The sequence below is a fragment of the Scyliorhinus torazame genome, unplaced genomic scaffold (assembly GCF_047496885.1).
Source record: "Scyliorhinus torazame isolate Kashiwa2021f unplaced genomic scaffold, sScyTor2.1 scaffold_235, whole genome shotgun sequence".
Taxonomy (NCBI): domain Eukaryota; kingdom Metazoa; phylum Chordata; class Chondrichthyes; order Carcharhiniformes; family Scyliorhinidae; genus Scyliorhinus; species Scyliorhinus torazame.
In genome coordinates this window covers 160,610-232,698 of record NW_027307962.1, presented here as the reverse complement: position 1 = coordinate 232,698, position 72,089 = coordinate 160,610, and the positions used below count along the sequence as shown (strand labels likewise).

At 46.8% G+C, this 72,089-nt stretch overlaps 1 protein-coding gene across 1 annotated transcript; it reads left to right on the top strand.

Annotated features, from left to right (window-relative positions):
- Positions 1 to 46,313: 46,313 nt before the first annotated feature.
- LOC140405787 (neurogenic differentiation factor 1-like) lies at positions 46,314 to 50,497 on the top strand. Its single transcript, XM_072494218.1, has 2 exons — positions 46,314 to 46,466; positions 47,975 to 50,497. The coding sequence occupies exon 2, from the start codon at positions 47,985 to 47,987 to the stop codon at positions 49,062 to 49,064; it is 1,080 nt and encodes a 359-aa protein (XP_072350319.1). The 5' UTR covers positions 46,314 to 46,466; positions 47,975 to 47,984; the 3' UTR covers positions 49,065 to 50,497.
- The last annotated feature ends 21,592 nt before the right edge of the window (positions 50,498 to 72,089 follow it).

The window sequence follows — 72,089 nt, the reverse complement described above, 5'->3', positions numbered from 1 at the left end:
CGGCGCGTGGTCTGAAACCACGATCGCTGACTAACCCGAGTCGACCATTTCCGCCAATAACATCTTGCCCACCTCAAAAATCTCAATCCGAGAGTACAACCTATGCACATGGGAGAAGTACGAAAACTCCTTCGCTCTCGGCCTCCCAAACCTCCGTGTGTCCACCCCTCCCTTCAGCTCCTTCGCCACCACCGACACCTTTCCCGACCTCGGCCTCGACCGGTCCAAACCTGGATCAATGACTGTGTTAAAGTCTCACCCATAAATAACTGGTGCGAGTCCAGGTCTGGGAACTTCCCCAGCACCAACCTCATGAACTCCACATCGTCCCAATTTGGAGCATAAACGTTTACCAGGTTCATTGGCACCCCTCCAGCTTCTCACTCACCATCACAAACCTTCCTCCCGAATCTGCTACTATATTCCCCACCTCAAATGCCACCCGTTTAGTTACCAGCACCGCCACACTCTGCGTCTTCATGTCAAATCCCGAATGGAAGACTTGCCCTGCCCACCCTTTCCTTAGCCTTGTCTGATACCCGGTCTTCAAGTGTGTTTCTTGTAAAAAGGCCACGTCCGCCTTCAAGCTCCTCAGGTGCATGAAAGCACGCGACCGTTTAACTGGCCCATTCAACCCCCCAACCCCCTCACATTCCATGTGACCAGCCTGGTCGGAGGCCCCCCCCCCGTCGATCAACCATATCCCTTCTTGGGCCAGCCTCCAGCTCATGCCATGCGACCCTCCAGGCCCACCCTCGGATGTCCACCATCACCACTCCCTCCCATGCTACACCACAACAGCAGCCCCCCCTCCGCCCTTCCCCTGAGCAAAACAACAACCCTATCTACCTCTGCTGCACTAACCACCTGCCCCCCCACCCACTGCGCTCCCGTTAACGAGCCCACCCTACTAGCCTGGCAGCCCCGCCCAAGGCACCTGAGCCTCCTACGCTGATCCCCTTCTCCCCGCTCGCATACCTCACAAACAACAATGAAACAAGAAAAAAGGTGCACTCAGCCTCAACACAACAAAACATCTCAAAGGAGAAAAGTTCTCCAACAACCAACAAACGAGAAAAAAGATACAAGAAAAGATGGACAGAAAAGCACCCATCTCCTCACACCTCCTCGACAGTTCAATGTCCTCCTTCTCCTGCCAGCCCATTGTCTCTGAAAAACTCCATCGCCTCCTCTGGTGTTCCAAAATGATGTTCTCAGACATTAAAAGTCACCCAGAGGCGGGCCGGGTACAACATCCCAAACTTCACCCCCTTTTTAAAGAGGGCAGCCTTCACCCGATTAAACCCCATTCTCAAGCAGTGCACTCCTGACGTTGACTGTTGTATTATGTACCTACATGCCATTGTAATGAAAAGATGCTTGGCAGAACAGGGGTTAATGTATGGCTTGAGCATAGCACTAACAGTGTGATGTGTGGCGTCACATGGGTAATAGACTCTGAGAGAAAAATCTAGAAGCAGCCTGAATAGAGACAGCAGCACCACGCATGACAGTAACTGGGATCTGTAAATAGTTAAAGATTAACAATAAAAGGTACATGTTTGAACATTCAAGTCACAAGACCTCATCATTGAGACTCCACAACTGACCGTAATATAACATGGTTGGCAGCAACGGTCATTACGAAAATATATCATGTCAGTGGAGGCATCATGACACAACATAGTGATCAGCAAAGATGCCATTTTAAGCCGTGAACCGAGAACAGAATCCCTATTTATGAAAGATTAGAAGCGGCTGAAGCCATGGCAGAAAGACGTGGAGAAAGAAAAATTGAAGGACAGTTGAAGAAGCTGCGCTACAGACTTAGAAGTTGAGGAATTCACCAGAATGAATGGAAATCCATTGCATGAGTGACACAGAGTAAAAAAAGCTGGTTAGATAGATGACAAAGATAGGTGAGGAAAACTGCAAAGAAAGAAACAAGATCCCGAGTGATGTAATGTCAAAGAACCTGGTCAATTCACAAGGCAATGAGCAAATTACAAAAAATAAGCTGTTCTTACATTATAGAACTTTTCTTCACTTTTTCTTCCTAGGTGCACATCTTTCTTCTCTGGCTTCAGCTGCTTTTACTCTTTCATTCCCAGGGGCTCAGCAGGTTGCAGCAGTGGTGGTCATGCTGCACTTAAGTTAAAAAACAAAATTAATTAAATGAAAATCGGCTGGCAGAGAAAATAGAGAAACCTGCAGAGCACAGCAAAACAAAAAGAAAAAGACTTCTGCGTTTAAGAAAAAGGGAAACCTTTTCATTCATATTTCTGGCTTCTTGCACAGAGGAAAAAAGTGTTGCAGAATTAATAGCTCGCAGCTTTTTAAAAAAAAACGTGTGCCTACTGAAACTCCCAAAGTGGAGGCTGTTCAAAATAACAAGCGAGTCCAGAGAGGGCAACTCCCAATGAATTGCTGAGGGCAACAAGAGGCCCCAGAGAATGAGCAACTTCCAATAAAGCACAGAGGACAGCAAAAGACCCCCAGGAGAGGAGAGCAAGAGCTTTGAGCGAGGAAACTAAAAGAACCCAGAGAGAGAGAGGCAGAAGACCCCAGAATGAGGGAGACAATATTTAAGTAAACTACAACACAGTTGCTGACCATGTCAGTGCAATGAAATGCACGAGCTGAAGAACATAGGGCAGAAGAAAGAACTGGTTGAAAAGTAGCCAAAAGGCTTAAAAATAGAGTTTATAATTAGAAAATATTGACACAGTACTGAAACTGCAACAGGGAATAGCAGTGCAGAGTGAGCAGAGGGTTGTGGATGAAACAAAGCCATCTGAGGAAACTCACAAGAAATAAAGCATGGAAAAGGTCAATTACACTGTTCTCCGGGAAAATGTTTACATCAGAGTTGAGCTTGAAGATTTGAAATGCAAGATTCAAGCTGAGTATATACCTTTTTAAAGTGCATGATAAACCAAACTCTTCAATGAACCAAGCTGTTTGAGATCTGAACAAACACATTTCAGAGATGATCCAAAGGTACCGAGAGGAAATTCCATGGTTGATAAACCAAAGCAGGGGTTTGGAAAACTCAACCAGATACAGCCAGGCAGAACAACAGACAGAAAAGGCACGCATAGAATTTGGTGCCCTGAAAGAATCCTTGTAGAATCTGCATGTAGCCATGGAAAAACAGGAAGAGTTATAAATGGCATTGGATATTACTTCATTGGAATTATCAGTAGCAACAAAATGATGCACCGAAAACCAGAGTAAGTTGGCAAGAGGCGAACAAAAAAATGAACAGTTGATTGTACTTCAAGATCAAATGCAAAAGGAATACATAAGCATTTGGCAACATGAAGAAATTAAGATTGACTTAAACACAAAATGAAAGCACAGCAGAAGAAATTCAAGGCGACTTTACCGAATTATTGGAAATCCCAAGATAGGGCAGCATGGTGGCACAGTGTTTAGCACTGCTGCCTACGGCGCTGAGGACCTGAGTTCGATCCTGGCCCTGGGACACTGTCTGTGGAGTTTGCACATTCTCCCCGTGCCCACGAGGGTTTGACCCCCACAATCCAAAGATGTGCATGCTAGATGGATTGGCCACGCTAAATTGCCCCTTAATTGGAAAAAAATAATTGGGTACTCTAAATTTAAAAAAAAAGGAAATCCCAAGATGAAGCAAGTGGGTTTTACAAAGAAAAGGAAAATCTGTTGAAAAACTTAACACACTACAAGGATCCCTCAAGTCAGAGTTTGATCCAGTGGACAATTACAAAGAGAAGTAAAATAAATTTAACTTCACTCGAAACAGACTGAAGAACAAATTGGCAGAGATGACTCAGTAATGTTTTGTACTCCAGAAGGAATCTGAAAGCTACAAGAAATAGACTGAAGAGCTGAAGGAGCAGCTGACTGGCAAAGACGAGGCATTGCAAGGAAAAGCTGCAGAACTTCCCAAACTGTGAGCAGAAAATGAAACCATGAGTCGCATAATTATAGAACTGAAACAAATTTAAACTTTGCCAGAGCTCGACATGGCCAAGTGAAACCAAAGTGAAGGACAAAGTTCTGCTGTCGACAAAGAACAGACAGAAATAAGATCAGGAAATGTAAATCTGACACTAAGGTGCAAGGAACTAGAAGAAGAAAATCTGAGCTGAATGTAAAGATTGATAAGCTTGCAAATTGGCTTGGTTGAGCTTGTGAAACAAGTGGAGAAGAAGATTCAATTTTTGAAACGTCTACATCCAGCAAGAAGATTGCAGATACCACATTTTGAGAGGGCCACAAAGAATCCTGCACTAGTTTGCAGAATTAAACAGACTTGTTGGTTTCTGGCAAATGCTGACCCCCCCAGAATGTTGATGGTGGGGATTTGGTCAAAGTAATGCCATTGAATGTCGAGGGGAGGGTGTGAGACTCTCTCTTATTAAAGATTTTTATTGCTTAGCAATTGTGTGGCACAAATGTTACTTGCTACTGATCAGCCCAAGCCTGAATGTCGTCCGGGTCTCATTGCATGTGGGCATGGATTGCTTCATATTTAAGGAAGTACAAATAGAACTAATTTTTAAAAATAAATTTAGAGTATCCAATTAATTTTTTTCCAGTTAAGGGACAATTTTAGCGTGGCCAATCCACCCAGCCTGCCCATCTTTGGGTTGTGAGGATGAGACCCACACAGACATGGGGAGAATGTGCAAACTCCACACGGACAGTGACCCGGGGCCAGGATCGAACCTGGGTCCCATACGCTGTGAGAAAGTAGTGTTAACCACTGCACCACCGTACTGCCCTGAACTATTTTTTGGCACTCGTTTTATTTCTCTTTTTCTTTTCTATTCTTTCTTTAAGTTCTGATTTCCTTTTCTTATTATTTTTCTGTTTATTTTTTCTTCTGGTATCCGCCCTTCTGTATGAAAACTAGCAAACTTTTTCTTGTTAAAAATGAGCTTGTAATCCAGTTACAATTTATTTGACAGTGGTTGCAATTAACACTGTGATGTTCCTCTTCCCGCCAGATAAACTTATATAGCTACAGATGATACTTTACCTGATCTCATTCCGGGATATTTTCCTTACTAGTGACACTGGGGACTTTCACCAAATGGGCTATCAGGAAAGCTCACGGGCGACTTCCGGTTGCGGCGATGACCAGCTGAGTCGCACGTTTCGGCACCTCCCGTTTTAACGGACTTTTGGGCTCTTATCAGGAGCCCCAATGGAAATTTTTCACGGCCAAACTCAGTGTGAGGCGATAAAGGAAGGAGTCCCCCCGGGTGTGGATGGAAAGAAGCGATAGTAGTGGCCAGATTGCGGAGGATCCTCTGGAGCAGCGGCAGAGAAGAGAAGGGAGTAGCAAGATGGCGGCTGAGGGAGCCCAGATGGTATGGGGCCCGGAACAGCAGGAGTTCCTCCGGCGATGTGTGGAGGAGCTCAAGAAGGAGGTGCTGGCGCCGATGTTGCTGGCGATTGAGGGATTGAAAGAGACGCAAAAGACCCAGGAGATGGAGCTCCGTGGAGTGAACGCAAAGGCAGCCGAGAATGAAGATGAGATACAGGGCTTGGTGGTGAAGACAGAGATGCACGAGGCACTACATTAGAGGTGCATAGAACGGCTGGAAGCTCTGGAAAATAGCTCGAGGAGGAAGAATTTAAGGATTTTGGGTCTTCCCGAAGGGTCAGAGGGAGCGGATGTTGGGGCGTATGTGAGTACGATGCTCCATACTTTAATGGGAGCTGAGGCCCCGACGGACCCCCTGGAATTGGAGGGAGCATACCGGGTCCTCGTGAGAAGACCGAAGGCAGGGGAAATACCGCGAGCAATAGTGGTGAGGTTCCACCGCTACAAAGACAGAGAGATGGTCCTGAGATGGGCTAAGAAGACACGGAGTAGCAGGTGGGAGAACGCGGTGATCCGTGTGTATCAAGATTGGAGTGCGGAGGTGGTGAGAAGGAGGGCGAGTTTCAATCGGGCCAAGGCGGTGCTCCACAGGAAAAAAGTGACATTTGGAATGTTGCAGCCGGCAAGACTGTGGGTTACACACCAGGACAAACACCACTACTTCGAGACGGCGGAGGAGGCGTGGGCATTTATTCAAGAAGAGAAGTTGGACTAGATTTGAGGAATGGATATTTGGAAAGAAGTAGCGAGGTGGTGGCAAGGAATTGTAAAGGGGGGAGAGGGGGAGGGCTTATCTGTAAAAATGTTGGACGGGAGAATTTTTTCTCCCCCATCCCCAGAGGGGGGGGGGGGACATGAAGAAATGTGGGCGCCAGTGGGGAAGGGGACAGGGAAGGGGAGAGGGAACTGCGCCATTAGGGGCGGGGCCGAGAGGGAAGCTTTTCTCCCGCGCTACGGAAATTGTGGCGGGAAAAGTGGGCGCAGGAAGGAAGAGGGCCCCACACGCAGGGAGGCCAAGGGTAAACGGGGGAAGCCGAGGTCAGCCAGAGTTTGCTGACTCCCGGAAGCAATATGGGGGGAGCAATCAAGCTAGACGGGAATCTAGCGGGGGGGGGGGGGGGGGGGGGGGGGCGGGGGGGGGATTAACTGGGTTGCTGCTGCTGAGGGTAAGGGGGAGCTGATATGGGATGAGATGGTCGGGACGGGAGGGCGCCGTCTAGGGGACAAACGGGTGCGTGGGACCCGGGTGAGGAGCTGGTTTAAAAAAGGGGATGGCTAGTCGACGATGGGGGGGATGGAACGTGAGAGGGTTGAACGGGCCGATTAAGAGGGCAAGGGTACTTGCGCACCTAAAGAGGCTGAAGGCAGATGTGGTTATGCTTCAAGAGACGCACCTGAAAGTGGCGGATCAGGTCAGATTAAGGAAAGGATGGGTGGGACAGGTTTTCCACTCAGGATTAGATGCGAAAAATAGAAGGGTGGCAATACTGGTGGGGAAACGGGTACTGTTTGAGGCTAAGACCATAGTGGCGGACAGTGGGGGCAGGTACGTGATGGTGAGTGGCAGATTGCAAGGTGAGGCGGTGGTGCTGGTGAACATATATGCCCCGAACTGGGATGACGCGGATTTTATGAAGCGTCTGTTGGGGCGCATCCCGGACCTAGAGATGGGAAATTTGGTATTGGGGGGGACTTCAACACGGTGCTGGACCCAGGGCTGGACCGGTCCAGATCTAGGACCGGGAGTAGGCCGGCAGCGGCCAAGGTGCTTAAGGGGTTTATGGTGCAGATGGGAGGAGTAGATCCCTGGAGATTTGCTAGACCGAGGAGTAAGGAGTTTTCCTTCTTCTCCCACGTCCATAAAGTGTACTCCCGGATAGACTTTTTTGTACTGGGAAGGGCGCTGATCCCGAAAGTGACAGGAACAGAATATTCGGCTATAGCCGTTTCAGATCACGCCCCACACAGGGTGGATCTGGATCTAGGAGAGGAGACGGAGTTTGACCTGCTGACCACGGGTAAGGCGGAGACGCAGTGGAGGAAGGCACAGGGAATACAATACGAGTATGGGGAAAAGGCGAGCCGACTGCTGGCCCAACAACTTAGGAAGAGGGGGGCGGCGAGAGAGATCGGAGGAATTAGGGACGGGGAGGGAAGGATGGAACAGAGGGCGGAGAGGGTGAACGGGGTGTTTAAGTCATTCTATGAGAGGCTGTATAAGTCCCAACCCCCGGAGGGGAAAGAGGGAATGATGCACTTCTTGGACCAGTTGGAGTTCCCGAGGGTTGAGGAGCAGGAGGTGACAGGTCTGGGAGTGCAGATTGAGGTGGAGGAGGTGGTAAAAGGAATCGGGAACATGCAGGCAGGAAAGGCCCCGGGATCAGATTGGTTCCCGGTGGAATTTTACAGGAAATATGTGGACCTACTGGCCCCACTCCTGGCGAGAACCTTCAATGAGGCTAAGGAAAGGGGGACACTACCCCCGACGATGTCGGAGGCGACGATATCGTTGATCCTGAAACGAGACAAAGACCCGCTGCAGTGCGGGTCATACAGGACCATCTCCCTCCTAATGTAGACGCCAAGTTACTGGCCAAGGTGATGGTGACTAGGATAGAGGACTGTGTCCGAGGGGTGGTACATGACGACCAGACAGGGTTTGTGAAAGGGAGGCAATTGAATGCCAACATACGAAGGTTGCTGGGGGTAATGATGATGCCCCCACCGGAGGGGGAGGCAGAGATAGTGGTGGCGATGGATGCAGAGAAGGCATTCGATAGAGTGGAGTGGGACTACCTGTGGGAGGTACTGAAGAGATTTGGATTTGGAGAGGGGTTCATCAGATGGGTTCAGCTCCTGTACGGGGCCCCGCTGGCAAGCGTGGTTACAAACAGGCAACGATCCGATTATTTCCGATTACATAAGGGCACAAGACAGGGGTGTCCCTTGTCCCCGTTACTGTTTGCGTTGGCAATCGAGCCATTGGCCATAGCGCTGAGGGGCTCTAGGAAGTGGAGAGGGGTGCTTAGAGGAGGAGAGGAACATCGGGTGTCATTATATGCAGATGATCTGCTGCTATATGTGGCGGACCCAGTGGAGAGGATGCCTGAGATAATGCAGACACTCAGGGAGTTTGGAGAGTTCTCGGGATACAAATTGAACATGGGAAAGAGTGAACTATTTGTGATGCACCCCGGGGAACAGGGCAGGGGAATAGACGATCTGCCGCTGAGGAGAGTAGCAAGGGACTTTCAATATCTAGGGATCCAGGTGGCTAGGAACTGGGGAACCTTGCATAAACTTAACTTGATACGACAGGTAGAGCAGATGGAGGAGGACTTTAAAAGATGGGACCTGGTGCCCCTGTCATTGGCGGGTAGGGTACAGGTGGTCAAAATGGTGGTCCTCCCGAGGTTTCTTTTCGTGTTTCAGTGCCTCCCCATACTGATTACAAAGGCCTTCTTCAAGAAAGTGGATAGGAGTATTATGAGCTTTGTGTGGGCAGGAAAGACCCCAAGGGTAAAGAGGGGGTTCCTGCAGCGTAGGAGGGACAGAGGGGGATTGGCACTGCCGAGCCTGAGTGATCACTATTGGGCCGCCAACGTGTCTATGATATGTAAGTGGATGAGGGAAGAAGAAGGAGCGGCGTGGAAAAGGCTGGAGATGGCGTCCTGTAGGGGAACAAGTTTAAAAGCACTGGCGACGGCGCCGTTACCGTTTTCCCCGAAAAAATACACCACAAACCCAGTGGTGGTGGCGACTTTGAAGATTTGGGGGCAGTGGAGACGACATAGGGGGGTGACGGGTGCCTCGGTGTGGTCCCCGATAAGGAACAACCACAGGTTCGTCCCGGGAAGGATAGATGAGGGATTCAAATCTTGGCAACGAGCAGGAATTGTGAAATTGAAGGACTTGTTCTTGGACAGGACGTTCGCGAGTCTGGGAGCACTGGTAGAAAAATACGAGTTGCCACCTGGGAATGCCTTTCGATAAATGCAAGTGAGGGCATTTGCAAGGCAACAGGTGAGGGAATTTCCGCAGCTCCCGGCGCAGGGGATCCAGGACAGAGTGATCTCAGGGGCATGGGTCGGTGATGGTAAAGTGTCCGATATATACAGGGAAATGAGAGACGAGGGGGAGACGATAGTAGACGAGCTAAAGGGTAAATGTGAGGAGGAGCTGGGGGAAGAGATTGAGGAGGAGCTGTGGGCAGATACCCTAAGTAGGGTAAATTCCTCGTCCTCGTGTGCCAGGCTCAGCCTGATCCAATTCAAGGTTCTACACAGGGCGCATATGACGGGAGCAAGGCTGAGTAGATTTTTTGGAGTGGAGGATAGGTGCGGGAGGTGCGTGGGAAGCCCGGCGAACCACACCCGCATGTTTTGGTCATGTCTGGTATTGCATGGGTTCTGGGTGGGTGCGGCAAGAGTGATCTCATAGGTGGTGGGGGTCCGGGTCGAACCAAGCTGGGGGTTGGCTATATTTGGGGTTGCAGAAGAGCCGGGAGTGCAGGAGGCGAGAGAGGCCGATGTTTTGGCCTTTGCGTCCCTAGTAGCCCGGCGAAGGATTCTACTAATGTGGAAAGAAGCTAAACCCCCGGGCGTGGAGGCCTGGATAAACGACATGGCAGGGTTTATAAAATTGAAGCGAATAAAGTACGCACTAAGAGGTTCGGCTCAGGGGTTCACCAGGCGGTGGCAACCGTTCCTTGACTATCTCGCAGAGCGATAAGGGAAAACAGGAAAGACAGTAGCAGCAACCCGGGGGGGGGGGGGGGGGGATACATGTGTGTCCTTGGTTTTTTTTTTGTTCTTTTCCATGCTAGTTGTTTATAATTATATTTATTTTTTCAATGTTACTATTTCTTTCTCTGTACTTGTTGTTAGTTAATATATTGTTTAAATAACGGTCAATGTACATTTTGTTACAAAGTTGTAAAAATAGAAAATTCTTTTAGATCGAAAAACTTTAATAAAATATATTTTTTTTAAAAAAGGAAAGCTCATGGGCGGGATTCTCCACTCCCGCGCCGGTTGGGAGAATCGCCTGGGTCGCCGAATTTTCCCGCGACGCTGGTCCAACGCCCTCCCGTGATTCTCCCAAGTGCCGAGAACGGCCCCGCCGAGTTCCCCGCGGCGCAGGCCGGAGAATCGCCCGAGACACCCAAAATGGTGATTCTCCGGCACCACTGCTATTCTCAGGCCCGGATGGGCCGAGCGGCCAGGCCAAAACGGCGGGTTCCCCACGGCGCCGTCCACACCTGGTTGCTGCCGGCGGGAACAGCGCGGGAATGCTGGGGGGGCGGCCTGCGGGGGGGGGGGGGGGCGGAGGGGGCATCCCGCACCGGGGGGAGCCTCTAATGGAGTCTGGCCCGCGATCGGTGCCCACCGATCGTCTGGCCGTCCTCTCTGAAGGAGGACCTCCTTTCTTCCGCAGCCCCGCAAGATCCATCTGACATCTTCTTGCGGGGCGGACTCGGAGAGGACGACAACCACGCATGCGCGGGTTGGCGCCGGCCAACCCGCGCATGCGCGGGTGACGCCAGTTATGCGGCGCCGCCTTTGCGTGGCGACGAGGCCTGGCGCATGTAATGATGCGGCCCCGCTCCTAGCCCATTATCGGGCCCTGAATCGGTCGGGATAGGGGCCGTTCACGACGGCGTTCACGACGGCGTGGGCACTTCGGTGCGGGAGTGGAGAATCCCGCCCCACATTTCTCTTTTACTTTATACTTCACTATGGGAAGGAAATGCCCTAAATGAACTGAAAGATCATCCTTGGTTGTGTCAACAAAGTAAACAGTCTGAATGGCCATCACCTTTCCTTTCGCCCTCCCCACAGTTTAAAAGTGGGACTGCCTGTTCTCTGCATTTTATTCTTATTGTACTCATTGTATACCATTTTATATCAAATAGCTTAACCTTTTCAAATAACAGCAAATCAGTCTACCAGCAAATTTACACTCTGGTTGTTACTGTGTCAACATTTTTAATACAATATGCTGTTATGATTTCATAGTGAGGGGAAGGACATTGGAAATCAGCACTAAACATTTCTACCAAATCATCTCAAAGATTAAGGGCTAAATTCTCCGATGCTACAGATATGTCCACAGGATCCGTCTGGTCTAACGAACAGAAAGTTGGCGCTGCCCCCTCATCATTCCTCCACCCGGTGGGGGACTAGTAGCCACGAAGCGTAAAGCCCCCAGATTTACCTGCGGATACGGCCGGAGAATGGCCGGGTCTGTGGCCGCGCATGCGCACGACGGAGGCCTGCGGCGGCTGCGCTGTACAGCATGGTGCCGGTTGGGCGCAGACCCGGCCTGTCAAGAACTACCCCCTGTAACCAGCCTCGTCACCCCCGGACCATCCCCCCACCAGTCCCCCAGCCCCCGCCGAAGCCCCTCCCTGGCAGCCGAACGGCTCTGTCCCGACTGTGGCGGCACTGGACTCAGTCCGCAGCCGCCACGCGAGGTCCCCGAACGTTGTGAGCACACGCGAGTGACGCCATCGGGGACTCAGCACATCGGGGGCGGAATATCGGGGGAGGGTCTCACGTAACGTCCTGAGGCCGTTCATAAGGCATGCGGCGTACTCAAGGAGTTTTTGAGAGGGCGGAGCAATGCGAAACGGCGCCTGATTCCGGCGTAAACAAAGATTCGCCGGCTGATCGCCGAATGCAATTTTGGCACCGGCGATCAGAGAATCCAGCCCTAAAGCTTTTAAAGTCTTGGAACCTGATTACAACCAGACTGTGAGAGTTTGATAGATATAACAATCTACTGATCTTATTGGTTTTATCAGAGGACCCAATTAGTTTTGATGACTAGCGTGTGGCTCAGAATAATATCAGCAGCATGCGTTCAATTCTCATTCTGGCTGAGTACTTGTGGGACCTGTCTCTTTGCCTTCCCCATGCTTGATGTGGTGTGGTGCCCTCAAGCTATGGAACCAATTGTCTCTCTCTAGCAGAGTTAGAGGCCTACGGTCCTTTGTGGACTTTGGATAATTACATTTATACTAATTTGTTTTATACATATATTTATACACACTGTTGAATACCTTCCGGAAAAGAAATGTTGGGGGCGATTCTCCGCCGCGCGGACCAAGTGCCCGGGCACAACCTATTCTGGCCCCCACAGGGTGCTGGAGCGGATGACGCCACTCCAGCGTCCGGCGCTGCGCCAACCCGCGCATGCGCAGTTGGGGTTGGGGCAGCCCAATCCTACGCATGCGCGGGGGCCTTCTTACGCGCGCCGGCCCTTCACCAACATGGCGCCGGTGTTCTGGGAGGAGGTAGGCCCGGGGGGGGGAGAGGCGGCCTGCCGATCGGTGGGCCCCAATCGTGGGTCAGACCCCATCGGAGGCCTCCCCCGGTGAAGGAGACCCCCTCCCCACCCCCCCCCCCCCACACAGGCCGCCCCCCAGCATTCCCACAGAGTTCCCGCCGGCAGCGACCAGGGGTGGACGGCGTTGTGTCGTAGCAGCCGCTCGGCCCATCCAGGCCGGAGAATCGCCACTCGCCGTTTGCGGCGATTCTCTGGTCGGCCCGGCGCGAATTGCGTGGGGCTGGTTTCGGGGGGGGGGTGGGGGTGAATCGCGTGCGGGGGTCGGGGCGGCGTGGCGCGATTTGTGCGGCGCCCCGGCGATTCTCCCACCCGGCGTGGGGGGGGGAGAATTGCGCCCATTGAGTTTTAACTGGGGATGGCACAGTGGCACAGTGGTTAGCACTGCTGCCTCACAGCACCATGGCCTGGGTTCAATTCCAGCCTTGGGTGACTGTGTGGAGTTTGTATGTTTTACCTGTGTCTGCGTGGGTTAGTTGGGTTATGGAGTTATGCAGATGGGGAGGGGTCGTGGGCCTTGGTGTGCTGCTCTTTTGGAGGGCCGGTATGGACTCGATGGGCCAGGTGGCCTCCTTCTGCACGATAGAATTTCTATGATTCTATGATATGATAACTCAGGGTTTGGTTACAGTTTATTTCATATTCCACTGACCAATCGATACATTCAATTGGAGCTTCATTTTTTATTGTACACTGTAGACTTCTATACACATCTAAAAGACATTTTAAAAAGGGCCACACACCTTTAGCGACTGACCCAAGGTGAAATTTTAACTTGCGCAAAATTCATCCTCTGAGAGAGTTAAAATTGTGCCTCTAGTATAATAGAATGTCTCTTCCCATTGGGGAATGAATAAAACAAGGAAATCTACTTTGGAACAAAGAGAACAAAAACCTATCTGGCAACCAATTGTTGTGATGATGTCTGACTGGGGAACAATACTGTAAATGTATGTGTTTCTTCAAATGGCCTGTGGCATCTGGATTTTTAAAAAACATGTCTGAAAATTACTTTTAAGCATTTGCAGCAGCTGTAAAGGGAACAATTGTAATTTCCTTGGAAAATACAAAATAGTGGTCTAAGTGACCTGCCAACCCTTGACCTGGAACAAGTACCAACAGGAACGACATTAGGAAAGAAGCTGTGGGGTTGGCAAACACAAAGGAGAGCTACAGGCAGAGGAATTTGAGGACAAAGACAATCAGTGCGCAGTTGCAGTTACAAACAGGGAGCAGGCAAAGATAGAAACAATTTTTGTTTCCTGGTCCTGACCATGTCCATCAGGATGGAAGTCCAATCTCTCCAAATCTTTACCCCCCCCCCCCCCCCCCCCCCCCAACCAGGACAGCTTGAGGGCTCTCTACTTCTTCCTTGAATGGGGGCCGAAACAATCCCCGTCCTCCACCACTGTCCTACATGTTCTCTTATTGAACAATTGCTTCCTTAACTTGTCTAACCTCCTCCAAATAAAATACATTTTTATGGGTAACCACATGGATCCTAGTTATGCCTGACTGTTTGTGACATATGCGGAACATTTCTTGTTCCTGCACTACTCAGGCGCCTTCCCCAACTCTTTGTCTGATACATCAACAAGTGTATTGGTGCCACACACTGATCTCACCCGGAACTGGAAAAGTTAATCAATTTTTCTTTAATTTCCGCCCTTCTCTCACATTCACACGATTCATTTCAAATACTTCCTTCCCTTCCTTGACTACTCTTTTATATCTGTCTGCTACTATTCATGAGAAGCCTATCATGTCCCACAGCTACCTCAACTACACTTTGTTACCCTGCCTCCTGTAAAGACGCAATTCCATTCTCCCAGTTTCTCTATCTCTGTCTCATCTCTTCTGATAATGCCATCTTCTACATAAATTCTTCTGACATGTCTTTCTTTTATCTCAATCAAGGTTGACACGGCCCGGAACCATGTCTGACAGGTTTCTCATACTACTATTCTCACCCTTTTCCCTCCCTCCCAGAACTGCGATAGGGCTCCCCTTGTCCTCACTTTTCACCACACTACATCCAACATCTTCCTCTCCACATCTCTGTCAGCATTCTGAAAGGGCCAGTCCGTCTAAGATACCCTTGTCCTCTTTTTACGATCCCAGTTGATGTTATAACTGGACAGGAAGATTACAGAATAGAACTCTGGTTCAAAGACTGTAACTTTTATTCTTTTCGATAGAACATGGAGGAACAGAATCACGTGACAGCGAATTAGTTTTAACAGCGAGAAAAAGTATTTTTTAACCATGAAAAGTTGGATTATGGTTCAATATTCCTCCTTTAGTTTAACGAATACACAACTTTACGATTAACATGGATTATAAAGTACATCTTAAGCTACAATGGTCTTATTAACACAAGTCCCTTATGCACACAGATTGGCTGTGGTCAAATACACACATTCCACAAATAACCCGTGTTAGTGTCTGTGGTTTTCTCCTCAGAATCCCCCAGATGATTATCAGATAAGAGTTTCCAAACTCCTCACCCAAAAATAGGCTTTAAAATCTTCTCTCATAATAATAATGCTTTTCTTTTGCGGTTTGCATTTCAATCCAATCCGGATTTTCAAAATGACACTTTTAAACAAAGCATCCCTCTACTTTTAATCGTGCATCCAGTCCAGGATTTTACACCAACCCCTTTTAGGGTTTCTTTGGTTTGACAGCTGTACAAGCTGTTCACAATTGCTTTAACTCTCAATTCCCAGACTGTACTAAAATGACATCAAATGGATTTGGATTTTGTTTATTGTCACGTGTACCGAGGTACAGTGAAAAGTATTTTTCTGCGAGCAGCTTAACAGATCATTAAGTATATGAAAAGAAAAGGAAATAAAAGAAAAGACATAATAGGGCAACACAAGGTACATAATGTAACTACTTAAACACCAGCATCGGGTGAAGCATACAGGGGTATAGTGTTAATCAGGTCAGTCCATAAGAGGGTCATTTAGGAGTCTGGTAACAGCGGGGAAGACGTTGTTTTTGAGTCTGTTCGTGCGTGTTCTCAGACTTTTCTATCTCCTGCCCGCTGGAAGAAGTTGGAAGAGGGCGTAATCTGGGTGGGAGGGATCTTTTATTATGCTGCCCGCTTTCCCCAGGCAGCGGGAGGTGTAGATGGAGTCAATGGGCAGCACGGTAGCACAGTGGTTAGCATGGTTGCTTCACAGCACCAGGGTCCCAGGTTCGATTCCCGGCTTGGGTCACTGTCAGTGCAGAGTCTGCACTTTCTCCCCGTGTCTGCGTGGGTTTCCTTTGGGTACTCCAGTTTCCTCCCACAGTCCAAAGATGTGCGGGTTAGGTTGATTGGCCATGCTAAATTGCCCTTAGTGTCCAAAAAAGGTGAGGTGGAGTTACTGGGTTACGGGGATAGGGTGGAGGTGTGGGGCTTAAGTGGGGTGCTCTTTCCAAGGGCCGGTGCAGACTCGATGGGCTGAATGGCCTCCTTCTGCACTGTAAATTCTGTGTTCTATGTTCAATGGATGCAGCCAGATAGGATGCTTTCTATGGTGCATTTATAAAAGTTGGTAAGGGTTAATGTGGACATGCCGAATTTCCTCAGTTTCCTGAGGAAGTATAGGCGCTGTTGTGCTTTCTTGGTGGTAGGGTCGACGTGGGTGGACCAGGACAGATTTTTGGAGGTATGTACCTCTAGGAATTTGAAACTGCTAACCATCTCCACCTCGGCCCCGTTGATGCTGACAGGGGTGTGTACAGTACTTTGCTTCCTGAAGTCAATGACCAGCTCTTTAGTTTTGCTGGCATTGAGGGATAGATTGTTGTCGCTGCACCACTCCACGAGGTTCTCTATCTCCCTCCTGTATTCTGACTCGTCGTTATTCGAGATCCGGCCCACTATGGTCGTATCGTCAGCAAACATGTAGATGGAGTTGGAACCAAATTTTGCCATGCAGTCGTGTGTGTACAGGGAGTATAGTAGGGGGCTAAGTACGCAGCCATGTGGGGCCCCGGTATTGAGGACTATTGTGGAGGAAGTGTTGTTGTTTATTCTTACTGATTGTGGTCTGTGGGTCAGAAAGTCGAGGATCCAGTTGCAGAGTGAGGAGCCAGGTCCTAGGTTTTGGAGCTTTGATATGAACTTGGCTGCGATTATGTTGTTGAAGGCAGAGCTGTAGTAATTAACAGGAGTCTGATGTAGGAGTCCTTGTTGTCGAGATGCTCTAGGGATGAGTGTAGAGCCAGGGAGATGGCGTCTGCTGTGGACCGGTTGCGGCGGTGTGCGAATTACAGTGGACAAAGGCGTTCTGGGAGTATGGAGGTGATGCGCTTCATGACCAACCGTGCAAAGCACTTCATTACGACTGAAGTCAGGGCCACCGGACGGTAGTCATTGAGGCACGTTGCCTGATGATTTATCAACCTCTGAAGTCTGCTGTCCACGTTAAATCTAGTCACTGAACTTGTCTATTTACCTCAGATCATTTTGTTTACTCTTCCTTGAATTCTTCTGAACAATACCTTGGTCTCTTTTCTCTTAACTTCAGATGTGCTAAGCCTTCTTTCTGTCTCAATTCCCTGGTTATCTGAATTGTATCCTGTTCCTTAGGAAGCTTGCACAATTGCAACTCCCTTGCCCTGTCCAACTTCTCCTGGCAAGGTTGAGGGCTGTTCACTCCCCAGTGTCCTGTCTCCAACTGCTCTGGCTTCCAGTTAAAACTATGAACAAAGGAAAGCCCTTCCCTCTGGAAAATGGTCTCCTGTTGCTAAGCAATGACTTACTTCTATTTACTCTAACCCTCTCTAAGCACAATAGAAACACAGTTGAAACTGAACCAACCCCCAGCATGAATCTAACTACAGGTTTTACCGTTCCAGGCACAGAAACATTAAATCAAACCCACTGAAAACTATACCTTATTTCTAACGTTTAGCAATACAATATAAATCCATTAAAACTACCTTTATTTTCCTAACACACGCTCCTATCACCTCCAACATCTCCTTCCCTTTCTATGGCATCTTCCCACACAATTGCAGAAAGTGTAACATCTACACTTTTAATTTCTCTCTCCTCACCATCCAAGTCCCCAAACACACCTTCCAGCTGCAACTGTGATTTACTTGTAATTCTGTCCATTTAGTATACTGTATTCGCTATTCACAACCCTCCACATTGAGGAGACCAAATCCAGACTGGGTGAACGCGTTGCAGAACACCTCCGCTTAGTTCTCAAGAATGGCCGTGACCATTCAATTGCTTGCCATTTTAATCCACCACCTTGCTTTCAGGCTCATATTTATAGAACATAGAACATAGAACAATACAGCGCAGTACAGGCCCTTCGGCCCACGATGTTGCACCGAAACAAAAGCCATCTAACCTACACTATGCCATTATCATCCATATGTTTATCTAATAAACTTTTAAATGCCCTCAATGTTGGCGAGTTCACTACTGTAGCAGGTAGGGCATTCCACGGCCTCACTACTCTTTGCGTAAAGAACCTACCTCTGACCTCTGTCCTATATCTATTACCCCTCAGTTTAAAGTTATGTCCCCTCGTGCCAGCCATATCCATCCGCGGGAGAAGGCTCTCACTGTCCACCCTATCCAACCCCCTGATCATTTTGTATGCCTCTATTAAGTCTCCTCTTAACCTTCTTCTCTCCAACGAAAACAACCTCAAGTCCATCAGCCTTTCCTCATAAGATTTTCCCTCCATACCAGGCAACATCCTGGTAAATCTCCTCTGCACCCGCTCCAAAGCCTCCACGTCCTTCCTATAATGCGGTGACCAGAACTGTACGCAATACTCCAAATGCGGCCGTACCAGAGTTCTGTACAGCTGCAACATGACCTCCCATATTTCTTTCCTCTGACTGCTGCAGTGAAAGTCAACACAGGCTTGAGAAACAGGGGTTATCTTCTGATAAGGCACTTTGCAGCCTACTGGGCTCAGCATTGAGTTCAACAGTTTCAGACCATGAACTCTGACCTCCATTTTGATTATTTATTTTGTCAATTGTCGGTCTATATCCTGTTTTCATGTTTTTGCTTTCAGACAGAACTGTTCATTATTCTGCCATTAACACTCACCCTGGCCCAATGCTTTGTTACTTTGTTATAACTGTGACCACTCACTTTGCTTTTTATTCCATATCATCTTTGTTATTTAATCTCTCCCTGTCTCTACCCTATACCAGGACTTCCCTTTTGTTCTTACCCCTTCCTCTTTCACCAGAATAAAACCTATCACATTTCTACCTCCCTTCAAGTCTGAAGGAGTTATATCTGTCTCAAAACTTTAACTCTGTTTCTCTCTCCATAGATCTGCAAATGCTGAATTCTTCCAGCTGTTTTATTTCAGAAATAGAAATACTGGGATGTGAAAAGAAGAAGAAACTCACTCACAAGAAGAGGTCAGTTTTTCTATTTGACAGAAAAGGAGACAGTAACTCTTGAGACAAAGGTGAGCTGCCTAAAAAGGTCTAAAATCTGGAACGTTGTGTGAATAGCTCAGAGGCACTAAAAAGTTGGGTGTTTTCCCAGAAGTGGCCAGATCTTGAACCAAGGTATTATTGGTTAGTTGGTTGAAAAGAAACTCTGATTAGCTGCATCATCAGGACTGTCAGAACCCAAGGGAGAGAAGGTTTGCATAAGTGTGCCTCGCTGATGATAATCATAGTTGTGAAACTTAAAGATGAAAGCTGTTGTTGGATGGGGCTCCTTACATACCCTACATGAATAAAGAACAGCATATTGTGGAACTGTGTAGATACATAGTGCCGCATTTGTGTGGGGAGTGATGCAAATGCTTGTGGTTGCATAAGGTGTATCTTTGTTATTTCTTAAAATATTTTATTCAAGGCATTTTCAAATGATCTGTGCTGGGGCCTCTGTTGTTTGTAGTGTACATAAACGATTTGAAGGAAAATATAACTGGTCTGATTAGTAAGTTTGCAGATGACACAAAGTTGGTGGAGTGGCAGATAGTGTTGAGGATTGTCAGAGGATACAGCAGGACATAGATAAATTGGAGACTTGGGCAGAGAAATGGCAAATGGAGTTTAATCCGGACAAATGTGAAGTAATACATTTTGGTAGATGAACATAGAGGGGAAATATACCGTAAATGCAAAACTCTTAGGAATATAGAAAGTCAGAGAGATCTGGGCGTGCTGGTCCACAGATCTTTGAAGGTGGCAACACAAGTGGACAAGATAGTCAAGAAAGCATACTGAATACTTGCCTTCATTGGACGGGGCATTGTGTATAAAAACTGGCAAGTCATGCCCAGTTGTATAGAACCTTGATAAGGCTGCACTTGGAATATTGCGCACAATTCTGGTCACCACACTACCAGAAGGATGTGGAGGCTTTGGAGAGGGTGCAGAGGAAGTTTACCAGGATGTTGCCTGGTCTGGAGGGTGTTAGCTATGCGGAGAGACTCGGACTGTTTTTCATTAGAACAACGGAGGCTGCGAGGTCTACAAGGTTATGAGGGGAATGGATAGAGTGGATGGGCAGGGTCTCTTTCCCAGGGTGGAGGGGTCAGTCACCAGGGGGCATAGGTTTAAGATCCATGGGGCAAAGTTTAGAGGAGATGTACGAGGCAGGTTTTTACACAGATGGTGGTGAGTGCCTGGAACGCGTTGCCAGCGGAGGATGTGGAAGCAAATACGTTAGCGGTGTTCAAAAGGCATCTTGACAAATACATGGATAGGATGGGTATAGAGGGATACGGCACAAGGAGGTGCTAGGGTTTTGGCATAGGGTGGTATCATGACCAGCACAGGCTTGGAGGGCCGAAGGGCCTGTTCCTGTGTTGTATTGTTCTTTGTTCTATAAACAAACAAAAGCAGAAGAAAAATCATGCAACATTATAAATAAGCAACACCCACTACCCCCACCCCGCTGCTCCCCACTACCATTCCCTTCTCCCATCCTGCCTTCCCCATTTTAATCCCCTTACCACCCCCCTTCCTGCCCCCTTGCTGACCCCTCAATCCTCCTTAAAGAAGTCAATAAACAACTTCTACCTATGAGCGAACCCATCAACTGACCCCCTCAAGATGAACTTGACCTTCTCCAGCCTCAGGAACTCTGCCAGGTCGCTCAGCCGCACCCCGGCTTTCGGTGCTTCTGAGTTCCTTCATTCAATCAAGGTCCATCTCCAGTCTATTAGGAAGGCAAACATCAAGACATTGATCTCTCTTGTCCCTTGGACTCCCAGGTCTTCCAACACCCCAAATATCGCTACCCCTGGTCTCGGGGCACCTTCACCCCCAGACGTCGGACATTACATCCGCAAACCCCTGCTAGAACGTCTTCAGCTTCGGACATGCCCAAAACATGTGGACATGATTCGCGGGCCCCCTGCGCGTTGCCCATACCTATCCTCTACCACTGCCTCCCATTCACAAACCTTGTTTCATCCTCACCTATCACCCATGGGACGCAGTCCTTGATGCACGAAGCCAACACTTTTGCCAGCAACTTGGCATCTACATTCAATAATGATATCAGATGGTACAATCCACACTGCTCCTTGTCCTTTTTCAGTATCAGAGAGATGGAAGCCTGCGACAATGTAGGGCGATTTCTTTGTTACAGTAACTATTTAAAGTGAAATGTAGCTTTTTATTTTAAGTATCATTTGCCTGTTAATTAATGTCTCATTTGCGCTGCTTTGGATTCTCGTTAAAGCAAAAGCTGCTAAAAGTGGAACCTTGTTGGTAATTTCTTCGTTTGGGTTTCATTCAGTAAATTTGGTTATTTTGGTTTATGATTGCCCCTTGGGCATTGTAACATTATGGATGAGTCAGAATTTCTTGCAGTTCAACACCGGCAAGAATGAAACCATCCTGGTAGATTCGTCCCAGAAGCTCCATGCTCTAATTCCTGGTACTTTCGAGCTTCCGAATGTCAGGCCAAGTGCAACTAAATACTGCACAACCTCAGTATTGTCCTAACATAACATCAGTATATGATGGTGCAGAGACACACACTGACTGACACACTGCAAGACCAATCAACACACACAACACAGCAGCCAATCACCAGTTAGGGCACGGTCACTATAAAGACAGAGGGCACTAGTTTTCCCGCTCATTCGGGATGCAGCCTCTGAGACAGACAAAGCCAGCAGTCAGTAGCACAAACGTCCACCATGTGCTAGCAGTATAGGCTGGTCAGGTTAGGCATAGGTCTTCAGTCAATCTAACATAGTGTCGACCCACAGTGCAAGTATGTTTAACAGCTCTTAGTTAAATAAAATAGAGTTGTATTATTACAAGTGTTGGTAGCCTGTCTATGCTACTGCTAAGGTAAACGCAGTCTCCACAGATCCAGAGTACCCAACAAATCATGGTACCAGTTTGTGACGTTAGAGTTTAATAGACCTCCTTCAAGTGATCTGCCTTTGACCAGCAATCAGCCAACCGGTGGTATGGACAGCGTCCGCCCTCCCCCGCCACTCTGCATCACCGGCAACCTTGGTACGAACTGGAAAATCTTTAAACAATGATTCCAGCTATACCTCGAAGCTACAGACCTGGAAGCTGCTTCAGATGCCAGGAAGATTGCTCTCTCCCTTTCCACGGCCGGGGACCACGCCATCCATATCTTCAACTCTATCACTTTCGCTGAAGGTGAAGACAAGCCCAAGTTCAAGACAGTCCTGCTCAAATTCGACAGTCACTGTGACATCGAGGTAAATTAAAGTTTTGAGCGCTATGTCTTTCAACAGCGTCTGCAGGGTAAGGATGAACCTTTTCAATCTTTCCTCACCCACCTTCACATCCTCGCGCAGTCCTGCAATTACGGCTCCACCTCCGACTCGATGATCCGTGACCAGATCCTTTTCGGTGTGCAATCGGACCCCCTACGTCAGCAGCTCCTCAAAGTTAAACAGCTCACCCTTGTGATAGCCATCGAGACCTGCGTTCTGCATGAACATGCCACTAACCGATACTCGCACTTTCAAGCGGCTGAAACGGCGCGGCAAGGCCCCCAAGAGGCAGAGCGGGTGCAAGCGATTAAACAACTCCAGGGCCTAAGCCTGGATGAGGGCGGCCATTTTGCGCGCTTTTCGCGGGCTCCCACGCATGCGCGCACTGACCGAGGGGACGGCGAGGCCGAAGACCGCACTGTGCAGGCGCGCACTACGTACGACCGCACCGCGCATGCGCGGTGGCGTACCAAACGTTCTGATGTCACGACATGCGGCAACTGTGGCTCCGCCCACTTAAAGCGGCAATGTCCTGCAAAATCCCGATGTCTCCAATGTGGCAAGCTTGGCCACTATGCAGCCCTATGCGGGTCTGCTCAACATACTACCTCTCGTCGCTCCAACCAGCCACGCAGGGATGTCCAAACCATCCAGCCACCAGTCACCGATTCCGACTCTGACTTGATTCCGGACTTTGACACCGAGGACCCTAAAGCACCATTTCGGGTGGGCATCATCACCAAACACAAGATGCTCCAGAAGACAAAAGCCAAGTCTCTCCCAATATTCAGCATTGATCCGGACGACGAGTGGTGTGCCACCCTCACGGTCAACCGATCCCACATCCGATCCCGCCTGGACACTGGCGCTTCAGCCAACCTCATCTGACCTCGAAAGCCTCCATGTCAAGCCTACCATCCTGCCAGCTTCTGGACTATAATGGTCATGCCATTGCTGCCAGTGGCTCTTGCCAGCTTGAAGTGTCGCACCGGTCATTAGAGGCTAACCTGCCATTCGAAATAGTGGGATCCACTAAAGCCTCCCTGCTAGGTGCTCAGGCGTGTAAACTTCTGAACCTCCTCCAAAGGGTTCACCCCTGTCACCCGCTGACGCTTCCGCATCTCAGGACGCTGACTTTCGGACACAGCTGAATGCCATCATCACCCGATACCATGTGTATTCAAGGGCATGGGCACACTCCCATACACTTACAAAATTGTGTTAAAATCAAATGTCACGCCTGTGGTGCACGCACCTCGCAGGGTACCAGCGCCCCTCAAGGACCGCCTCAAGCAGCAGCTGCAGGACCTCCAGGACCAGGGTGTAATTTCAAAAGTTACAGAACCGACTGACTGGGTCAGCTCTATGGTGTGCGTGAAAAAATCATCTGGCGAATTACGCATATGTATTGATCCCAAAGACCTCAACCGCAATATTATGAGAGAACACTATCCCATTCCAAAGCGCGAAGAACTCACCTGCGAGATGACTCACGCCAAATTTTTCACCAAGCTAGACGCATCCGAGGGGTTCTGGCAGATCCAACTCGATGCATCCAGTCGGAAGCTTTGCACCTTTAACACCCCATTTGGCCTGTATTGCTACAACCGGATGCCATATGGCATCATCTCTGCATCGGAAGTGTTCCACAGAATAATGGCGCAGGTGATGGAAGGTATCGAAGGGGTTCGCGTATATGTGGACGACATCATCGTCTGGTCTACCACCCCGCAGGAGCACATTGATCGCCTCCAACGCATCTTCCGACGAATCCATGAGCATGGCCTCCGCCTCAACAGGGCCAAATGCTCCTTTGGTCAAACAGAAATTAAATTCCTCGGAGACCACATTTCACAGTTTGGCATGCAGCCGGATGCTGACAAGGTATCTGCCATTAAGGCCATGAAGACACCGCAGGAGAAGAAGGCGGTCCTCCGCTTCCTTGGCATGGTCAATTTCCTGGGGAAATTCATCCCTAACCTCGCCTCCCACACCATGGCTCTCAGGAACCTGGTTAAGAAGACGACCGAGTTCCAATGGCTCCCCGCCCACGAACAAGAATGGCGGGAGCTCAGGTGTTGGCATTTTTTGATCCGGCCAAAGAAACAAAGATCTCCACAGATGCCAGTCAGGCCGGCATTGGAGCAGGGCTCCTTCAACATGACGACGCCTCCTCATGGGCTCCTGTCGCATACGTGTCACGTGCAATGATGCCCACCGAACAGCGCTATACGCAAATTGAAAAAGAAACGCAGTCTCCACAGATCCAGAGTACCCAACACATCAAGTGTCTTCTTTGTTTCAGGGCTATCCTTCAATACATGAGTGCAATCTATGATGCCATGCATTATGGGAAAGCCAAGCACACACCGAAATCTCAGTGTTCAGAACATCACCTCACTAGCTGTCTTGAAAAGTAATACAAGTACCAGCTTGCGTTAACATTGCACCTTTAACTTGATTGAAGTTCTGTATGCTGCAGCAAGCTAATGTGGCAATTGCCTTACACATCACCAAAGCAAAGAGATTCATTGCAATTGTCACTATGATTGCTACAAAGAGTGCACAGTGTGAGCAAAAATGTTCACGATCTTATTGGAGCAAGTTGCAAATCTTCGAGTATAATTCCATGGTGAACCATAACCAATTACTCCACTGTACAGTTAATAAATGTAGTCAACAGAGTAATCGAAGCCTCATTTGCCTATGCTGCTTTCCCTCCACTATCTAAAATAGTGTCTTTCTGATCTTTCCCTTTTCCCTCCAAATAATAATTTGATTTGGTGGAATTTCTGATGGAATATCTTATTGAAGGGAAAGTTCCCTCCAGGCACAACACAGGTAAAGCTCCATAATGTAAACAGTACACTACCTCCAAACAGCATTCACATTACAACCAATGTTATAGCAAAAGCTGATGTCATATGCTCCTCCTAAGTGGAAACCTCGGAAAAATTAAAAAGACACCTTCTTGTTCGCAAAGCCCACTTAAAAAGGACATGAGTTGCTTCACCAGCAGAAATTGAGAAATACTGGTCACAAAGGGGCTTGATGTCACTTGACACCATTTTGATATTTCAATGGGATTAGCTTGAGAACACCTCATTGAGGCATAAGGGAGCAAATCCCACAGGGCAAGCATTGCAAGAAAACGTTTAGGATTTTAGAATGCTTGAGCAAACAGCTGGCACTCACAATGGACTGAGTAGGTTCAGTCTGTGGGGTATGGTTGTAAATCAGGACAGATTATAGTCAGGATAGAGATCCTGTGTTACTAGTCTCTATCCTTTTTTTTCAAAAGTAGACTCAAAAATAGGTCATCTTTTTTGGTATTCAGGTGAGGAGCATAAACTCAATCCTGTTTAACGCCTTTACAGCTAGTGAACAACAATTAATCTGCATCTTTACTGATTGCATTGAGGTGGCAAAAGTCTAAACATAATAACTGAACTTCCTAGAAACTGTGTCCAAGATGATTGTTCAGGAAGTCTCCCAAGTTTAGCATTCAGGTTATTACCAGCTAATGAAAAATGTATACAGGTACACCAGGGTGGACTGATAGCTACAATCCAATTATCATATCATTGTGGCAGATCCTTTTAAACTCACAACAGAAACATTTTAAGGCATTTAAGTGGTAGTATCTCCCTGCTATCTATCGCAGACACGGGCTAGGGATATCCTTCAGGTAATGGGGTGAAATTCTCCGGAAACGGCGCAATGTCCGCCGACTGGCGCACAAAACGGCGCAAGTCAGACGGGCATCGCGCCGCCCCAAAGGTGCGGAATGCTTTATAAAGCATTAGTTAGGCCCCATTTAGAATACTGTGAGCAATTTTGGGCCCCACACCTCAGGAAGGACATACTGGCACTGGAGCGGGTCCAGCGGAGATTCACACGGATGATCCCAGGAATGGTAGGCCTAACATACGATGAACGTCTGAGGATCCTGGGATTATATTCATTGGAGTTTAGGAGGTTGAGGGGAGATCTAATAGAAACTTACAAGATAATGAATGGCTTAGATAGGGTGGATGTAGGGAAGTTGTTTCCATTAGCAGGGGAGACTAGGACCCGGGGGCACAGCCTTAGAATAAAAGGGAGTCACTTTAGAACAGAGATGAGGAGAAATTTCTTCAGCCAGAGAGTGGTGGGTCTGTGGAATTCATTGCCACAGAGGGTGGTGGAGGCCGGGACGTTGAGTGTCTTTAAGACAGAAATGATAAATTCTTGATTTCTCGAGGAATTAAGGGCTATGGAGAGAGAGCGGGTAAATGGAGTTGAAATCAGCCATGATTGAATGGCGGAGTGGACTCGATGGCCCGAATGGCCTTACTTCCGCTCCTTTGCCTTATGGTCTTATGGTCTAAATGCAACCAAAGTATTGTTAGGAAGGGAACTCTTGTATTCACACATGAAGAATGTATCCACATGGGTGGGGGTTGAGCCGGGGGGTGGGGGGGGTGGGTGGAAGGGAAGATTTTGTGAGGGCCACGAATAATCCAGCACGTGTTTATAGAGTCAAACAGTAAGTTACTTTATTTACAATAATATATACACAGCAGCAGTAGTTCACCACTGCTTCCTTCTCTAGCCAGTACCACACTGGCCAGCTCTATTTATACAGCTGAATTACTAGTGATTGACCCGCCTCCTCATTGGGGGAGCTCATACTCCCAAGAATCTTAGCCTTTTGGCTAAGATGAGCGTGAGGTCAGGTGTAATGCCTGGATTTGGTATGTTTCTCTTGTGGGACCATGAATTGGATTCAATTTGAATTGGTTTTTGGAGCAGGCAAGGAGCTGGATTAGGGGGTTACCTCTGTCCACACTGAGCTCTGGCTTTGTAACTCTGATAAAGTAATAAATAAATCATGGGATAAACAATTGTCCCCAGCCAATAGGATTCAGGCAGGTTATAACAGGAGTTAAGGGGTCTGTTACCCATGAGGTTATGACCCAAATTTTGTAGTCAGTGGTGAAGCTAAAGCACTCAGCGTTAACATCAAAGAAAGCTGCCCCAAAGATTTAGTAATCTCTATGGGGTGTCCTGACATTAATTTGAATGTGTCACGAAGTCAAGGGGATCTCCAGGTGTCCAGCAGCAGTGCTGCCATCAAGCAAGGTGAGTAGCAAATCAGATTGAAGAATTCACACAGACAGCAGAACAGGAGGTAAAATGTGCTGATTATGCTTCAATTTTACCAATTTTACAAAGGGCGAAATAAAGTTTGAAACATGCACATTAGAAGCTGAAATATCATATACAAACTTTAAAAAATAATTTTGTTATTATTAAACTATGGATTTTTTATTATAATGTTTCATTACAAAATTGGTGAAAATAGTTTTTCGGAGCAAAGAGTTTGTTCAGCATCAGTTTTGTTTAATAGCTTACTAAATCCCCAGTTTCACCTTTTTTACAAGCATAACTTTTTCAGAGTTTTCTTTACAGAAATATTACCGTGTAACCAGGGAGGTTCTCGTAATTTAGTGATTTTAAAAGTTTGCCATATGCAGGGACATCAATTTTGCAGAAACAGCAACTTCTGGATTTCTGTGTTTGCCTGTGCATGTGCAAAAGTCAAACGTTGCTGTCAGTTTCATAGGGTAATAATGTTGATAACGCTGACAGCTTCCCCATCATTACAACCATAACACTTGGACCATCGCTTGGTACAGTACCGCAAATCCGACTGTCCAAAAACCTGACATTTTCTCTCAGTCCACAGAACACGGTATAAAATTAATAATTAATAAACTCTTTGAAATACAATTAGGTGGTTATATGGGTTCTTACATTCATCACGTCCTTAAAATCATTGTAACTACTGACCAGTATTTTTGGCACCCTCACTCTGAAGCCTGGATATTAAATATAGGGATACGACAAACTTGTCCCCAGGGAATATCTTGTGGGTTAATAATAATAGTAATAATAATCTCTATTAGTGTCACAAGTAGGCATGCATTAACAATCCAATGAAGTAGGGGCAGCACGGTGGCACATCCTGCTGCCTCACGGCGCCGAGGTCCCAGGTTCGATCCCGGCTCTGGGTCACTGTCCGTGTGGAGTTTGCACATTCTCCCCGTGTTTGGGTGGGTTTCACCCCCACAACCCTAAGATGTGCTGGCTAGGTAGATTGGCCACGCTAAATTGCCTCTTAATTGGAAAAATGAATTGGGTACTCGAAATTTATGTTAAAAAAAACAATCCAATTAAGTTACTGTGAAAATCCCCTTGGCGCCTGTTCGGGTACACAGAGGGACAATTCAGAATGTCCAAATGACCTAACAGCACGTCTTTTGGGACTTGTCGGTGGAAACTGGAGCACCTGAAGGAAACCCACGCAGACACGGGGAGAATGTGCAGACTCTGCACAGACAGTGACCCAAGCCGGGAATCGAACCAGGGTCCCGGCACTGTGGAGTGCTAACCACTGTGCTACTGTTATGCCCTGTACAGGAGGGATTGCCGATCCCAGAAACAAGATGGAACAGCTTCAGGTCAGTCCTGCTCTCTCTCATCTGATTTGATGGGCAATCCACAATCTAGGGAAATCCAAAATCTGGCATGGTCTTAGGCCCGAGGCTTTTAGACTTTGGACCTGCTTTGCAAATAAGAAAGCTGTACTGGAAGTATTAGTGAGGAATAAAATTGATTGTTTAGTTTAAGTTCAGCAGAGAACCATTAGTACAACAAATATCAAATAATCTCCAAACATTACAAATTATTATTGTCAACAGTTAAACATATTATATAACATCATTAACCCAGCAAAACTATTGTGTCAAACTAATTGTGAAACCTTGTACATGATGAACCCAACCTCTAACTGTGCAATCTTCTGGGAATGGTAAAACACCAGACAAACATTCAATGGTCAATTCAGGAAAAAAATGGAGAAATTTCTGTCCAATATCATGATCCCGAAGCAGTTCATAACTTTTCCTGATCAGAAATAACCAATAACTTGCCCTATATATTTACAAATATCATCTTCTTGTGGAGTTCTCTTTTAATGGACTATTGCAACTTCCTGTCCTTGTTTTCAAAATCCATTCTATGGATTTATAATACTCTGTGAGAAGAATTACCTCCTGGTATCTAAGCTCCTACCTTATTGGTTACATATGCATTGAACTTAGGCCTGTGGTGAATTAATAAATTGTTATGTATTATATTTTATATTTCTGGCAGTAATATTATTTTTCAAAACCCTGGTTTAAAATATTTACAAGCAGTGTGACTACTAAAACTGTAATTAAGGAATTGTAAAAGGTGAGGTAATCATTATTTTAACCATTTACTTGTTTACAGAGAGATTAAATGAAATGAAATGAAAATCGCTTATTGGCACAAGTAGGCTTCAAATGAAGTTACTGTGAAAAGCCCGTAGTCACCACATTCTGGCACCTGTTCAGGGAGGCCGGTATGGGAATTGAACCGTGCTGCTGGCCTGCCTTGGTCTGCTTTAAAAGCTAGCTCTTTAGCTTTGTGCTAAACCAGCCCTAATGGAATATTGTTTTGCTTATTGGAGATTCCCTGGGGTGTAAATAAGTTATGAGGATGTGGCATTTAGTCCTAGCTGAACAGGTTATGGGACAACTTAGTGGGATACAGATTATGTAATTAATGGGAGGAGCCAGGTCCATCTGTAGAGTTGCAGTCTGCTAGAAGATTTTAAGTTAAACAGCAGTCTGCCTTCGGATTTGAGTCTGAAGACAAAAGGATTTTCAGGTTGGTTCTGAAAGGGTCGTTCTCCAAATGTCTGTATAGAGAAGCAAGTAACCCTGATTGTTGGCTTTATTTACAAGAGGCATCTGAACTGTATTGGGTTGCTTAATTGGAATATAGTGGTGGGTATACAGTAAGTTAATGTTTTTCCATTTATTTGAGAACTGCTTAACTGTTAATTGTAAAGTTATTTATTTGATATGAATGTGGTTAACTATGTGTTTAAATTAAAGTTTGTTTTAACATAAAAGATACATATTGATCAGTCATCACTCCTGGGGTGAAGTATCTTTTCCTCACAGTTTTGCAAATAGAAACAGTGTTTCGGGTTCTCGTCTGGTATCCTAAGAAATGTTGGGCTCTGGTCCAGTATCCTAACAGGCCCTACCACCCCTATCCCTTTTACATAGTCTATTCAATTAGGCTGCATGCAGTCCCTTCAACCTTTTAAAGAGTTAAATCTTATCCCTTCAATGCCTGCGTTTCTCTAAAGTGAACATCCCTAATTCTCAGAGCATTAAAAAAATTATTTCACAGGATGTGGGAGTTGCTGGCTAGGCCAGAATTTGCTGCCCATTCTTAGTTGTCCTTGAGAAAGTGGTGGTGAGCCACCTTCTTGAACACTGTGTTGTGGGTATCCTAAAGCCATGCTGGAAATCCCCTGTAACTGGCATCAACTTGATTTCACACTGGGTGCAGCACAATGCCAACCACTCAATAGCAACATATTTAAAGCAGACAAGATCCCGAAAGGGCTACAGATCACAAACCCACTCAAGTCGACCTACAACACAGACTTTGCTGAGAGACTCTGCCGTCGCACCTCTCTCACACTCCTCAACCACCTCGTCCGCCAGCTCTACAGCAGACGACGCAACTTGGAAACCAAGATAGAGGCCATATTCTGAACTTGCGCTCAGGATGCAGCAGACCAGCTGCGGAACACCGCCAAACAGATGAGACAATAATACTATGCCACCTATATGCATACCAAGAACAGAAAGCTTGAGAAACTTGGCATCACCACCGGCAGCAACCAAGCCACCCCCGGTGTCACAGTAGAAAATACAGGGAAATCTATTGTCAACTTGTCAGACTACACCCTTCAACCAGACAAAATTGAAGTCCTCAGCAGAGGGCTTAATTTCTGCACCACCACCAAAATGGACCCCATCAGTCTCGCGGCAGACACGGAGGAATTCATCAGGCGAATGAGGCTCCGGGATTTCTTCCACAGACCCCAAGAGGCCAACAGCGAACCCAAGCTGACTACCAATGAACCGGAACAGCAGACCGAGAAATCTGCGGTGCGGCAACCGAAGAGGAAAGAGTCGAATTGGACCCCTCCGGAAGGCCGCTGCCTTAGACTCGACATGTATGCTCAAGCCGTCAGGAGTCGCGTCAATGCCAGATTCATCAGTCGCATTCACAAGACAACCCCGAACGTCACCCAAGCACAACGCAATGCCATCCGCACTCTCAAGACCAACCACAGCATCGTCATCAAACCAGCAGACAAAGGGGGGGGGGCCACTGTCGTACTGAACAGAACGGACTACTGCAAAGAAGTATACCGACAACTGAACAACCAAGAACACTACAGACAGTTGCCCGCAGATCCGACCAAGGAACACATCCGCCAACTTAACAGACTGATCAAGACCTTGGATCCAGATCTTCAGAGCACCCTACGTGCTCTCATCCCACGTACTCCCCGCATTGGAGATCTCTACTGCCTCCCAAAAATACATAAGGCCAACACACCAGGCCGCCCTATCGTTTCAGGCAATGGGACCCTGTGTGAGAACCTCTCTGGCTACATCGAGGGCATCTTGAAACCCATCGTACAAGGTACACCAAGCTCCTGTCGCGACACGACGGACTTCCTACAGAAATTCAGCACCCATGGACCAGTTGAACCAGGAACATTCCTCGTCACAATGGACGTCTCGGCACTCTACACCAGCATCCCCCATGACGACGGCATTGCTGCAACAGCCTCCGTACTCAACACCGACAACTACCAATCTCCAGACGCAATTCTGCAACTCATCCGCTTCATTCTGGATCACAACGTCTTCACCTTCGACAACAAGTTCTTCATCCAGACGCACGGAACAGCCATGGGGACCAAATTCGCACCCCAATACGCCAACATCTTCATGCACAAGTTTGAACAGGACCTACTCACCGCACAGGACCTTCAACCGATGTTATACACCAGATACATCGATGACATTTTTTTCCTTTGGACCCACGGCGAAGAATCACTGAAACGACTACACGATGACATTAATAAGTTCCATCCAACCATCAGACTCACCATGGACTACTCTCTAAAATCAGTTGCATTCTTGGACACACTCGTCTCCATCAAGGACGGTCATCTCAGCACTTCGCTTTACCGCAAACACACGGATAACCTCATGATGCTCCACTTCTCCAGCTTCCACCCTAAACACATTAAAGAAGCCATCCCCTATGGACAAGCGCTCCGTATACACAGGATCTGCTCAGACGAGGAGGAGCGTAACAGACATCTACAGACGTTGAAAGATGCCCTCGTACGAACGGGATATGGCACTCGACTCATCGATCGACAGTTCCAACGCGCCACTGCGAAAAACCGGGCCGACCTCCTCAGAAGTCAAACATGGGACACAACCGACAGAATACCCTTCGTCGTCCAGTACTTCCCCGGAGCGGAGAAACTACGTCATCTTCTTCACAGCCTTCAACACGTCATTGATGACGATGAACATCTTGCCAAGGTCATCCCCACACCCCCACTACTTGCCTTCAAACAACCGCGCAACCTTAAACGAACCATTGTGTGCAGCAAACTACCCAGTCTTCAGAACAGTGACCACGACACCACACAACCCTGTCATGGCAATCTCTGCAAGACGTGCCAGATCATCGACATGGATACCACTATTACACGTGAGAACACCACCCACCAGGTACGCGGTACATACTCGTGCGACTCGGCCAACGTTGTCTACCTAATACGCTGCAGGAAAGGATGTCCCGAAGCGTGGTACATTGGCGAGACCATGCAGACACTGCGACAACGAATGAACGGACATCGCGCAACAATCACCAGGCAGGAATGTTCCCTTCCAGTCGGGGAACACTTCAGCAGTCAAGGGCATTCAGCCTCTGATCTCCGGGTAAGCGTCTCCAAGGCGGCCTTCAGGACCCGCGACAACGCAGAATCGCCGAGCAGAAACTTATAGCCAAGTTCCGCACACATGAGTGCGGCCTCAACCGGGACCTGGGATTCATGTCGCATTATATTCATCCCCCACCATCTGGCCTGCGAAATACTACCAACTGTCCTGGCTTGAGACAATTCACACCTCTTTAACCTGGGGTTACCCCATCTCTGGATCTGTAAAGATTTAATCACCTGCTAATGCTCGCATTCCTAGCATTGTTTAGCATTTTTGAATTTGTCTATATATGTGTTTCTGGAACAGACCTCTTCATTCACCTGAGGAAGGAGCAGCGCTCCGAAAGCTAGTGACATCGAAACAAACCTGTTGGACTTTAACCTGGTGTTGTAAGACTTCGTACTGTGCTCACCCCAGTCCAACGCCGGCATCTCCACATCATAACATATTTAAACACCCCAGTTATTGGAGAAGATCTCTGAAAGAATTTATAAATTGAGTATTGGAAGGTTGTGAAAAAGCAGGTGCTTCCATCATTGCTTCCATTGCTTGAAAGATTAGTCATCCAGAGAGATATTCAAACACAGGGTATATTTACCTAGAACCTTAGAATGAACTATAGTGTAAATAAAGGAGTTTATGAAGAAACCAACTGGTGTTTGACCTAAGCCCCAACACAGAACAGGCCACATGTCATCCAAAGAGAGGTCCAAATAGTATTCAATGTGGAAACAATATCCACAAACCAACTCCAAGTCAAGCAACATCTTGATTTTAAAGTTCTCACCCTTGTATTTAAATCCCTCCATGATCTCATCCCTCCCTATCTGTATCTTCTCTGGAGCCCTCTGAGATATATGTGCTCCTCTAATTCTGGCCTCTTGTGCATCCCCAATTTGATTTCTCCACCATTGGTGGTGATGCCTTCAGTCATCTAACTCTAAAGCTCTGGAATTCCCTGTCTGCACCTCTCTGGCTCCATACCTCACGTCCTTCCTTTCAGACACTCCTTAAAACCTACCACTTTGACCAAGCTTTTGGTGATCTGACCTAAAACCTCCTTATGTGGCTCAGTATCATCTTTTGTCTTATAATATTCTCCTAAAGTGCCTTGGGATATCTCATTGCGTTACATATGATGCAATAAATGTATGTTGTTAATGGGTGGGATTTTCTGGACGTTCACACTGGCGGGATCTTACGGTCCCGCCGACAACACACCCCTGCTGCGGGTTTCACGGTGGCGAGGTGTGCATTTAATGGGAAACCCCGTTGACAACGATGGGACCAAACATTCCCGCCACTGGCCACTAGCCAGCCACACTCCGCTGCTGCAGAGCACCCTGCGGAGGGGGAGGAAAATCTCGCCTGATGTTATGACAATCCTGTAAACTTGCATTTTTACAATTTTGCTAGCTTTTCCTTGTTAATACGATACAAGCCTTTTTCTGCTCTTCATAAGTGATGATGCAGTATTTGTTCTCAAAATATATTTAATAAATTGTTTGATTTGTATAAAAGGTTTGACTTTTGCAAAATATGGTTGCCTTTGCACTAACACATTGACATTTGCCACACAGTAATTTGCTATGTAAACCACACTGAGACATTATGTCCACATGATCGTGTGTCATATTGTTTGTTGCTATCTTCACCAATACCAACGTAGATCGAGTAGTTCATCACTGTTTTATGAAATAGTAACTTTGAATCATTTCCATGAACATCTAATCGGATGTCATACCAGTGGGGTTATTGAGTTCAGGTGCTGTATATCAGAATATAGAGTTGTCACATCTGGCTAGTATGTTTATACATTCACTTTTGCTAAGTCACTTGAAATGCTCAGTAGCTGAATAATAATATCTGTACTTTGTTATTTATACACTTTCAATTACAGCAAATATAAGATGAGAAAGATTATCCTACAAAAAGAGTAATTAAGAATATTGTAAAAGCAGGTTTGTTTCTAAATCGTTCCTTTTGTCTTATTCTGAATCGTCAGAGTTACATTCACTTAGAATCATGTTTACCTTGATTCAATCAGTGTTTGTGTGAAGTGAATAATTTGTTGGAGATAAGGGGCGAGATTCTCCGACCCCCCCCGCCGGGTCGGAGAATCGCCGGGGGCTGGCGTGAATCCCGCCCCCGCCGGTTGCCGAATTCTCCGGCACTGGAGATTCGGCGGGGGCGGGAATCGCGTCACGCCGGTTGCCGGGGCCCCCACCCCCGCGATTCCCGGCCCGAATGGGCCGAAGTCCCGCTGCTAAAATGGCTGTCCCGCCGGCGTAGATTAAACCACCTACCTTACCGGCGGGACAAGGCGGCGTGGGCGGGCTCCAGGGTCCTGGGGGGGGGGCGCGGGGCGATCTGGCCCCGGGGGGTGCCCCCACGGTGGCCTGGCCCGCGATCGGGGCCCACCGATCCACGGGCGGGCCTGTGCCGTGGCGGCACTCTTTCCATTCCGCCTCCGCCACGGTCTCCACCATGGAGGAGGCGGAAGAGACTCCCTCCACTGCGCATGCGTGGGAATGCCGTCAGCGGCCGCTAACGCTCCCGCGCATGCGCCGCCCGGAGATGTCATTTCCGCGCCAGTTGGTGGGGCACCAAAGGCCTTTCTTGCCAGCTGGCGGGGCGGAAAGTCGTCTGGCGCAGGCCTAGCCCCTTAAGGTCGGGGCTAGGCCCCCCAAGGTGCGGAATTCCGCACCTTTGGGGCGGCGCAATGCCCGACTGATTTGCGCCATTTTGGGCGCCAGTCGGCGGACATCGCGCCGATACCGGAGAATTTCGCCCCAGGAATCTGCTACTAGAATAATACATATTTTAACATTATTATTCATTATACGACGTGTAGTAAGTTCTAACTAGATAGAATACCGAACAACATTTTTAAAAAGGACCTGGAGAAACTAATACCTCTTAGTCACCCCATATCTTCAAACATTAACCAATATTTAATTTTCTTTCAATAGTCCTGTTTCCATGAGCAGTCCATTTTCACACTATCATTACAAACTCTATGGAGTTGAGAGTACCTGGCACACAATTGGTTTAGCTATTCATCTTCACATGTTGCTGGACCAGGTTAAACAGTAGCTAGCCTCTTTCTCCTTTCCCCAAACCACCCACTACTCCAGGATAATCCTGGAGAGTATAGGTAAAGATCATTCATTTTTTTCAATATAAACAAACTCCATAAATCTCTTTCCAATGTCTCCCCTACCTTCACATTGGACACCAGTACGCGGAGTGCAAGAAGTTTATGGATTTTTTTGACATTGAGGTTAAGGGTCTACATTTAGTGATTGCTGCTACTTTCCCCTTTTCAGTTTCCCACTAAATCGACCTTAATTGTCTCTGTCCATGGAAGCTTTGAACCAACACTTTTCTCTATTGTCTCTCCTATCTCCTCTCACACTCTCTGAACTCAGCCAGTTTTTGAGACCCACTTGTTGTTTGGGCTATTGACTACCCAACTTCCACTATTAGATCCCTCTCCCTTTCAGAATCACCAATAAATATCACCCTCCCTTCTCAAAATACCCACCCTCAACCCTAATTCCTTGAAAAGCATATCTCCCACTGGCTCTTCCTCTTCAAAGTTCTTCAACATATGCCTGTTTCCCAAGTTGGTGCCATTATTTCCTGTAACTCAATCTCTACAATTAGGTTTTCATCATACCATGGCACTGAAATTGCCCTAATTGAAATCACAACCTCGGTATCTGTGAGCATGCTGCATCTGCCCCCTTGCCTTCCTCATTCTCCCAGCCTTTGACATGGTGAACCAGACCATCTCCCTTCAATATGTTTTTTCTATTGTTCAGCTTAGTAGGATTGCTTTCACTTGCTTCCATTCTTACCTATTCAACTGATATCAGGTCAACTCTGAGAGTCATTTCTCTTACGCCTGCCTAGAGTCCCCCAAGGATCTAACTTTGGCGCCCTCCTCTGCCTCATCTGCATGCTGTCCCTTTGCGAATTAGAAAGTGTCACTGTCTGTGCGGAGTCTGCACATTCTCCCCGTGTCTGCGTGGGTTTCCTCCGGGTGCTCCGGTTTCCTCACACAGTCCAAAGATGTGCAGGTTAGGTGGATTGGCCATGCTAAATTGCCTTCAGGTTATGTGGGGTTAGTGGGCTACAGGGATGGGGTGGAGGTATGGGTTTAAGTAGGGTGCTCTTTCTAAGAGCCAGTGCAGACTCAATGGGCTGAATGGTCTCCTTCTGCACTGTAAATTCTATGATTCTATGAAAGGCTAATAACATGTTGGCCTTTATTGCAAGGGGGATTGGAATACAAGAATAAAGACATATTGCTACAGTTGTATAAGATTTTGGTGAGTGCACATTGGAAACTGTGTGCAGTTTTGGTCTCCAAATTTAAGAAAGGTTTTACTTGCACTGGAGACGGTACGGTGAAGATTCACTAAATTGATCCCTGGGGTAACAGGGTTGTCCTATGATTAGAGGCTGAGTAAAGTGAGCTCCCATTCTCTGGAGTTTAGAAGAATCAGAGGTGATCTATTGAAACCTACAAAATCCTAAAGGGGCTTGATAGGGTAGACTCGGAGAGATAGTTTCCATTGGTCAGGGAATCTAAAACACAAGGGCACAGCCTCAGGATAAGGGGTCAATCATTCCGACTGAGCTGAGGAGAAATGACTTCACTTAAAGGGGGTTGTGAATCTTTGAAATTCTCTACTGCTGAGGGTTGTGAATATTCCATCACTTAATACATTTAAGGCCAGGATAGACATATTGATGGTTTCACAGGGAATTAAATGATATGGGAAGTGGGAAGGAAAATGGAGTTGAAGGCCAAGATTGGTCATGATGGTATTGACTAACGGGGCAGGCTCGGTGGGCCATGTGGTTTACTCCTGCTGCTATATATTTGTATGTTCTTATTATGACATCATCCACAAATATTGTGCATGTTATGCTTAGGACACTTACTCTACCTCCCTACTGCTTCTCGCTACTGTCTTTGTGTTATCAGACTGTTGTTCAGCATCCAGCATTGCATGAGTATAATACTTCCAGCTAAACATTGAAAAGACTAAAGCCATCAAGATCATTCAATCCTCAAACTTTATAGCCTTGGCACTGATTCCACCTATCCATTATTTAAGCAGGTTATTCACACACTCAATATTCTACCCAACCCCAAGATGAGCAGCCATCTCCTTCACCTTTGAAGGCTCTCAACAGCCCTTTGCAGTGAATTGTACAAGACCACATTTGGTGTGTGTGGCTGAGCTGGTGATAGGCACAGCATCTGCACAAGAGTCCGCTGCTAAAGTTAGCTTTCTGCCTCCTGTCAGATGACCTTGAATTTGGAGAAGGGAGCAGATAATGGGAGAAGAAGCTGGTTTGAGGAGGAGGAGGAATTGGCGATCAAAAAAGGAAGAGGAGGAATGGTGAATAAAGGAAAGCAGGATGGGGGAGAGAGAATCAGAGAAAGCAGGTTGGGGATGGGAAGGAAGGATTTAATAAAATTCAAAACTATTTGATTGGGCGAAGTTGCCTCTTCTAAAATTCATCTATCCATCTCCTACAACATTGTAAAATTCTAGCTGTTTGTGTAATATGGTAGCTCCAAAGGAATTGCAAGAATATAAGATACAAGTCAATTGATGCTGAGAATAACCAAACTACAGACCTTTCACTTTAATACTCTGTAACAATAGAAAATTACAACGTTGAACAGATCACTTCTGCCTATAGAATGTGTGTCCATCAATGTCAGTGCCTGGAGTCCTAGCACTCAGATACGATACAGAAGGCACAATGTAAAGATTCCAATCATCTATTGAAGTATATATTGTACAAAGATTTGGCATCTCCGCAGCGTCGGTCTTTTTGTGCTTTGAAGAATATCAGTCAGTTTCACTGTCTAATTTACAGTTGCTTTAAGCTTCATCCCCGAGTTCATAACATCCAAACAACACAGCACACATGCACAGGAAACAAATACAGGACTAAATAGATGCACATTGATCCATGTCCTAATCCTATCACAGGGCTAAACTTGGCATCCAGGATTTTGTCCGTTAGCCGCTGCTACTGCAGCTGCTACTAATGATTATACATGTTATGATCTGTTATTTTGCGTTTTGTTGTCTCATCTTTGAAAGCATTTTGTGGAATTATTTTAGCATGATTCCACAACAGGTGGTTTGATCAATTCTATCAGATAAAATTATGATTTTGCAACCGGCGTTTACAAATTATTGTCTGTCCTAGCAAGGCTGTGACTGAAAATACTTCTTCGTAGTTTCTTGCATCCCTCATATGATGGTGCATTTGCAGTATTTGTGGTAAAGGGGATGACTGGCAAATCTCCATCTATCTAAATATTTTGTCAATATATGGGTTCACGTGGGTCGTATGCCAGCATAAGAACGCACTGATAAGACAGGTAGTTTTAAAATGCACTCCCACGGATGTGTTTTTGTTTTGCTCAGCTTATGGGTGCGGGGGGGGGGGGGGGGTGGGGGGGAGAGTGGCAGATCACAAACGGTTGGTTTTAGGGATGAGCTTTTTACAATGGTCGCCTCCAAGGCGCCGGACCTGGGTTTCGGTTGACCTGTGCCACTTCGTGCTGTTTACCACTGAGTGGCGCTGGGCTCAATCGGTGATTTGCTGCACCGGATTGAAAAGGCCGCTAGGTGTCGCGCGCGATGCAGTCGCGACAGTATCACCCATCCCCACGGCCATTGACTCCTGCTGTGTTACATTTATGCTTTTGCATTCATAGTTCTTCCGACGGATGGTAGCGGATCACTGCATTCGGAAAATATGGCACGTTTTAGAATCCTATTTACCGTAACGAATTTGATATGCTCCAGACCAATCAAAGCCCAATAATTGAAATTACGAAAGTAAAGGGGACATTGTGCGTGCGGTGTCGATGCAGAATGCCATATGCTCTTTCAAACCATTTCCGTCGTATTGTCTGTACCTGCTCAGTCGAAAAACAGTGCACCAGTTACTTAGCTCAACCTGTGTCTCAAGGAAAGTGTAATGCCACTCTAATGTTGGGTTAATCTACTGGCGAGGCGGCTGTTCTATTTTTGTGCTTATTACGGTGTCAGATTATAGTTTGTCTCCAAAACAGCTTTCAGTGACTAATCACTTCACGGAAAAAAAACGTTAAGAAGATAGTACTGAGTCCCTGTAGTTTAATATTAGACGTATTGCTGGAGTTTGACAACTCTGACAATGAGTGTATGTTGACCTTCTGAGACTGCGTTTACACTGCAGCAGCTATAGTACCTGAGGGGGATGCCGAACTTCGGGCCCTTGAAATCTATTTACCTCGCTCCTTACCTGACTGAAACATTAACTGCCCCGCTTAGAAAAGAACTTTAAACATTTTTTAAAACAAGTGAGATGGGGGGGGGGGGGGGGGGGGATTTCAGTTCCAATCTCATTGAGGAATATGTGTTTACAGAGGAGAGAAACCCTGTTCTGAATGAGTTTAAATTATGATGTAGCGATGCCGGCGTTGGACTGGGGTGAGCACAGTAAGAAGTCTTATAACACCAGGTTAAAGTCCAACAGGTTTGTTTCGATGTCACTAGCTTTGCTCCTTCCTCAGGTGAATGAAGAGGTATGTTCCAGAAACATACATATAGCCAGATTCAAAGATGCCAGACAATGCTTGGAATACGAGCATTAGCAGGTGATTAAATCTTTACAGATCCAGAGATGGGGTAACCCCAGGTTAAAGAGGTGTGAATTGTCTCAAGCCAGGGCAGTTGGTAGGATTTCGCAGGCCAGATGATGGGGGATGAATGTAATGCGACATGAATCCCAGGTCCCGGTTGAGGCCGCATTCATGTGTGCAGAACTTGGCTATAAGCTTCTGCTCAGCGATTCTGCGTTGTCGCGCGTCCTGAAGGCCACCTTGGAGAACGCTTACCTGGAGATCAGAGGCTGAATGCCCTTGACTGCTGAAGTGTTCCCCGACTGGAAGGGAACATTCCTGCCTGGTGATTGTCGCGCGATGTCCGTTCATTCGTTGTCGCAGCGTCTGCATCGTCTCGCCAATGTACCACGCTTCGGGACATCCTTTCCTGCAGAGTATGAGGTAGACAACGTTGGCCGAGTCGCACGAGTATGTACCGCGTACCTGGTGGGTGGTGTTCTCACGTGTAATGGTGGTATCCATGTCGATGATCTGGCACGTCTTGCAGAGATTGCCATGGCAGGGTTGTGTGGTGTCGTGGTCACTGTTCTGAAGGCAGGGTAGTTTTCTGTAAACAATGGTTTGTTTGAGGTTGCGCGGTTGTTTGAAGGCAAGTAGTGGGGGTGTGGGGATGACCTTGGCAAGATGTTCATCTTCATCGATGACGTGTTGAAGGCTGTGAAGAAGATGTCGTAGTTCTGCACACATGGGTGCGGCCTCAACCGGGACCTGGGATTCATGTCGCATTATATTCATCCCCCACCATCTGGCCTGCGAAATCCTACCAACTGCCCTGGCTTGACACAATTCACACCTCTTTAACCTGGGGTTACCCCATCTCTGGATCTGTAAAGATTTAATGTTTCTGGAACATACCTCTTCATCCACCCGAGGAAGGACTTTAACCTGGCGTTTAAATTAAGTTGACATGGGCCAAAGTGGGATCACTTGGTACACCAGGTTTCACTGCATGCCCTGTTAAACCTAAGCTTTGGGAAACAATTGGCTTCAGGGGATCCCTGGTCACGTTATAATGTCACCTCGCCTTAAATTAAATGCTGGGAGCACAGGAATTCCCTTTCTTGCCACTACAAAACATTTCAGTTTCCAATATTATGGGAAGCGTGCTGCTAAAGTTCAAGCCAGGAGATAAGCAATGTGAAGTCTCGAGTCTGACTGGAACTTGAACTGCGTTCACTCAGGAATCTGCCGTGTTAAATGCGCCCTTAAGATGAAATGTATTGGGAGATTCATGTTACGTTTTCCTTCAGGCCATATTGTAGTTTCATGAAGAAAAGGTGTTAAAGACGAAAATGTTGACCCACAATCACGATGAGTCCGTGCATTTTGGACAACGAGCATTTTTTTTAGTACCATTTGCGCTGTATTCATTTAAAGAAGGCTTTAAGGCACCAGAGCGATGAAGTTACATTATGAAACATTTGGGAAAAAATCTATCATTGTTTTATGATTTATGGATGTCCCTTCCCCCGGCGGGCATTTGGGGCTTGTGAGTTGGCCAGGGTTTCACGCTTATGGTTTCTTTAAGATTTGTAATATTCTGAAATTGTTGCTAAACTGCAGCTGCAAAACCCTCTTACAGTAATCGCATTGAGCACGGGAGAATAACGAGATGTTGATTTAAGTGCGTCAGTCCATGTAGATCTGACTTAAATTACTTGTAGCTTTATTTTTGCTGGCTCTTGTCATTCTGGGCTCCAGGGAATTGGTTCATTTTTCACTGAAGTCGCAGTCAGAAATTTGGATCTTTTCTGTCCTGCAAAGGCGGAAAGTGGCACAGTGACAGGTGTCTGCACCAAGTGTCTACGCCTGCAGTGAGAAAGAAGCCCCCTTCACCTGGGCTTTCACACAAACCTCAATGCCGCTCAGTGTCGCCTCAGTTGGGTTTCCACTGAATGATGTGCCAAAAAATCTCATGTCTGTTTCTCTATTCCAGCATGATTTATTGCACAAAAATATCAAAGAAGTAATCACCAGAGTAATTAATTAATACAAATCTGCATTTTGCATAAGCAATTAGTAGAGTAGGGTGCAATAAATGGCTTAGTCTTACTCGTTCCATGCAAATGCCCATCCAACCGTAAAGATCGGTTGAACGCGATCACTAAAATTGTTTTATTTTTGATGTTTCAATTCGATAAAATACTGAAATATATAAACATTTAAGGCACAATAGCACCTTATTTAAGTAATAAAAAGCGAATAACGAGCACTTTTGAAATGCATACACTGTATCTCTCTCTATATTCTGACGATTGCTGAGCCAAATCACTGCTAAATCCCCCTGCTCTGCACTCTAAAGACTAATCCTAAATGTCGGGGCACCAGATGTGTCATCGTGTACTTTTTAAAGTAACCATTTTGTTATTGCATCTCTGTCTCTGACAGTTGATTGCACCTCCAGCTGAAAGTAAATTGCGGCAGCACAAAACAGGTTCACATTAAATGACGACCGGGTGGTAACACTGCTGCCAGGTGACGGGCTTAAATATCGCAAACTTCTAAAGTTACAGGGGATGTGTCACGTGCTCATCGCCTCCTGTCTCTTGGACATCAGGAGCTGTTTATGGTGCTGTAGTTCGAACCCATCTGTGTCTGTGTCTATTCTGTGTTGCTGTGTGGCTGCGTGTTTTGTCCCTCTGCGTTCATGTCTGATTGTCGCTGGGTTTATGTGCTTCTGTGCACCCGTGTTTAAGTGTTTGCCTGTGTGGGTGATTGCATTTGTGTGTATGTATGTATTTGTACCTACGTGTTTGCGCCTGTGCATGTGCTTATGTGTCTGTGTACCTGTGTATGTGTGTATCCGTACCATGTGTGTATGTGTACCTGTGCGTCTTATGTGTATGTGCCTCGATGTATATTTATGTGTGTGTGTGTACCTGTGCATCTTATATATGTATGTCGATGTATATTGCGTGTGTTTCTGTGTGCGTCTTATGTGTGCCTGTGTGTATGTCGATGTAGGTTCGTATGTGTACCTATGCCTATTTAGTTACGTGTGTACATATTTGTGTGTGCGTGTGCAGTTCAGCACTAGGCCATTGCAACAATAAATACTAAGAAATGTCATGATAGTAAGAAATATTTCCTAATTTCTGTTGTAGGTACGGGACATCCTTCCTGATGTCTGTATGCAATAGAATGGTTATGGTGCTTACGGTGCGTTTTATCCGGTGAAAACACTTCGCGGTTACCAGGTCAATGCAAAACCCAGCAACACAGAACTGCTGCTTTTCGTTTGGGACTTGGCTTTGCAGAGTGGAGATGGTAAAAACACTTCAAATATAAATAGTTAATTGGTAAACAAAACACCCGCGCCCACATTAGGTCAGGAACATGCAGCCTAACCCAAGCCTTAAAATGAGTTTTCTTCAGTCCGATTAAAAATCTGCACACTATTGATTCCGTTTACTTTAATGGCTGGTTGCTACTAATAATTTTAAAATTATAATATCTGCGTTGAGACTGCACGAACTACCCGAGGCTGCCCAGAAAATTTGGGATTAAATTACTGAAGAAAAAATAAAATGAAAACATAACATTTGATACGAACATCGAATTTGCTTACATTTCCAAACAAACGACATGACCCACGAAGAACGACAAACGCAGTAAAGTAATGGCTCAAATTGCTGAGATAATGCTCTTAATTGGGGCAAATTCTTCTCGTCGACGATAGCTTACAGCATCTTTTTTGATAAATTATATTTTTTCGTTCTCGCAGGTGCAATATGAATCAATTATCTTAATTAAGATAATGCCGCATGCCCAAGAGATTTCAATCGGATGGATTTTGCACCGTGGACAACGGAATTGATCTTTAATATTATTCCTGGCTGCTCCAAAACAGGCGATGGGGCAGAGCAACAGGAAAGTTAAAGTCAAATCTCTATTTCTTATTTTTACCGGCATGCAAGCAAACATTTATATTTATATGTAAACAAAAGCACGGCTCGGGGCAATGAGCTGCGTTTCACGTGTTTTAAAAAAAAAAATTACGAACAAGACTGTTCGCAGAACGTCCGGGATTGCAAATCGACGGGAGAGTGAGAGACAATAGCCAACATTCGCGCGAAATTCACTTCTGCACAAACGTTGAATTCAGAAAAAAAGGACTTAGAAAAAAACAATTGTCCGTGGATCATTTTCAATCTGGGCAAAAATAATCAGAGAAAATAAACGTAACCCCTCCCAAAACAAGTTTATAATTCTCAGCCTCCCAATTTTATCTGAAATTATTTATTTCCAATTAGGAGAGCGAACATCAGCAGCGAATCGCGTTCTGGTTTTTATTTGAATGCTGGTTTGCAGTTGGTACTTAGAATGATAATGAAAAGGAAAATCAATTGTATTTTTGTCCCTGTCGTCGCCCAGTGTGCCTTTTCACATCACCCCCCCCCCCCCCCCCCCCCGCACTTCTAACGGCCAGTTTGGCGACCTTTTGCATTATTATTTAAAAATCTCGACAGAAGTGAGCATATTTGGACGTTAGCTCTGTTTGCTCAGCCGTGAAAAAGGCTTTTGTTTGTGTGCGTGTGCGACTCGCGTGCCGGCAAAAAAATCTCCGCCTCAATTAGAGGGCGAAAGGCAGAAACTTTACCCTCCCCCCGCCCCCCACCACTCCATCCATCCTTCACCCAACCCAACTGGAGCAGTCCTCCTTGGAACTAAACTTTTGTCCATGTGTGTGTGTTGTTTCCATTAATGTCACATCTATATTTTCTTTATCGCAAACTGCGGGCCAACAGATTTGTGAGCCTCTGGGGTTAATATATGCAACGGGGACCGTTGACACCAGCTTCACCTTTTAATTCTGAACTATTTTGATGGCCAGCTGATTGATCTTTAAATGCGTCAGTCAAGCTGCTTATATTTTAAATGGAATTTGCATTCGACAACAGACAAAAAAGAGGAAAAATGGAGCAGGGGGGGAGGGTGTTTGCAGGCAGTGCTTGGTACGGTGTGAGTTTATTTCGGGGTGGGTAGAGAGGAAAGTTGGTTGGGAAAGTGTGGGGCTCGAGCTGTTCAGCCGCTTTGCTGCGGGTGAGCAGGTCCAGTCTCTGCTGGCGACAGATGGTCACAAAAGGCGCGGGGGGGGGGGGGGGAGCCGCACGCGCCGACGGAATACAAATAGTGGCCCACGTGACGCCACTCGTTTGCGTGACGTCTTGAGAACCATATGGCGCGAGGGCGGAGGCGGCGGCTCGGTCGCCGCGTTCGCAGTGCGCAGGCGCGCCGCCTCAGTGACGGCCAAGGGCTGGAGATCCATTCGGAGTGCACCCCCCTCCCCAATATAAAAGGCAACGGGGCTGCTGCCAGCGGGCAGTCCGTAAAGAACCTCGGAGTTGCAACTCTACCACAGCACAGGCTATGCGACTACTCTAGATTCGATATTTACAAAGGTATTATTTTTTAATTATAACATTCTTAACTTGTTCTTTGTTTTTTTAAAAGAAAACGATCATTCTGCTTTGAAGAACTTTTTCATTATAGCAAGAAAAGCTTATAACTTATTTCATTTTGTTTTCAATTAGCTTAATTTAGTTTGCAACATACCAATCGAATATACGCTTAACGAGTTCGCTTATCTGGGCTCGGGGAGGGAGGCTGAATTGGAATGCTGCAACAATTTGCGCAAAACATGCTGCTGTATAAATTATTAATTTGGGTGGAAGGTGAAGGGGAGTAGCGTGAAAGCTAGAAACATACGCTACCTGTTACAGTATTAGGAGACGGCAGCGCAGCCTAGTAACAGGCAATTCACATCGTTGCATGGTTAGGGCACAAATAGAAATGAAGAAGTCCATATTCATGTCCAATACCCCAGCTTTAGATAAGGACCTAGTTGGGCAGAAAAGCTGCTCCAGTGAAACCAGCGAACTGGGGATATTTATTAAAGACACAGTTTTGCACCTGATCCCTATGGATTAATGCGCTTGCGTGAATTTATGGTTACAAAGATTATTTTTGCATCGCAAATGATGTCTACAAACATTGCACGATCTCTGCCACTTTTTTTGTTTAGCAATCCTACACAATTTTATTTCGGGGTGATTGAAAACATTTGTTTTAAGTACCTGGGACCCTTCTAAGATTTGGGGAGAACAGTTGCGCTGATAGGCATGAACCGATTAAATCCGTCAGTCAAATTTATTGTGCATAATCTGCTTATGCTCGTCTACAAAGTCATCAATTTATGCAACAGTAGACAGGATTGCATTTATTTTTCACATCGCCGTGCGCAGAGCAAAGAACACGAATAGAGTGCATCCCGTCCCGAGTACTCTCATGTCTATGGTTATTTTCAATGGCCAAGAGTACATGTCTTTTAAACCCAGTTTTCTTCATTACAGAAACATTAAGGCTGATTAGTTCTCTAATGGATGACGTTCATTGTAGTAAAATGGGAAACAAAACGATAGACGCATGATTGTTCTTTCAATCCATTCCTGTTCATATAGATTGGTGCTTTTTAAAATTATTTTTTTCTTTTTTTGTGAGATTCTGCGGGACATGGCATTGATCAAGGAAAGAAGGACAGATGTTGGATCGACCCGGCAATGCCCTTTGCCATTCTGTTTGATTTATGAAGAGAATTTGAAGTTTCTGTTCTCAATAAAACCAAATCCAACACCCAGGGTTTTATAATATTTATTTTTGTTTCTCATTCATGCACATTTTATTAGTTGTGCCGCTGATCTTTCATGCCCATTTTACTTGTGGAACTACCATGCCCATGATAAGTGCATCGAAGGCTTATCTTTGACGGAAAAAACTTTATAATTTAGTTGAGTTTTCAGGAGGTAATTAATGCCAGCTGTACTGACGGCATCAGATCCGACCGCTTCGTGGTTTCAGATTTGAATTATGTTGAAGAATGTACTTTTTTGTGTGTGTTTTAACTTTCTAGGACTTCGGCGATGACAAAATCGTACACAGAAAACATGATGCCAGAAACACAGAGCAATCCCAGTTGGACGGATGAATGTCTCAGTTCCCAGGATGAGCACGAAGCTGACAAAAAGGACGATGAGAACGAAGCAATGAGTCTCTCATTCAAGGTAGATACAGAAGAACTTGATAAAATGGGAGAGGATGACGATGATGATGATGAAGAGGACGATGAGGATGAAGATGACGACGAGGAGGAGGATGAAGTGGACGAGAATGAAGATCAAACACCTAAGCGGCGGGGACCCAAGAAAAAGAAAATGACGAAAGCTAGAGTGGAGAGGTTTAAAATGAGGAGAATGAAAGCTAACGCCAGAGAGAGGAACCGCATGCACGGGCTGAATGCTGCATTGGATAGTCTGCGGAAGGTGGTGCCCTGTTATTCCAAAACCCAGAAACTGTCCAAGATCGAGACTCTGAGACTAGCTAAGAACTACATCTGGGCTTTATCGGAGATTCTGCGTTCTGGAAAGAGTCCAGATCTCGTATCATTTGTGCAGACTCTCTGCAAAGGTTTATCCCAGCCCACCACTAATCTAGTGGCTGGCTGCCTTCAGTTAAACCCGCGAACTTTCCTTCCAGAGCAGAACCAGGACATGCCACATATGCAAACTGCCAGTGCTTCCTTCTCCGTTCACCCATACACGTACCAGTCCCCTGGTCTTCCCAGTCCGCCCTACGGTAATATGGACAGTTCCCACATTTTCCACATCAAGCCGCACAGTTATGCAGGGGCCCTGGAACCTTTTTTCGAAAGCACTCTCACTGAATGCACTAGCCCGTCCTTCGACGGGCCGTTAAGCCCACCTTTAAGCATCAATGGGAATTTCTCTTTCAAACAGGAGCCTTCTCAAGAGTTTGATAAGAATTACACGTTCACCATGCACTACCCTGCAGCCACGCTGGCCGGACCCCAAGGACACAACTCCATGTTTTCTTCCACTGCCCCTCGGTGTGAAATCCCCATAGACAACATGATGCCATACGACGCCCACTCGCATCATGAGCGAGTTATGAGTGCCCAGCTTAATGCCATCTTCCACGATTAAAATGGAAGGCAGCAACAATATATCGCAAACGAATCGAATTAAATGTACTTCTTGAATAGCTTGTTTACACACGGCAGCACACTGGTATCACTTGCTGCGGAGTGCAAATCTTTCACGCTTAAATTAGTACTTGTATTTATTATTGTTACTGCCTTTAAGAGAAATGGGAATGTAAATACTTCCTGATATCTTATTTACAATATTCTAATAGCGCTTCTCGTTGTGGGCTACACATGAAAGTCGATGTAGCGCCTATTCAGATAATGGTAATTACTGATCCACATGACAAAAATCACAAGCAATAATTAGGAATCTATGCAATTTTTAAACTAATAATAGGCCAATTAAAAAATATATTTTTCAACCAACATTTTACTACTGTTACCTTTCCCATGCTGAATTATTTTGTTGTGATTTTGTACAGAATTTTTAATGAATTTTTATAAGGTCGATTTCCTATTTTAACCATGCGGCTCCATCACCGTTTTTATATCAAGAGTAGGATTATCTATAATTTATTTAAAAAAAAGTAATTTAATTTTTAACCGGCAGAAAAGTGCTGAGAATAATATTCTGTTGCCTTAGGACTTCCTACCTATAAAATCACGCAAGGTTGCACAATCCTGACAAATTAGTTTCTCGCTTCAGTCTTTTCCTGGTATTAGAACCTTACTTAGAGACGAACAGGATGCAAATCGAAAACAACATTTAAAAAAAACTATCTTTCTTAGATCATATCAAAACGATATTATAGTTGCACAAATGTGTATATGATGTTATCAAATACCAATTTTCAGTTTCTTAAAACGGTTGCTTGACTATCACAAATCATTTGCACTGTATCCCTTTACTTTACTTTAAACTATTTCCATCAAACATCAGAACAGCGAAGTTAACTTGACTCTAAAACCAGCGTAAGAATTGTTTTTCTGTTTATTAACTAATTGACTTCACATAATACACGTAGATATACACACACGCGCACACATACACAGCGTCTTATCATATCTGAGAGTTAAAAGCTACAGCTATAATCAGGCTTATTAATGTTGGGCTATATATTAGTTAATTAGTGCAGTAGCTAAAAATCTCACATTTATTCCATAACTAGAACAATAGATATTGCATGTACAATGCAGTCCAGATGAAGTGCTGTTTAAAGTGTAATGCTGGTTCAAATGAAATAAATTGGTACTGTAATTTTGTTTGTAATCCTGTATTTTATGATGTAATGCCACAATGCATTGGGAATTGAGATCACATTCATGCAGTCTTTTATTGAAATAGTAACCTCATCATTGTCAAATGTTGCATTTTCATTAAATGTGATTTTTCTTAGTGTATGTAATTCCTATGGGATTATTGTTTTATTTTGATAGCTCATGAAAGGTGCAAAATTTATTATTTGTAGAATAAAAGCTGATTACAATGAACATTTACTTCCATGGTCTGATTTATTTTCACCCCGTAGACCAGCTCCTACAGTAACAGCCACATTTTTAACTTCAGGCTTTTAGGATGGAAAAGATTGCTCAAGAATATTCGATCATGCATATTATAATGCTTGCAGTATTCCAATTGGTATATTCATTGTTGCCTTGAGAAGTGTATCAATAGTTACAAGTTGTTCCTTTGAGAGAACTTTGTCTATCTATACTAACAAAAAGATAGGCTGGCTTGACACGTATGTCATGAGTTATTGAAAACATTCCCCCTTATCCATGATATTCTTTCCACTATCATTGCAGTTCATTTACTCAAGTTTTGAAACATAATTACAGGTGGTTTATGGGAAACAGAATTACAGATGGTTTATGCCAGTTACTGAAGAGGTCTTTCACAGAGAAATGTTGCACTAATGTAGTCACTTGTAACAATGTAATAATACAGTTTAAATTGGTTCACATTATTTTTCACTATTATCCATGCATATAATATGAATTTCTCAGAAAGTTCTCCAATTCTGACAACTACTTAGGCCAAAGCAATGACAAAAACATTCTTCGCAGCAGACCTTTCAAACTGCACAGAAAGTGCATAAGTTCCATGCTAAAAGGGCAATAAGTACAGTTTTGCAATTTTTGCTGCAAGAAGCTAAATTTTGAACTTTAGTCATTCAATTTCAAATATTGCAGAGAATCTGTGGAATTCCTGTTTAATATTTTTCTCTAAAGTAAACAGCTAGATTTTCTTCATTAAAAAAACTAATACCTGTATTTCTAAATTAGTATGTGATTTTGGATCATTCTCTCACATTATGTACAAACATAAAATACCAGACTATCCTTTTTGAAATAATAAGGTAAGTCAGTGTCTTGTGATTGCTTCCGTTTCAAGAACTAGATCAAAATATATGCGGATTTAGCTACTGAATATTTGCATTTATTTTTGGTTGGTGTACCAGACCTGAAGAAATACTTTACAATATTCTGTACAAAACGATTTTTAAAAATCTAGGTCAAAAGATATTAACAGCTTGCTTCTTGCTCTATAAATGTTTAGTTCACAATTTGTATGTATTTCCACAAGTAAGAACAAATGAAAGAATGGGAACTTCAACATTACTCATACCTGCAAGATGCTTGTTTTGCAAAACTTTAGAATGTCATAACCCGAGTGGGGAAACAATGGGTTAGTAAGATTTAAAGTGCCCCTCTGTAATTTTTACAAGTTAGAGACATTGAAATACGGATGGATGGATATAATTTTAAAACAAAGATAATTTTATGGGTGGCATTCAATCTTCATAGTATGTTTAAAAATAAAATAGGAAAATGAAAATTACTCAATAAATTTGAAAAGAAAAATCACATTACTATATCCAAGGTTGAATATGTAATGTATAACTTCTAGTAAATAATGAAGTTAATCAGACAAAATAATATTTAAGGTACTAAGTGACTGTTCAATGTTGATGTACCTGCTTTTGTTTTTTTCAGGAAGATTTTCTGTATCCTAATTTTACAATTTCCCTACATTGTTTAAGAACAATTGTTTATAAATTTCCATACAGATGCAACCTGTTTTTTCTGGAAGGCATAATCCAGTGAGGGACAACTCCCTTGTCCAGTCCAAAATGTTTCACCATTTGTCTTTGCCATATATGTTATGGCTCTGAATTAGGTGTCTAGAGAATATATACTTGGCAGCATTCTCACTTTCTTGCCCCTCAGCGGTCTTTCTGTTCTCATTATAAGCATCTGTGTCTATTACAGTATATTTAAAGATATGATCCTGGAACCACTGCAATATATTATTCTACAGAGTTCACCATTAAAAAGTGGGGTCATATTTTCTTTCAAATTTTTATTTAGTCCCAAATGCTTCTTGCGCAAGCTTCCCACACCTAATGGACACAACTGATGGACTGTTCAGGTAAACTGAGAAAGGAGCAGTCCACATATAGAGATAGATTAGAATTAACACTTTAGAGAGAGCTTCACTGTAAAACTTAAGTTTCTAGGAATAAAATCAGTTTCCCCATTTACAAACTGATGCAAGCACGATCACATCATAGACTAACAGTTCATTGCTAGCCGAGTACATGCACTGCAGCAACATAAATTCATTCAGCTGAAGTTGGACCTGTTCCATCACTATTCCCTTGAGTCTATTGGTAGACTCACAAATACCTAAGCAAAAGAGAACAAAGGCAGGAGTTATCCACTATTATTAGAATACTTTCTAAAGCAATCAAAGCTGAAGTGTGATGTTAAATAAGGAGTAAAACACGTTTTCGAAGTAGTCAGGGCAGGAACAATTCAAATCAATTTATTCAAAACATTATAAGTAAACATAGAAATGATAGAGATCAAAACAGAATTTAATATATTTGTTTCAGCGTTTTCACAAAGAGGAATACAATCCTCTAGCATAACATAAAAGGCTGATTTAAGAAATCCTGGCACATAAGTGGATAAATGACCCTTGGTTATGCCTAGATTTCAAAGCATAAGGATTCTTTCAGTTAGTTGAGGGGCAACTCACATGCCACCATCTTTTATTCAAATCCAGGCAGGCACAGATGTTGCTTCTGCAGGGGAGGTTTTAATTTATGAAAATGATATTGTTTATGCATGAATGCACTATGCATAACACAGTCCTTCCATCTGATCAGAGAAATACCACAGAACAAGTGCCAATGTCAGGAACATATTCTGCAGATTTATTCGCTTAAATGTTTAATGACTATTTGGAAAGCATCTTCAACCACAACCAACCTTTTCAAACAATTTGATTCTTTTGGCATTTGTGCTGCCATTGACTACACATATAAACTATGTTACACAACAGCAATAGGTAATCAAAATAAATTATCTGAAACACATTCTGAATACAGTACATTTCTTTGCTGAATAAAACCTACCTATTATTGATCAAAAGTAAAAATTGAAAAAGTTTATTAACGGTGGCACTATATTAAACACCAAAGAATTTTTAAAGATAGGTACATTTACAGGTAGCTGGTGGGTTCAGGATTCATGATAGGATCAACATGATCTTTGATAATTTTAACTTCTAGCACAACATAATGATTCTTATTTACTTAGACTAATGGAACATGTATCACTTACCAACAAAATTGTTTAATTTCAATACTACCTACCGAGCGCAAAGGAAGGTTGCAGTTGTTGAAAGCTAACCATCTCAGCCTTAGGACATCACTGCAAGAGCTCCTTAGGGTAGCGTCCTAGGCCCAACCATATTCAGCTGCTTCATCAATGACCTTCCCTCCAACATAAGGTCAGAAGTGGGCATGTTTACTGACAGTTGCACAGTGTTAAACATCATTCACAACTCATCAGTTACTGAAGCTGTCAGTGCCCATATAATATAATCTTTATTATATTATACAGCAAGATCGAGATAACATTCAGTAATAGTTGTTCCACAAAAGTGACAGGCTATGAAAATCTATAAGGGAGAATCTAATCATTTCTCTTTACCATCACTGAATCCCCCACTATCAACATCCTCTGGATTACTTCTGTCCAAAAATTTAACTGGACCATATCTCTACTGTGGCTACAAGAGCGGTCAGAGGCTGGGAATTTTGCAGTGAGCAGCTCATTTCCTCTCTTCCAGAAGTCTGTCCACCATCACCAAAGCACAAGTCAGAAGTATTATGGAATGCTCTCCATTTGCCTTGTTGAGCGCAGCTCCAACAGCTCGAAAAGCTCAACACTATCCAAGACGAAGCAGCCCACTTGATGATCAGCACCCCATCCACCACCTTAAACATTCAGTCCCTCCATCAGTGGCAGATAGCGGCAGCAATGTGGACCATTTACAAGATGCACTGCAGCAACTCACCAAGGATTACTTCAAGAGAACCTTTCAAATCGGTGTTCTCTATCACCTAGGTGAACAAGGTCAGCAGATGAATTGGGCCAACACCACCTGCATGCTCCTCCTTCAAGTTACACACTGACATGGCTTGGATCTTTATCATTATTCCTTCACAATAGCTGAAGCAAAGTCCTGGAGCAACACTCAAGGTATATCTACACTGCATCGACTGCAATCATAGGATTTACAGTGCAGGAGGCTATTCGGCCCATTGAGTCTGCACCGGATATTGGAAAGAGCACCCTACCTAAGCCCACACTTCCACCCTATCCCTGTAACCCAGTAACCCCACCCAACCTTTTGTTTGGACCCTAAGGGCAATTTAGCATGGCCAATCCACCTAACCTGCACATCTTTGGACTGTGGGAGGAAACCAGAGCACCTGGAGGAAACCCACGCAGACACGTGAAGAGCATGCAGACTCCGCACAGACAGTGATCCAAGCCGGGAATTGAACCTGGGACCCTGAAGCTGTGAAGAAACTGTGCTAACCACTGTGCTACCGTGCTGCCCCACTGCAATGGTTTTGAGAAGGTGGCTTCCCACCACCTATTCAAAGGCTATTAGGGATGTGGGCAATAAATGCTGGCCCTGCCAAGAGTGAATTTAAACAGGAACAAGATTTTGAATGCGTAAAACCAGTACCTTTTTTCTTCTGGTGCATACCAAAACCAAAATATAAACCGTGCTTATCAATCAGAGTCTTAGAGAGGATGTGACATTGTTTCAATTGACCAGCGCCTTCTTCCAAATTGCTGAACAGCAGATCTTGAGTATAATTATTTTACACATTGAACATTTATTAGTGGATGTGACTGCCATTAGCAAATTGTCACTATACTATCAAAACCAGATGAGAACTAAAAACAAGTTTTGTATCTTGTACTATCTTCAAATCTGTTACTCTAGTAACATATCAACTAAGATTAACTCACAGTAGATTAACTACTCATAAAGATTTAGAAAAAGTGTGTTTAAGAACCGAAGAAGCAGAAACATAGATGACTTTTTCATTTACATTTTCTTTATATATGTAATGCTCTTTTGATTACAAATAATTTGACATGTATATCTGTAACACATGAATAAAAGGAGAATGTTACAATAGTGGTGGCTTAATCAGAAATTAAGTCTTTGTTTTTGTATGATGGTCTCTCCCCAAACTATTATAACTTGGTACAGGTTACATCAACTATCCATAAAGATTTAGAAAGGGATCAATAGCACTTATTTCATCCCACATAATAAAATTAAACCCATGGGATAAATGGGAATATATTAAAATGATTATCTACAAATCAATCATTTGCCAATGAGTGGTAGTGCATGGTTAGGTATCTGATTGGCAGTTAGTTCGTTTATCAGTGACAGTCAAAGATTTAATGTTAAAGGTGTTGATGCATAATTTAAGTGAAGGAATTCTGTTCAAAGTTGTAGACCATTCAAATTTAGGAGCAAGGGCAAATGATGACCATCAGTGCATAGAAATTCAAAGGGATTTTGTAAAGCTCGACGAATGAGCAGAAATAGCAAGTAAAATCTAATAAAGGTTATATAATCTGCAAGACAAAATTTGATGTGGATTATGCACTCAAAGGCAATGTATTTGAGGTATCCAAATAGGAAGAGCAATCCTGAGGCTTTAGTGATCTGGTCACTAAAACCATAAGCACAGTATTCCCTGTCTGGTAACAAATCAAACATATTCTTGGGTTCATACCAAGGGGTATAACATGTAGAGTCATAGAGGTTTACAGCATGGAAATAGGCCTTTCGTCCCAACTTGTCCATGCCACCCAGCTTTTACCACTAAGTTAGTCCCAATTGCCCGCATTTGGCCCATATCCCGCGATACCCATATAATTGTCCAAATGCTTTTTAATAGACAAAATTGTACCTGCCTCTACTACTGCCTCTGGCAGCTCATTACAGACACTCACCACCGTCTGTGTGACAAAATTGCCTCTCTGGACCCCTTTGTATCTCTCCCCACTCACCTTAAACCTATGCCCTCTAGTTTTAGACTCCCCTACCTTTGGGAAAAGATGTTGACTATCTGCCTTATCTCTGCCTCTCATTATTTTATAGACCTCTATAAGATCACCCCTAAGCCTTCTACGCTCCAGGGAAAAATATCTCAGTCAATCCAGTCTCTCCTCATAACACAAACCATCAAGTCCCTGTAGCATCCTAGTAATTTTTTTCTCCACTCTTTCTAGTTTAATAATATCCTTTCCATAATAGGGTGACCAGAACTGAATCTATAACTGTAACTCTAAAACTGTATTTGGCCCTGGTGAGGGCAATTACATGTAGATTTGTTCTCCATATTTGAAAAAAGAATATTTAGTTATTGGATGTGGTACAAAGGCTGGTTGTCCTCAGAACATAAATGAGGAAGTATGTGAAAATTTGATTACTGTGAATCTTCTTTATTCTAAAAAGATGAAGACTAAGATGGGATATGATAAGTGTGATAAAATTATGTACAATTTGGATAAAACTGGATCCAAATAGGGTTTTCTGCTGTCTATATAATTTAAGTGCAAGCGGTCCCTTTTACAAATTAAGGCAGCAATGCAGCACAAGTGGATAGCACTGTAGCTTCACAGCGCCAAGGTCCCAGATTCGATTCCCCGCTGGATCACTGTCTGTGCGGAGTCTGCACATCTTCCCGTGTCTGCGTGGGTTTCCTCCGGGTGCTCCGGTTTCCTCCCACAGTCCAAAGACGTGCAGGTTAGGTGGATTGGCCATGATAAATTGCCCTTAGTGACCAAAAGGTTTAGGATGGGTTATTGGGTTATGGGGATATGGTGGAAGTGAGGGCTTAAGTGGATCGGTGCAGACTCGATGGGCCGAATGGCCCCCTTCTGCACTGTATGCTCTATGAATCACAGAGAAATTACTATGAAATAAAGTAGAAAATGAAAAAAGAACTGTTGTTACCAAAATGGTGATACATGACATCTTAATGGGGTTTAACGAGGGACTAGTGTTAACAAAGGGAATACTCCGGATAAGTGGCCCGTAAAATACTTTTTCATAATAAACAAAATCATACAAAACAATTAATCAGGGTTACACAATAAAAGAATGAGTCTAACAAGTAGAAGCACATATTAACATAACTCCAAAAAACTAAACTAAACCCTCACAGTGGCAGTGACTAACTTAGGGAGAACCCTTCAACCGACCCTCTAAAAGTGTACTTGACCTTCTCCCAACGTAAAAAGGATATGAGGTCACCCAACCAAGCCGAGGCACTGGATGGAGTAGGAGACCTCGACCCAAGCAGAACTCATCTCCGGGCTATTAATGAGTTGAAGGTGAGGTTATCTGCCTTCATTCCCATCTGAACAACCGGCGAGTCTGATACCCCAAAAATGGGCACCAGTGGATATGGATCCAAATCAACATCGAGTATTTCCGACATGGTGTTAAAAATAGAGCTCCAAAAGCTTATCAACTTGAAACAAGACCACAACATACAAGTATGGTTAGCCGGTCCCCAAGAGCAATGCTCACACTTGTCCTCCACCCCAGAGAAAAATCCACTCATTCTCACTTTAGTCAGATGCACCCTGTGCATCACCTTGACTTGGATCAGACTTAGGCATGCACATGAAGACCTGGAGTCAGCCCTGTGGAGGGCCTCACTCCATATCTCGTCATCCAGAATGGGGCAAACTTACCCTCCCATTTCATCCTCACCTCACTAAACAGAGCTGACTCCGCTGAGAGGAAAGGACTATGCGAAAAATCGTGATTATGAAAAGATTGGAACCAGGCAGTTGAAATTTCTCCATCAGGTCCTTAAAACTGGCAAAACTTCTGTCCACAAACAGGTCCTCACACCCCTCCGAACCCTTACCCTCCCATGACTTAATGTCAAGTCCAAACGCGCAGGCAGAAAAAGGTGTTTATACTAGATGGGGGCTAGCAAAGATGTGGAATAGAGATTAAAATGCTGCCTAAATTGCTTGCAGATTCTCAAGGTGGACACAACCATTCGATTCAGGGAAAATCTTAGCAGACAGAAAGGCAAGGACGCAGTTACTGTTGCACCAAGGCTAGAAATCGTGCAGGAGCTTGCTTCCATTTGACCCTGTATGGAAACAGGATCACTGAACCACAACAATACCTTCTGGATATTGGCTGGCCAATAGTAAAACAGTAAATTGGGTAGAGCCAAGCCTCTTGACTGCCAATCTTTTTGGAGCAAAGTCCACAAATCCTTGGAGTCTTACACGCACAAATGAAATGGGGTATTAATTGATTGACTTTGATAAAAAAGGACTTGCGGAGAAAAATGGGGAAACATTGAAAAATAAATGAAAATCTCAGGAGTACGTTTATTTCAATAGTCTGACCCCTGCCACCAAGGACAGGGGGAGGTTAGCTCACCTCTGTAAGTCGGACTTGTATCCAACAGACTAGTATAATTTAGTTTATGAAGCGAGGCCCAAATGTGGGCCACCCAGACCTCCAGATAACAAAAGTTAGTCTTGGCAAGGCGAAAAGGTAGCATCCCCAGTTGGGCTCTCCTCCTCGACGAGGTTAACAGGAAAGCTTTTGCTCTTGTCCAAGTTCAACTTGTACCCAGAGAAGGAGCCACAATTCCTAAGCAGCTTCATTATCTCGTCCATAGGGGGTACTGGATCCATAATATAGAGAAGTAGATTTATTTTAATGCATTTACGGGATGTGGGCATCGCTGGTAAGGCCAGAATGTATTGCCCATCCCTAGTTGTCTTCAGAAGGTGATGGTGAGTTGCGTCCTTGAACCCCTGCAGTCCATCAGGTGTAGGTACACCCACTGTGCTTCTAGGGAGGGAGTTACAGGATTTTGCCCAGCAACAGTGAAGGAACGGCAATATATTTCTAAGCCAGGGTGATGAGTGACTTGGAGGAGAACCTCCAGGTGGTGGAGCTCCCAGGTATCTGCTGCTCTTGTCCTTCTAGATGGTAGCGGTCGTGGGCTTAGAAGGTGCTGTCTAAGGAACCTTGGTGAGTTACTGCAGTGCATCTTGTAGATGGTACACATGGCTGCCACTGTTTGTCGGTGGTGGAGGGTCTGAATGTTTGTAGAAGAAGGAGCAATCAAGCCAGCTGCTTTGTCCTGGATGGTTTGAGCTTCTTGAGTGTTGTTGGAGCTGCACTCATCTAGGGAAGTGTTGAGTATTCCATTACACTCCTGACGTGTGCCTTGCAGATGGTGAACAGGCTTTGTGGGGTCAGGAGGTGAGTTAGAAGTCATAGACCTTGACCTGCCCTGATAGCCACAGTATTAATATGGCTAGCCCAGTTCAGTTTCTGATCAAAAGTAAGCCCCAGGGTGTTGCTTGTGGGAGACTCAGTGATGGTATTGCCATTGAATGTCAAGGGGCGATGGTGAAACCCTCTCTTGTAGGAGATGGTCATTGCATGGTACTTGTGTGGCACAAATGTAACTTGGCACTTGTCAGCCCAAGCTTGGATACTGTCCAGGTCTTGCTGCATTTGGACCTGGACTGCTTCATTGTCTGAGGAGTCGCAAATGGCGCTGAACAGTCATCCGCAAATATCCCCACTTCTGACCTTATGATGAAAGGGAAGTCATTGATAAAGCAGCTGAAGATGGTTGGACCTAAGACACTATCCTGAAGAACTCCTGCAGTGGTGTCCTCCAACCACCATAATCATCTTCCGTTATGCCAGGTATGACTCCAACCACAGCGGAGAGTTTTTCCCCTGATTCCCATTGACTCCAGTTTAGCTAGGGCTCCTTGATGCCATACTCGGTCAAATGCTGCCGTGATGTCAAGGGCAGTCACTCTCACCTCATCTCTGGCATTCAACTCTTCAGTCCATATTTGAACCAAGGTCAGGAGCTGAGTGACCCTGGCGGAACCCAAACTGAGCGTCCCTGAGCAGGTTATTGCTGATAGCAGTGCTAATGACTGCTTCCATCACGTTCATGATGATAGAGAGTAGACTGATCGGTCAGTAATTGGCTGGATTGCATTTATCCTGTTCCTTGTTTACAGGACACACCTTGGTAATTTCCCACATTGCCGGGTAGATGCCAGTGTTGCAGCTGTACTGGAAGAGCTTGGTCATCTCCATCAAGGGAAACTCAATGCTTCCCCCCCCCATTTAACCTCCTCCACTTAACAGAGGACCTCCGCACTATAGCAAATGGGGGCAAGAGCCAACACCTGGATTGTATGTATCTGTTCTGGGGGAAATCCTTGTCCCTGCTCATTTACCCCACTGACCACCCATAATCCCTACTGACTGCGAGGCCTCCAGGCCTCCAGATGTGTGGCTGAAGGCTATTGCTAATGGGGAAATGGCAATTGTGGTTCAGTGAGCACTTCACACAACCCAAGTGGATTCCCATGGTTGGGTAGGCCATGTACCATGTGGGAGTCATTGCCTAGCATCCCAATCAGACTGTGATGCCTGGACACCGTGGCTGAACACTGTGGGAGGCAAGACCACACACGCTGCAGCCAACATTTGAACACCCAGGGGATGGGACACAGCTCCGGAGGGTGGGTGTGTGCCATGGGAAGGGGACCAGCACCCGATCTCGGTGACGTTATGAGCGGGTGTTTGGGGTACAGGGTTTGGGGTCTGCTGAGGGGAGTCCACTGCAGCCGGGAGTGTGTGGGCAAGGCATTCTGGGCGGAGGGGGGCATCAATGGGAAATGCAGGGTCCTGGGGTGGGAGCCACTGCTATCTGCCAGTCTAACACCTCACCCAATGCCTCACAGATATTGAACGCTACAGAAGCGATTTTGGACCCAGCAGAACTTGCCCTAGTGGTGCTGCTGCTAAGCCGGGTGTCCAGATGCCGGAGAAGATGGCAGCAACAGCATTTGATTGATTCGGTGTCCTAAGTGCTGGACCCTACCCCACACCTTGAGGTCTCGGCCGGCTATCAGGCCAGGGAGGGACCTAGAGGGAGAGGCCTGCGATGGCCCAGGGTGTACTGACGTCCCTGGTCATTCGAACAGATGACGGACAGTACGTGCCGCAGGAGGCTATGCCTCAACAAGGACTTGGCACTACATGGAGGAGGAGAATAACTCTGTGGCCAATAAGGTCACCACAGCCCTGAATTTTTACACCTCAGGATCCTTCCAAGGCTCGAGCGGGGATCTAAGTGGCATCTGTGGGGCAGCACGGTAGCATTGTGGATAGCACAAGCTTCACAGCTCCAGGGTCACAGGTTCGATTGTGGGTCACTGTCTGTGCGGAGTCTGCACGTCCTCCCCGTGTGTGCGTGGGTTTCCTCCGGGTGCTCTGGTTTCCTCCCACAGTCCAAAGATGTGCAGGTTAGGTGGATTGGCCATGATAAATTGCCCTTAGTGTCCAAAATTGCCCTTATTGTTAGGTGGGGTAGCGGGGATAGGGTGGAGGTGTTGACCTTGGGTAGGGTGATCTTTCCAAGAGCTGGTGCAGACTCGATGGGCCGGGTGGCCTCCTTCTGCACTGTAAATTCTATGATAATCTATGATCTCTCCGGCCAGCTCACAGGTGCATCCGACAGGTCATGGATGCCCTGTTTGCCCGGACAGAAAACTACATCAAATTGAACATGGACCAAGGCCAACAGCATGCCCGGGCAGTAGGATTGTCTCCCATTGCCTGGATGCCCCAGGTCCAGGGGGTAGTGGATGGCATGCATATTACCCTGCGCCCACCGGGCCATTACGTTAACAGAAAGGGGTTCCACTCCCAAAACATACAGCTCGTGTGCGATAACCACATGAAGATCATGCATGTGTGTGACGCTTCATGGGGAGTTTCCACAACAGCTAAATCCTGGGGAAGTCAGTCGTCCCCAGCCTCTTTGAAGACCACCCTAGGATGGGCGGCTGGCTGTTGGGGGATAAGGGGTACCCATTGAGGACTTGGCTAATGACACCAGTACACAGGCTGGAGACCGAAGCGGAGGCCCTGTACAATGAGGCCCATGCAGCCATCGAGGTTGTCACTGAGCAGTGCATCGGACTCCTCAAGATACGGTTCTGATCCCTCGACTGCTCCGGTGGTGTACTCCTGTACACCCTCCAGAAGGTCACCCGCTTTGTGGTAGTCTACTGTGTCCTCTACAACTTCGCCAGCAGCGAGGTGACGAGATGGAGGTTGGTGATGAAGAACATGTGGTCACGTCCAAGGAGTTGGAGGACGAGGATGAGGAGGGGGGCAAGGGGGGAGTACGAGACCAGGGAGGAACTTGAGGACCAGCCGGAGGCTGCAGGCCAGGCAGCAGTGGCAAGGGTCTGGAAAGCCAGGAGGGCCAGAGAGGACCTCATACTCGCAAGGGTCTGGCAAGCCCTGAGGGCCAGGGAGGCCCTCATACTCACACGATTCACATAGGATGTGGCCTGGTCGGTCATCGATACCTTACCTACCCCACTCTCCCACCTTCCCAGGGTATGTGTTACATCACTCAGGGTGCTGGGACTGTTCCGGCACCGCCAGTGGGTCACTGTTGAGGGCAGAGGGGTAATGGTAACCTGCAGAGAGCTGAGCACCAGTGCTCGTCAATCAGTGCCATAGTCTGACCTCTGCCTGTCTGCTGAGTGCTCGCTCACACCCATCACCTGCACGCAGTGTGTCTGGGGGAGGAGGGGGAGATGCCTGGAGAGATAGGCCAAGAGTTTGGAGGTCAGCCCGCATTGCGGAAGAAAGTGACAGAGGCGTCATACTGGTTGTGCTCAAGGATGTTTAATGTGTTACAATTCCTTACTCGCCCGATGGTGCTGTCCCACTCTCCCCCCCCCCCCCCTCACCTACCACCCATTTCCCCCAATCTCCGGTTCCCTCAGTGATCTTCAATGTGCTTGGCCCTGCTAGCTCTGCCGTTACGTCTGGGTGTCTCCCCAGGATACACATTGGAGGTAGAGGCAGCCAGCTGCTTACCTCATCCCGTGGTCATCAATGCTCCTGGCGGGCGTCCTCTGGGGGCTCTGGGACCAGAGAGCCCCAGCGCACTTTTCAGCGGCACATGGACAGCCGTGCCACTCTATCCCGTCTACTGGCTGTGAGATGCATTCTCATCAGAGGGGTGGAACTCGGGGAGCTGGTGGCCACCGTCGTCACTCCATGGCATGACTCCAGGTTGGCACCCAGCACCCCCTCCTCACGACGGGAACCATAGGGACCTGGGGTTTACCTTGGGACAGAGAGGCAGCTGGTTCGAGACGCGGCTGCCCCTGCAACATTTGGCTCTGCCAGCCTTGGCGGCTCCCCGATGTCTTCACCATTGTGTTGACACCTTCGGCGATGCTCCTCAGTGAGTGGGACATGCTCTGCAGTGGCTTGGCAATGCCCACCTGCAAGTGGGACAAGCTGCGAAGCGCCTCGGCAATTCCCATCTGAGAGTGGGACATGTCCTGCAGCACCTCAATGTCAGCCTGGTACTTGGTCACATTCCTCATCGAGTCAGACATTCTGCTGAGACCCTCACCGACTGCACAACGCCCTGGACACCCTCACTAATGGCGCCGATGTCGTGCATTAGGCTCTCCACCGCAGTCACCACCCTAGCAGTGTTAGCCTCGGTGCCAACCATTTTTGGCGATATCTCCTGTGCCCGTAGCCTCTGCGACTCCTCCAAGTAGCTATGGATCTGCTGGAGTGCCGCTGACATCTCCCTCTGAATGTCTCAGCCGGTCCCTAACATAGAACATAGAACAATACAGCGCAGTACAGGCCCTTCGGTCCTCGATGTTGCACCGAAACAAAAGCCATCTAACCTACACTATGCCATTATCATCCATATGCTTATCCAATAAACTTTTAAATGCCCTCAATGTTAGCGAGTTCACTACTGTTGCCGGTAGGGCATTCCACGGCCTCACCACTCTTTGCGTAAAGAACCTACCTCTAACCTCTGTCCTATATCTATTACCCCTCAGTTTAAAGCTATGTCCCCTCGTGCCAGCCATTTCCATCCACGGGAGAAGGCTCTCACTGTCCACCCTATCTAACCCCCTGATCATTTTGTATGCCTCTATTAAGTCTCCTCTTAACCTTCTTCTCTCCAACGAAAACAACCTCAAGTCCAACAGCCTTTCCTCATAAGATTTTCCCTCCATACCAGGCAACATCCTGGTAAATCTCCTCTGCACCCGCTCCAAAGCCTCCACGTCCTTCCTATAATGCGGTGACCAGAACTGTACGCAATACTCCAAACGTCGCCATCAGCTCTGGGTAACCTTGTTCCACAGGCTCAGCATCAGGTTGGGACCCAGCTGGGACCTAAGATCCAGCAGACCTCCGACTGCTGTTTCGTCTGGGGGTTCTTGCCTGATGTACATCAGCATCTCTGTGGTGCTCACTAGATTATACCCCAGAAGCCTGACTACTAAAGTTCCCCACCGAGATGCGTGTATCCGCGCTGGTGGAGGGCGGGAATGACAAAGAAAAGAACAAAGAACAAAGAAAAATTACAGCACAGGAACAGGCCCTTTGGCCCTCCAAGCCTGCGCCGATCCAGATCCTCTATCTAAAACTGTTGCCTATTTTCTAAGGATCTGTATCCCTCTGCTCCCTGCCCATTCATGTATGTCTAGATACATCTTAAATGACGCTATCGTGCCCGCCTCTACCACCTCCGCCGGCAATGCGTTCCAGGCACCTACCACCCTCTGCGTAAAGAACTTTCCATGCATATCTCCCTTAAACTTTCCCCTCTCACCTTGAACTCGTGACCCCCAGTAATTGAGTCCCCCACTCTGGGAAAAAGCTTCTTGCTATCCACCCTGTCTATATCTCTCATGATTTTGCAGACCTCAATGAGGTCCCCCCTCAACCTCTGTCTTTCTAATGAAAATAATTCTAATCTACTCAATCTCTCTTCATAGCTAGCGCCCTCCATACCAGGCAACATCCTGGTGAACCTCCTCTGCACCTTCTCCAAAGCATCCACATCCTTTTGGTAATGTGACGACCAGAACTGTACGCAATATTCCAAATGTGGCCGAACCAAAGTCTTATACAACTGTAACATGACCTGCCAACTCTTGTACTCAATACCCCTTCCGATGAAGGAAAGCATGCCGTATGCCTTCTTGACCACTCTATTGACCTGCGCAGCCACCTTCAGGGTACAATGGACCTGAACACCCAGATCTCTCTGTACATTAATTTTCCCCAGGGCTTTTTCATTTACCGTATAGTTCGCTCTTGAATTGGACCTTCCAAAATGCATCACCTCGCATTTGCCCGGATTGAACTCCATCTGCCATTTCTCTGCCCAACTCTCCAATCTATCTATATTCTGCTGTATTCTCTGACAGTCCCCTTCACTATCTGCTACTCCACCAATCTTAGTATCAACTGCAAACTTGCTAATCAGACCACCTATACCTTCCTCCAGATCATTTATGTATATCACAAACAACAGTGGTCCCAGCACGGATCCCTGTGGAACACCACTGGTCACAGTTCTCCATTTTGAGAAACCCCCTTCCACTCCTACTCTCTGTCTCCTGTTGCCCAGCCAGTTCTTTATCCATCTAGCTAGTACACCCTGGAACCCATGAGACATCACTTTCTCCATCAGCCTACCATGGGAAACCTTATCAAATGCCTTACTGAAGTCCATGTATATGACATCTACAGCCCTTCCCTCATCAATCAACTTTGTCACTTCCTCAAAGAATTCTATTAAGTTGGTGAGACATGACCTTCCCTGCACAAAACCATGTTGCCTATCACTGATCAGCCCATTTTCTTCCAAATGGGAATAGATCCTATCCCGCAGTATCTTCTCCAGCAGCTTCCCTACCACTGACGTCAGGCTCACCGGTCTATAATTACCTGGATTATCCCTGCTACCCTTCTTAAACAAGGGGACAACATTAGCAATTCTCCAGTCCTCCGGTACCTCACCCATGTTCAAGGATGCTGCAAAGATATCTGTTAAGGCCCCAGCTATTTCCTCTCTCACTTCCCTCAGTAACCTGGGATAGATCCCATCCGGTCCTGGGGACTTGTCCACCTTAAAGCCTTTTAGAATACCCAACACATCCTCCCTCATTATGCCGACTTGACCGAGAGTAATCAAACATCTATCCCTAACCACAACATCCGTCATGTCCCTCTCCTCGGTGAATACCGATACAAAGTACTCGTTAAGAATCTCACCCATTTTCTCTGATTCCACGCATAACTTTCCCCCTTTGTCCTTGAGTGGGCCAACCCTTTCTCTAGTTACCCTCTTGCTCCTTATAGATGAATAAAAGGCTTTGGGATTTTCCTTAACCCTGTTTGCTAAAGATATTTCATGACCCCTTTTAGCCCTCTTGATTCGTTTCAGATTGGTCCTACATTCCCGATATTCTTCCAAAGCTTTGTCTGCCTTCAGTCGCCGAGACCTTATGTATGCTTCCTTTTTCCTCTTAGCTAGTCTCACAATTTCACCTGTCATCCATGGTTCCCTAATCTTGCCATTTCTATCCCTCATTTTCACAGGGACATATCTGTCCTGCACTCTAATCAACCTCTTTTTAAAAGCCTCCCACATATCAAATGTGGATTTACCTGCTGTGGTAGTATGTATTAGGGGTCATGTGGGACTGGAAGCCCTAATGTCATTGGCTGACAGATCCTGGGTCCTGGTTGGCCGTTGACCTCTAGCTCCGCCCTGAAGGTGGAGTATAAGAAGCCGGAGTCTTCCCCCGCAGGCCATTCTACTATCGAGCTGCGGGGGAACAGACACGCTTAATAAAGCCTCATCAACTTCACTCTATTCGTCTCACGGAGTCTTTGTGCGCTACAATTTATTAAGCGTGCCTAAAAAGGACTATGGAGCTCAGGATCATTCCGGAATGCCTGAGGATCAGCCCCCACGCAGTGAACGCGGCAGCAGCCTTCAAGCACTGGCAGACTTGTTTCGAGGCCTACCTCAGAACGGCCACCGGCTGGGTCACAGAAGACCAAAAACTACAGGTCCTGCACTCGAGGGTAAGCACGGAGATCTTCTCCCTCATCGAAGACTCGGAGGATTTCCAGACGGCGTTCGCAGCACTGAAACGTCTCTATGTCCGCCCAGTTAACCAAATCTACGCTCGCTACCAGCTCGCGACGAGACGGCAAGGTCCCGGAGAATCGATGGACGAATTCTACGCCGCGCTGCTGATTTTGGGACGAGCCTGCAGCTGCCCTTCGGTGAACGCAAATGAACACACGGACATGTTAATGCGCGATGCTTTTGTGGCAGGTATGAATTCCTCCCAAATCCGCCAAAGACTTCTAGAAAGAGAGTCGCTAGGACTCTCAGAGGCTCGGGCCCTAGCAGCCTCCCTAGACGTGGCCGCGCGTAATACCCGCGCCTACGGCCCCGACCGCGCGGCAGCCCATTGGGCTCCGTACGTACCCGTCGCGACAAACCCACCCCCACCCGGACACCCCACAGGCTTGCGCGGTCCAAACGCCAAGTCGCACCGGGGGCGCCCGCTGCTATTTCTGCGGCCAGGCGAAACACCCCCGACAGCGCTGCCCGGCCCGCGCAGCTATCTGCAAGAGCTGCGGGAAAAAGGGCCATTTCGCGGTTGTGTGCCGGTCCCGCGAGGTCGCCGCTGTCCCGGGAGAACAGGGAGCCCTGCAAGCCGTTTACGCTCCCCAACCCCCCCAGCACGCCATGTACGACCCGCAGGCACAGCCGCTCTGGGTCCCGACCACCGCGGTCCCGGGAGAACAGGGAGCCCTGCACGCCGCTTACGCTCCCCAACCCCCCCCACCGCACCCCGCCGGCGCTACCGCTCTCCACGGAGAAGAGGGAGTCCTGCGCATCCCTAACGCCCCCCTAACCCCCCCCCCACCCGCGCCCCACGTCTGACCCGCCGGTGCTACCAACTTGGGTCCCGACCACCGCTGTCCCCGGTGAGGGAGCTCCGCACGGTCCTAACACTCCCCAGCCCTCTCAGCGCCCCATGTGCGACCCGCAGACGCCGCCATTTTGGGTCCCGGCCACCACGAGGGGAGGAAGGGACCCGCCATCTTGGACCACCCCAGACCTGTACGACGCGTGGGGGTGGCCATTTTGTCCACCCCTGCCGCCATCTTGTGACCCCCCAGCCACGTGCGATGTATGGTGGCGGCCATTTTGTTCATCCCCGACGCCATCTTGGACGGCAACAACGGACCCCACTCCACTACTACAACCACGTCTCGCTTCAATTACGCTCGATCAAGCTCGGCCCCGGACACTCCAGACGACGACGACAACGGTGCTAATAAACGGCCACGAGACACCATGCCTAGTCGACTCCGGGAGCACGGAGAGCTTTATCCACCCCGACACGGTAAGACGCTGTTCATTGACCACCTATCCCAGCGCACAAAAGATTTCCCTAGCTGCAGGATCCCACTCAGTACAGATCCAAGGATTCTGCATAGTTACCCTAACGGTGCAGGGGAGGGAGTTCAAAAACTACAAACTAAACGTCCTTCCCCAACTCTGCGCCCCCACCTTACTGGGATTAGATTTCCAATGTAATCTACAGAGCCTGACGTTCAAATTCGGCGGCCCAATACCCCCACTCACTATCTGCGGCCTCGTAACCCTCAAGGTGCAACCCCCGTCCTTGTTTGCGAATCTCACCCCGGATTGCAAACCCGTCGCCACTAGGAGCAGACGGTACAGCGCCCAGGACCGGACCTTCATTCGGTCCGAAGTCCAGCGGCTACTAAAGGAAGGCATAATCCAGGCCAGCAATAGCCCCTGGAGAGCACAGGTGGTAGTAGTGAAGACAGGGGAGAAACAAAGGATGGTCATAGACTATAGCCAGACCATCAACAGGTACACACAACTAGACGCGTACCCTCTCCCCCGCATATCCGACATGGTCAATCGGATTGCCCAATATAAAGTCTTCTCCACCGTGGACCTCAAGTCCGCCTACCATCAGCTCCCCATCCGCCCAAGTGACCGCAAGTACACAGCCTTCGAGGCAGACGGGCGATTATACCATTTCCTAAGGGTCCCATTTGGCGTCACAAACGGGGTCTCGGTCTTCCAACGGGAGATGGACCGAATGGTTGATCAACATGGGTTGCGGGCCACGTTCCCGTATCTCGACAATGTAACCATCTGCGGCCACGACCAGCAGGACCACGGCGCAAACCTCCAAAAATTCCTCCAGACCGCCAAAGCCTTGAACCTCACGTACAACGAGGACAAGTCCGTTTTTAGCACCAATCGGCTAGCCATTCTGGGCTACGTAATGCGCAATGGGATAATAGGCCCCGACCCCGAACGTATGCGCGCCCTCATGGAATTTCCCCTCCCGCACTGCTCCAAAGCCCTGAAACGCTGCCTGGGGTTTTTTTCATACTACGCCCAGTGGGTCCCCCAGTACGCAGACAAGGCCCGCCCCCTAATACAGACCACGACCTTCCCTCTGTCGACAGAGGCTTGCCAGGCCTTCAGCCGCATCACAGCGGATATCGCAAAGGCCACGATGCGCGCCATTGACGAGTCCCTCCCCTTCCAGGTCGAGAGCGACGCCTCCGACGTAGCTCTAGCGGCCACCCTTAACCAAGCGGGCAGACCCGTGGCCTTCTTCTCCCGGACCCTCCACGGCTCAGAAATCCGCCACTCCTCAGTGGAAAAGGAAGCCCAAGCCATAGTGGAAGCTGTGCGACATTGGAGGCATTACCTGGCCGGCAGGAGATTCACTCTCCTCACTGACCAACGGTCAGTAGCCTTCATGTTCGATAATGCACTGTGGGGCAAAATCAAAAACGACAAGATCTTAAGGTGGAGGATCGAACTCTCCACCTTCAACAACGAGATTTTGTATCGTCCCCGAAAGCTGAACGAGCCGTCCGATGCCCTATCCCGCGGCACATGTGCCAACGCACAAATTAACCGCCTCCAAACCCTCCACGAGGACCTCTGCCACCCGGGGGTCACTCGGTTTTTCCACTTTATCAAGTCCCGCAATCTCCCATACTCTTTAGAGGAGGTCCGTACAGTCACAAGGGACGGCCACATCTGCGCGGAATGCAAACCGCATTTTTTCAGGCCGGATGGTGCGCACCTGATTAAGGCTTCCCGCCCCTTTGAACGCCTTAGTCTCGATTTCAAAGGGCCCCTCCCCTCCACCGACCGCAACACATACTTTCTTAATGTGGTGGACGAATACTCCCGCTTCCCATTCGCCATTCCCTGCTCTGACATGACCGCGGCCACAGTCATTAAAGCCCTGAACACCATCTTCACACTGTTCGGTTACCCCGCATACGTCCACAGCGACAGGGGGTCCTCTTTCATGAGTGACGAGCTGCGCCAGTTCCTGCTCAGCAAGGGCATAGCCTCAAGCAGGACGACCAGCTACAACCCCCGGGGGAACGGGCAAGTAGAGAGGGAGAACGGCACGGTCTGGAAGACCGTCCTACTGGCCCTACGGTCCAGGGACCTCCCAGTTTCACGGTGGCAGGAGGTCTTCCCGGACGCTCTCCACTCCATCCGGTCGCTATTATGTACGAGCACTAATCAATCGCCTCATGAGCGTCTCCTTGTCTTCCCTAGGAGGTCCTCTTCTGGAACGTCGCTGCCGACCTGGCTGGCGGCCCCAGGACCCATCTTGCTCCGAAAGCATGTGCGGGCACATAAGGCGGACCCGTTGGTCGAAAGGGTTCACCTCCTCCACGCGAACCCGCAGTACGCTTACGTGGAGTACCCCGACGGCCGACAGGACACGGGTCTCCCTGCGGGATCTGGCGCCCGCCGGCAACACACACACCCCCACGACACCATTCACCCAACCCCCCCCCCTTCCTGCCACCGCCGCACCCCGCGACCGCCCCCTTCCCAGGAGGATCGGGTCCCCTCCCCTCAGGCCCGACCAAGAATTAAGCCCAAGCTGAAACCGTAAGGCTCCCGGAGACGACAACACCGGTACAAGCACCACCACCACCACCACCGGGGCCGAGGCGATCGACACGGACGACCAGACCACCCGACCGACTCGTGGCGTCGATCTAAATCAATATATGGACTTTTCACAAGAACATTTTGCTTTTCTCCCGATACCTTCTGTAAATAGTTGAAACAGGACAAAATTGTACAATACTGTATTGCCATGTGAATGTTTTACCCCCAGGACCAGCCTGGTAAACCCTTACCACCATACGAAGCATCACCCCGCCGGGTTCATTTTTGACAAGGGGTGAATGTGGTAGTATGTATTAGGGGTCATGTGGGACTAGAAGCCCTAATGTCATTGGCTGACAGATCCCGGGTCCTGGTTGGCCGTTGACCTCTAGCTCCGCACTGAAGGCGGAGTATAAGAAGCCGGAGTCCTCCCCCGCAGGCCATTCTACTATCGAGCTGCGGGGGAACAGACACGCTTAATAAAGCCTCATCGACTTCACTCTATTCGTCTCACGGAGTCTTTGTGCGCTACACCTTCAAACAGCTGCTCTCAATCCACATTCCCCAGCTCCTGCCGAATTTTGGTATAGTTGGCCTTTCCCCAATTTAGCACTCTTCCTTTAGGACCACTCTTGTCTTTGTCCATGAGTATTCTAAAATCTGTGATGCATCGATCGTGTCTTTCTCAGAGCTCTCTTCCGAGGTGTTCCCCTGGAAGGCTACAGAGGGGCACCCGGGATGGACCGAAGCCGTTGGCTGGAGGATCTGTGGGAGAATGGACAAGTGGACCTTGT

What these genes read in the sequence shown, in the direction of transcription:
- LOC140405787 (XM_072494218.1), top strand. Translation starts at nt 47,985, where the DNA reads ATGACAAAATCGTACACAGAAAACATGATGCCAGAAACACAGAGCAAT.